The 69752-nt window shown below is 56.7% G+C and overlaps 3 protein-coding genes across 3 annotated transcripts in view; 1 reads left to right on the top strand and 2 right to left on the bottom strand.

Moving 5' to 3' along the window:
- The window catches only part of DOCK3 (dedicator of cytokinesis 3), a gene marked incomplete at both ends in the record, with an annotated part of 359460 nt that extends 358176 nt beyond the window's left edge, over positions 1–1284 (bottom strand). The window contains one exon of the mRNA XM_080695935.1: positions 1248–1284. Within this exon, the coding sequence (XP_080552061.1) occupies positions 1248–1284 (37 nt within the window). The remainder of the gene's footprint in view (positions 1–1247) is intronic.
- Positions 1285–29172: 27888 nt separating this feature from the next.
- MAPKAPK3 (MAPK activated protein kinase 3) lies at positions 29173–56529 on the bottom strand (the record flags this gene model as incomplete). The annotated part of the gene is made up of 10 exons (XM_080695965.1): positions 29173–29322; positions 29922–30002; positions 30310–30395; positions 30816–30940; positions 31241–31316; positions 32855–32978; positions 34897–34976; positions 35210–35274; positions 36781–36920; positions 56302–56529. 10 exons carry the CDS (start codon positions 56527–56529, stop codon positions 29173–29175), a joined length of 1155 nt encoding a protein of 384 aa, XP_080552091.1.
- Positions 56530–63625: 7096 nt separating this feature from the next.
- Positions 63626–68312, top strand: CISH (cytokine inducible SH2 containing protein; the record flags this gene model as incomplete). Its single annotated transcript, XM_080695972.1, has 3 exons — positions 63626–63645; positions 67394–67614; positions 67786–68312. 3 exons carry the CDS (start codon positions 63626–63628, stop codon positions 68310–68312), a joined length of 768 nt encoding a protein of 255 aa, XP_080552098.1.
- Between the last annotated feature and the right edge of the window lie 1440 nt (positions 68313–69752).

The following is a 69752-nucleotide window of genomic DNA, read 5'->3' on the forward strand; positions in this document are numbered from 1 at the left end:
AGTCTCCAGGCGGATAATACCACCCCTGGTGGGTGGGGCATGTGGCTGAAACAAAATATAAAGAGAAGGAGGCAAATGTATCACTGTATCTTTCTGTTAGTTCACTTAAAGAAGTGAATTTGGGGGTGGTGAGTAATGTTTTCTGAAAAGGGGGCGGTAAGCCAAGTAAGTTTGGGAACCTTTCCGAGGCTAAGAAAAAGGGTAAAACGTCCCAGCTTGTTGCATCATTTTCAATTCCTTTTCAGCAGAGAAATGCTAGGATTAGGGCTCCTTCTATCATTCCCACAGCTAATTAAAAACTTTGGGAGGATCCTTAAAAACAAGATTTTCTACCAGCAGTGATGACCTCTCGGCAGGTCCTTAAATTGAAATAAATTCAATCTTTACATGAAAACTTGTCTGATCTCATTCCACACAACTGTTTATTACTGTGGTTTAAAGTTGTTTTATTATTAATTTTAACTAAGCCTTGATTAGACCAGAGTAAAAATAGAAACAAAAGCCTCTGTTTAGACCTATTTCCTAAAACGTTCAATACACGCTTAAAAATAAACAAAACCTGTACACTCAACATTTACACTGTTTCTAACTTCGCATGACGGTGGGTGATCTGCAATAATGACCCGTGACTCTTTCGTCATACACCTGCCAGGAAAACACCAACACTGTAAAAGTTACCACGTAATCACCAATCACTGACTATTCTTCACTGAGCGTTAAGGGAATCATTAAGCATCGGGAGTTTTCCCACTTGACCGATAAAAAGGAGATTCTCACGAACAACGTTCTCATCTTAAACGCATTAAAAAAAAAAAAAAAAGGAAACCGAGCCTCTAACGACGCCTAAACTTAGCACGGTGGCCGGTCCGAGGCGAGGCGCGGGTCCTGGCAGGACGCGGCGGCCCAGCGCTGCAGAGGGCGGGCGGGAGATGCCAGCATCCCGGTCCCAGCATCTTCATCCCAGCATCCCAGCATCCCGTTCCAGCATCCCAGCATCCCAGCATCCCAGCATCCCGTCCCAGCATCCCGGTCCCAGCATCCCCGTCCCAGCATCCCGTTCCAGCATCCCAGCATCCTGTCCCAGCATCCCGTCCCAGCATCCCTATCTCAGCATCCCTATCTCAGCATCCCGTCCCAGCATCCCGGTCCCGTCCTCACCTGAGGCCCGGCCGCCCGCCGCGCCCCGCCGCCCGCCGCGCCCCCAGCGCCCCCTGCCGGCGCCCCCGCGCAGCCGCGGCCTCACCTACCTACGCCGTACTTCTCCTCCTCCGTGGGGGTCCACATGGCCGGGCCGGGCGCGGGCCCGCGGGCGCGGCGGGCGGGCGGCAGCGCGGCGGCCGCGGCCCGGCGGTGGCGCACCGCGCGGCGAGGCGGGGGCGGTCAGCGGGGCCGCGGGCGGCGCATCCCTCGCCCCCGACCCGAGGCCCCCCGCGTCCGATGGGGCCCCGAGGGCCGGCCGAGCTCGCCACTGCCCGCCCGCCGCCGCCGCCGCCGGTCTGCTCAGGCTGGCGCCGCCGCGGCTCGGCCCGGCCCGGCCCGGCTCGGCTCGGCTCGGCTCGGCTCGGCGGGCTCGCGGCCGCCGCGCATGCGCCGCTCCCGCCGCCCGCGCACGCGCCCGGGCACGCGCCGCGCGCCGCCGAGGAGTGCGCGCGGGGGGCGCGGGGCTCACGCCCACCCCCGGCCCGCGGCGCGCGGACCCGCCCCCCCTCCGCCGGCTCGCGGCGGGGCCCGGCCGGCAGCTGGACGGGAGGCCCAAAGAACGTCAGGGCGGCCGGGTGCAGACCCGTGCCCGGCCACCCACAGCGCTGTCACTGCCGCAGCCTCTCCCAGGTCCCCCTCCGCCACGCACGGAAACCCAAGATGGGGTGGCCGAGCCCAGAGGGAACGGGCGGGCGCCATCTAGGCCAAGCCGGGGCTGGTCGAGTTGGCCTGGGTGGGGAATGTCTGGGCGAGAAGGACCAGTCCCTGCTGGCAGGCTTCTTCCCTGGCCGCCTGGCTTCCCCACCCGACCGATCCCTAAGTAAGGATACTTAGGAATCCTTACTCTCGGGGTTCCTAGGGAAGCGCCGCCCCTCCTGTACCTGGGTCTCTGCCTCCCTGTCAGGCTGAGTCCCGGGCGGCTACCTCTCTTCCCCGACAGTGTGTTCACTCTACAAAGCCTACAGAAAAACATCTTGTGAACGCCACCTCCCACCCAGGTCAGCCACTCGTCAGAGACCAGCACCCGCAGGACCTCTTCCTCTACCAGCAAGCGGGCCACCTAGTATTCTCAGCTCCCTCCGCAAAGCAAAGCCCTCACTGTCACTCTCGAACACACCCAGTCCTGACAGCCTCCAGGAAGCCCGCCCTAATCCTGCAGCCAGCACACTGGATCCTTTCCTCCTTTCGTTTGGGATTCCAGCAGCTGGTTTGTGACTTATTTCCCCCCAGAGGACCACCGCTTATTAGTTCGGAGGCAAACTCCAGGCTAAAGTCGTCTTTCTAGCCCCTCCGCGCCCAGCCTCGCACCTGGTACAAAGAAAGCTGTCGAGTGACAAGCAAGACTAGTCCATTTGAGAGTAGCGTGGTGATTGCCAGATCCTACTGATTCCTTGTTCAGAGTGTCCTCTGTGGCCGGTGATTCCTTCCAGCCCTGGGCTGCGGCCACTGCCTCCCTCCTGCCTCCACCAATGACGGCTGCTCACTCCTGTCCAGAAAATGGTCATTCTGTGGATATTGAGATGTTCAGAAGCCAGATACACATTAGGGAAGAGGAAAGCCATGGGCTTAGAAACGTGACAGAAGAGATGTCCTTATTTATGTTATAAGTGTTCCAGTTCGACCCTGCCAATGGCCCCGGTGAAGCGGATAACAGAGAATGAAGCCACATTCCCACCCCTTTTCTCTAGGGAACTCTGTCTAGCAAATGGGGCCGAGCTACATAGGCCTTCCGAACAAGCAGAACGTTCTTATTTTAACCTCTAATTCTACTCTCTTGCTCCACGCGCCCGACAGCCTCCGAGCCCAAGGTCCAGTTTTCCCGATGCTCACTCTCTCGTTCCCAGTCTTAGATGACACTTCCCTGGACAAAGCACGTTCACTCCATGACTGCGCACCTCACCTCCAGGGGGAAGGGCGCTAATGCCCACCGGTGAGAGCAGGAGGAGAAAGGGGCCAAGGTGAGGAGGAGGACATCCGGATGCGTCCTCCGCTCCCACTCTCTTGCTGTTCGCGCTAAATTTAGATCGTCTTCTGGAGGGTAAGCAAAGGGGCATCGTGCACATCATGGCGAAGCAGCCTTCAGGGGGCTACGCACCTGCTTTCCTGTCCCCGCAGCATCTGGTCTGAGCCTTGGCTTCCTCAGGCTCAGCCCGCTCCACAGCCCTGCCCCTCCCCAACCCGGGCCCCTCCCGGCTCGTGTGTGAACTTCCAGCCTGCCCCTGCACCTCAGGCCCTCCGCACACTGACCATCATCACACTGACCTCGCTGCTGGCGCCGCTCAGGAGCCCCCTGCACTATCCTTTCACCCCACCGAGCTCCACGGGTCTGTTCTGCTGCCCTCGGGACGCCCCAACTCTCCCCGTTCCTTCTCTCTCCCTCCTCTCTCCACTTCAGAAGGGAGTCGGCCACTCCAGGGCCTTTAATTTCAGTGCAATGTATTTGACTCTCAGCCCCTGAAGATCTAGTTTCTAAGTTTGTCACCGGCCAGCAACTGCTCTCCAAGAATTCTCCAGGGCCAGCCCAACTCCAGACACAGGCGACTACTACTCCCTGGTCCGTGGGACGTTTGCAAACAGTACCCCTCAGCCCACATCCCCTCCTCTTTGAAAACTCACAGATCGCTGGCACTCCGCAAGGGTGGTCCCGGGGCTGTTTTCCCGGGAGGAGTTCCCAGCTGCCCTAGTTGACGCGAGGCCTTGCCATGAAGACCTTTGCTCAGTACTCACTCCTCCCGCCTTCCAGAGATCTAGTGTGTCCACGCTGCACGTTGCCAAACACTTACTGCCTTTTTCAGTGACAAAGATTATTCTTCTTTTCTCTTTACCCCACACAGAGTCTAACCTGCCACCTACCAGGAGAGAGAGAGAGAGAGAGAGAGAGAGAGAGAGAGAGTGTGTGTGTGTGTGTGTGTGTGTTTCTAGGGATTGAACCAAGGGCCATTCTACCTCCACTCCACCACATCCCGAGCCCTACGTTTGTATTTTGAAAGAGGGTCTCGCTAAATTGCTATGGCTGGCCTTGAACCTGGGATCCTCCTGTCTCAGCCTCCCAAGTACTGGGATTAAAAGCATGCATTACCCTGCTCAGCTCCTAAGAGGAATTTAACTCTTTGGTGAATGAGCTGCCTATGTTTCCTGAGACCATAACGAAATAGGTTGGAAAAGAAAACCGGAATATTTACCTCAGCAAGTCGCAAATCTCCAGATTGAGAAACTTGAGCTGATTAGAGTAAATTTCCTTGCTATAGGTACATTGGTTTAATTAAAAATTCATTAAGATGTCTTATTGAGTACCTGTATAAAAGATAAATATGGTAGAACACTTAAACTAAGAAACAAAGAAGTCTAGAAACAGTTGGACCTATCATGTTACCGTTTCCTTGGGGCTTACCCCATTACCTTAGATGATAAACTGCAACTTGATGAATGAGGAAGAAATCAATTTTTCAGCAGGAAATTCTTTGAGACCAGTGGCTATTAAAAATACATAAGCCGAGCCGGGCGTGGTGGGCACGCTTGTCATCCCAGCATTCGGGAGGCTGAGACAGGAGGATCGCAGGTTCGTGGACAGCCTCAGCTACTTAGTGAGGCCCTCTGCAACTTAGTGAGACCCTGTTTCATAATAAAGAATAAAAATAGGGCAGGGGGTGTAGCTCGGAGGTCAAATGCCCCTGGGTTTCATCCCCAGACCTGCAAAAAGAAAAAAAGACCTAAGCCAGGTGTGGCGGTGCAAAGCTGTAAAATCCCACCTCTTGGGAGGCCGAGGCAGGAGGAGCACAGGTCCAAGATCAGCCTCGGCAACTTAGCAAGACCCTGTGTGATAAGAAGTCAGGGCTGGGGGTATAACTTGAATGGCCTAGAGGAATGCCTCCGTGTTTATCCCCAGTACTACTACTGATAATGATAAGAGTAATTGCCTGACACCAAGCTGGGTGTCCTGGAACATGCCTGTAATCCCAGGGCCAGCCTGGGCAACTTAGTGAGATCCTATTACAAAATAAAAAATAAAATTGGGCTGGGCGACACCAAAAAAAAGAAAATATAACACCAAACAGATTTTTTTAAGTAATATCCAAGAAAGAGAGACAGCACCATCTTTTTCTCTCAAATGAAATTTAAGTTGTTCAATAATTCTTTTGCCATAAGCAAACTCCGTGATGGTAAGGCCCCTGTCCACCTCCCCGATGCGGCTCGTCACCTTGGGCAAGTGAGACTGGCTCTCATGTCTTCTCTCCTTGCTTTCGACTGCCCGGGGATCAGACGGCCGCACTGAAGGAGCCAGCCAGGCTGATGACTCAGCTCATAAGACAATGTGTGGCCACTGAGATGATGTTTATCCAGGAGCATTCTGGAGGCTTTTGCTACCGAATCGGCAAGCCGTGGGTGAGTGCCACACGGTGCTCATTCTCGCAGGAGTTCCTGGCTGCTGCCACCGCAGCGCTCACTCCCCTCTCCCGGCGTTGATCTCATCCGATGCTCTGTCCAAGCAGAACGGGAGGAAGTCTTCAGAGAAATGCAGTTGGAATCAAGGAGAACCGGAGCCAAGTACAGGGGCAATGGCGACAGTCTGCCTTCTCTGCCCAGGAGGGACCAGCAGGCAGAGCTTCTCCCCGTACAGAGCCTGGAGACAGGCAGATGGGATGCTCTTCTCTCCCCTGGTGGGTTCCTCAAGGAGGGGTTCTGCTCCGATTAATAAGGCACCCACAGAGCCAGGGTGCGGTGGTACACACCTATGACCCCAGTACTTGGGAGGCTGACACAGGAGGATCTCAGGTTCAAGGTCAGCCTCAGTAACTTAGCAAGACCCTTAGCAACTTAACAAGACTCTGTTTGAAAATTAAAAATAAAAGGCTGGAGAGTATAGCTTGGAGGTAGAAGGCCTCTGGGTTCAATCTCCAGTACCAACCCCCCCCCCAAAAAAAAAACACCTGCAGAGCTCACTTTCATGATGGCAAAGAGACAGCCAAACTACTCGCACCTCACCACCGCCTCTCGAACTCCCCGGCAACACCTTCCAGGAAGCCTTCCTCGGAGGCAGCGTTAGAGGAAAGGGCTAACGCGACAGCAGAGGAAGCTGATAAATTGGGGTCCTTTCGGGCAAAGAGACATCAAGGGACTGAAATATATTATTAGCGCTTTGCTTTCAATTGTGTTGCATCCGAGTATCTATGTAGTGGGGGTGGGGAAGAGTGTGAAAAAGAGACAGATTAAGCAGTGCAATATTTCATTATTTTTCCTAAAATGACAAACTTTAACCATCTGTTCCTATTTTATCAACCCATTCAAAATATTACTAAAATACAGATTCCTTGCAGTTAACCAGTGTCTTCAGAAGGAGAAACGACCCAGTGCTCCCCTGGTTTCGTCCCCCCGAGGCTGGCGTGGCGCCTCCGGGTGGGCTTTAGCTACCCCACACTCCGTGAGAAGTCCTCCCAGATGTGTCCAGATGTGCCCAAGCATGTCCAGCACGTCTTGCTCACCCCGAGGCCGGGAGCGACCCGTGACGGTGCCGTGCCGTGCTCTGGGCCTCACACACACAGAGGTTCTGACAAACACCAAGTGTTCAGTAAATATTATTTGAGTGAATACGTGAGTGAAGGATTGCTTTCATCCCCTCCACCCAGAAATTTATATCTTTGTTTCGATACAGGCTTTTTTTTTACTTAATCATTTTCTGGCCAGGATAAAAGAAGATAGAATCAAAACTGAGATAGCCCCAGAAGGAAGGACAAATAGAAACTTGGCACTGGTTAGTTCTCCTTTCCCTTTGGGGGAGATAACTATGTCCTTGGATTTGTGCACTAAGTCGCCAAGGAGGAATTGAAATTAAAAACCTTGGAGAGTAATTAGCAACAAAACGTTCTGATGTCAAGAAGTGAATTTTATGGGACCATATTTGTAATATTAATTGGGCCTCTGCGTAGCCAAATGGTGAAATTATTGCTCCAATACAAATAGGCCCAAAAGAGAAAAACAGCCCAAAATAGCACAGATATTGCAAATCAGGACAGAGGTAATTTCTCCACACATATAAAGCAAGCAATTGCAGGGCTTTTGCTGTTTCACTTAAGTGACAACAAAGCTCATTGGCCTGGTGGGCGCCGCCCACCCCAGGTCTAAAGGCTGCAGGCTGGAGCCAGGGGGAGCTGAGACTTGGTTCCCACCAGCTCTTTCTACAATTTAACTTGGAGTGTGAGAAATTTGAATCATTCAGTCATTAAAAAATTATTGAGCACCTATTATGGGCAAGGTCCAGAACAGAAAAGATGTATACTTGTTCCCAACACGGAGTTAACCATCTAGTTGTGCAGAAGAGACGGTGAACCAGTTATCATCACACAAGCGATTCTCTAAGACACGAGGACCGCGTACAAAGGGAGCATCAGCCAGGGGCCTGACCTAGTTTGCAGGTCAGGAAAGACTCCCTGGAGGGATAAGATTAAAACTGGGGCCTGCCACGCTCTGTGACGCACACCTGGAATCCCAGTGCTTGGGAGGAGGCTGAGACTGGAGGATTGCGGGTTCAAGGTCAGCCTCAGCAATTTAGCAAGACCCTGTTTCAAACTAAAAAGGGCTAAGGGGAGAGCTCAGAGGTAGAATGTCCCTAGGTCCAATCCCCGGTATCTTACCACTCCCCCTTAAAACAGAGAAAGTGTTCTAGAAGAGGGAGCCACACCTGGGGAGGCAGACCCAACGGGAATGAGCCTGACGTGTGCAGGGAATGGACAGGAACGACCACCAGTACGCAGCCTCCCGGTAATGTGGACGAGGGGAGGAGTGGGCGGCAGGGCCCGACCGTAGGGCTTGCTGGGTCCCAGGACATCACGAATCAAGCCAGAAGCAGAAATAAGAGCGACGTGAGACCAGGCTTGAGCCCAGACCCCTCAAGGCGCTCCTGGGCTTGTGGGGGGACGGCTCAGAGGCCCCGCTGCACTCTCCCCAATTCTCTGAGAATACCACAGTGCTGTGCAGAAGCATCCAGAACAACTGGGCTCCCCCTTGAGCCAAGGCCTCTTTTATTGCCGGGATGCATGCCTGTGCCCAGGATCCAGCCCTCCTCTCCCAGGCTCAGAGAGGACCGGCTCACCCTCCTCACAGCGCACTCTCCAGGATGGGGGCCCCACCGCTTCAGCTGCCGCTCCATGCCTTGCGGTCGCCTACAACCCTGCGCATGTGAAGAGTCCAGGGGAGAACAATGTGGAGCGTGCCAGGCAGCGACCGCCTTGAAGCCAAGCAAGGGCGTTGATGAGCTCTTCCTTGCAGAGCACTTATTAGAAGATTCAGAAAAGAAACTTTATTCTGAGCCGGGCGTGGTGGCGCACGCTCGTCATCCCAGCATTCAGGAGGCTGAGACAGGAGGATCGCGGTTCATGGACAGCCTCAGCTACTTAGTGAGGCCCTCCGCAACTCAGTGAGACCCTGTTTCAAATAAAGACTAAAAAAATAGGGCTCAGGGTATATCCAGGAGGTAGAATGCCCCTTGGTTCCACCCCCAGTACCGCAAAAAAAAAAAAAAGAAAGAAAAGATATTTTGGAGGCCAAGGAGGTGACTAGGGATTGAACCCAGGGGCATTCTACATGCCCCTTTTTAAAATTTTTTAATTTGGAAACAGGATCTTGCTAAGTTGCTGAGGCTGGCCTCGAACTTGTGATCCTCCTGTTCTGGGATCCTCAAGTACTGGGATTACAGACCTGTGCCATCATGCCCGGCTGGAAAAGATCTTTAAAAACTCTCTCATGAGAGCGCGCTGTGGACATACACTGGGAACACACAGGGTCCCGACCTGGGGGCAGCGGGAACAGTGCTCACCCGGCACCACGGAGGAAGAATGACTCTTGAGAAACGGAGATTGTTCAATTAGCACTGAGGGCGACGGCTCAGAACTGAGCGTGCGCAGTCATGAATTATGGAACAATCAGAAAAGTGATCTTGATCTAGAAGCCCGCCGTGCCAGGAGCTTTGGCGATTTTTTTTTTTTAATAACTCATCTCAGAATGGCCCCTGCCAAAACCACACCTGCACTCAGCCTCCCGCCTGTGACCCCAGTCTGTCGCTCCAGCCTCTGCCAGCCGTGGGCTTTTTCAAGTCTCACGTGACCTAGCAACCAGGGCAAGATCCAGAGGGCTCCGGAGTCAGAACTGAGCTCAGCGCCGGAGCCAGACACTTCCAGGCTGGGCGGCCCCACACAGCTAATTTAATCTCTCCCAACTCAGTTTCCTCCTCTGTCCAGTGAAACACTTAACAGGGCCAAAGCGCTCGTGAGGATGATCCCCGCAGAGCTCTTGACACAGAGCCTAGCCAGGGAATTCATTAAACACTGTGGCCTTGAACCCTGCCAGTCCAGGTTGCTTTCCAGAAATCCTGGTTTCCTTGCACTGGGGGAGCTGCTTCTCCCCCGGTGGCCTGTGAGCGCTGGTTTGGTCCCCTTGCCCGGCTGGGCTGGCCACATCTGCTCTTACCAGCCGGCACTTGCTCAGTACCAGCCTCTCCTCTCTGTTTAACAGCAGAAGCTATTGATTTCCCTGAGCTATTTCCGTGGTGTGACACCCTGGAGAACTACACAGTCCCTCGGCGCTCGCCCATGACCGCCGCGTCCCCCTCTCCTGGAGCCCCGGGGTCCTCAGCTGCTGGAGCCGAGATCTGTTTCATTTTCCACTTGCTTAAAGGTCAAACATGAATTTCTCCCCGTTATTGTACTGTGTCTTGTCACACGGGCTCTGTTTCATGGATTAGTCACAGTCTTGCTATCAAATTAAATATTCCTCGGTGGTTATTTTTAGAGAGATCCTTTTCTAGCTCTACATGGTGCAGTGATGTGTGTGAGCACCCACAGCTCTGGAATCCAGGCATCACCAGGTGGGCTCCGAACCGCGAGAGGGCTCAGATTCCTCTAGAAAGCGGCAGCCGGAGAAGCAGCAGTTTGTAACCAGCTCTACCCACTGACTCCTCTGTCCAGACCAAAGTATTTAACCCCTCTGCCTTGGATAGATGGTCATTCGTCAGACAGTCCATGAAGGCCCAAAGGAGGGGGGGGCAGGGAACTGGGGGTGAAACCCAGGGGCACTCTACGTCCAAGCTACACCCCAGCCCCATTTGAATGAGTTTGTTTTGTATGTGATGGTAGGGATTGCAATCAGGGGCATTCTACCTCCAAGCTACACCCCCAGCCCTATTTTATTTGGAAACAGGGTCTTGCTAAGTTACAGAGGGCCTCACTAAGTTGCAGGGGCCTCACTAAATTGCTGAGGCTGGTTTCCAATCTGTGACCCTCCTGTCTCAGCCTCCCAAAGGCTGGAATTTTGGGTGTACACCACCTTGCCTGGCTTGTTTTATCTTGAAACAGTTTTCCTAAGCTATCATGTGCTGGCCTTGAGATCTGTGATCCTCCTGTCTCGGCCTCCCAAGTGCTGGGATTAGAGGCCCGTGCTCCGCACCCGGCTCCAGAGGAGGCTCTGTGCATGGTTGTGAGTTAAGCAAAGATGCCCAGGCCTTCCCAACCTTTCATGCGGCTTCTCCTCTACCCCAGTCCAGGACAACATGGACATAGGGCCCACATGCCCTGCACCCTCCTGGAAGCCTGCTCTCAGCAAGGCCGCCAAGGGCCTGAGCCAGTACCCATGAGTACACCTCCCTGCTCCCATGGGTTGCGCCTACTGCTAAGGCCCGGCACCGATAAAGAAATGAGGACCGAAGCCGGGCACTCATGGGAAGAAGGGGCTTGCTGAGAACAAGTCTTCTTCACCTACTAGAAGCTGTGAAGATGAGAAGCCGCAAGCCCTTCAGGAGCTGAGCAGAGCTGGAGCCACAAAGCCATAGACTGACCAAGAGGCAATTGGAGACAGGATGGAGCCTTCCTCCACGGTGTGGTCTGGGAGGCAGCAGATGCCTGCCTCCCAACCTCTCCTTCCACGTGTGGCTCTTCATTGGCCGTGACGCGTGGGCCTCCCTCCCCCGGAGCATGTGACCCGGGGAGGGGTAGGAAGGGCACTTCACAGCCCATCGGGCCTTGCTCTAAGCTATTTTCTCTGCTAAGTCGCCATCACCGAAGAAGGTGAAGTTTGGCCGTCGTCTGGGTTTTTCATTCAACTCGTTCAGAAGTTGAATGAGGGAGAGGAACCGTGTATTAGAGGACTGGGGCCCTTTCAGGGAGCCAGTGTAGACTACACACGCTTGATAAGTTCAGAGACAGAGGAAGGTGAGCGGGCTAGAGAAACCCAGGCAGGCTTGGCCAAGAGGCAAGGTCTCAGAGGAGGAGGGGGTTGAACATGGCCCAGAAGTCGAGGGGGCTCTTGGAGGAGGTCTCGCGGCCCAAGACAGAGGCAGGGAGAAGCAGAACTGCATGGAAGCAATGAAAAGGTCTGTGAGGCCAGAGCCCCTGGGGAGGGATGCGGTGAGCGGGTGGAAGCAACTACATTAGTAATTAATAATTAGTAATTAGTGATTGATTGGTTTACTTAGTGGCACTGGGGATCGAACTCAGGAATATTCTATGTTGTTGTTTGTTTGTTTGTTTGTTTGTTTGTTTGTTTTGCATTACCGGGGATGAAACCCAGGAGGATTCTACCTCCAAGCTACACCTCCAGCCCTATGTTATTTTTATTTTGAAATAGGATCTTGCTAGGTTGCTGAGAATCTCACTACTTGCTGAGGCTGCCCTTGAACCCACGATCCTCCTGTCTCAGCCTCCTAAGTGGAGATATTGGCGTGTGCCACCATGCCCGGCAACTACAGAGAATTCTGAGCAGTCAGTCGAGACAGCTAATCAGTTGGTCAAGGTGTTTTTCCCGAAATCTCTTCTAGGTCCAGAGGCAGTGGCCGGGGGCAGGGGAAATGACAGCACAGAGGAGAGTCTGCGGACGCAGCTACGTGGAGACCTTCGAGAGGAGAACACAGCTGTCGAGGGACACGCAAAGGACAGAAGTGGGCCTGACCTTGGGTTATGCCAGCAGGTGGGGACGGCCCTAGCAGGGCCTGGTGAGCCCGCTCATGAAGCTTACTGAAAGACAACGGTGTGAGTCACTCAACAGGAGCTCTTTCTTCCCATAAGAGGAAATAGAATCACTGAGTGAAAAAATGGGAAAACAGCTGGGCGTGGTGGCGCACACTTGTAATCCAGCGCTTAGGAGGCAGAGACAGGAGGATCGCGCAGGTTCGAAGCCAGCCTCAGCTACTTAGTGAGGCTCTCAGCAACTTAGTGAGACCCTGTTTCCAAATAAAGTATGAAATAGGTCTGGGAGTATAGCCCGGAGGTAGAAGGCCACTGGGTTCCACCCCCAGTACCACCAAAAAAAAAAAAAAAAAAAAAGGTGGAAAAATGAGCATCTTACTTAACTGCCAGTGAAAGACAAAGTACAGTGAGACCCCTCTTTGGCTCATCAAATTAAAAAAAAAAATTAGTGACTTCACATAGAGATAGAAATGAGAGTGTTTGGGGGTATACTCCAAGCGGGATGGGTCCAGTTGAGCCTCCCACCAATAATATGGCAAATGTATGAAGAAACCTAAAAACTACCAGACATGATAGCACATGCCTTATACCCAGGCACTTGTGAGGCTGAGGCAGGGAGATCACGAGTTCAAGGCCACCCTCAGCAACTTAGGGAAACCCTGTCTCAAAAATAAAAAGTAGAGGCCAAGCATGGTGGAGCACACATGTGAATCCCAGTACAAAAAGAGCACAGGATTGCAGCCAGCCTCGGCAACTTAGCAAGACCCTGTTTCCAAATAAAACATTGAAAAGTAGGGCTGGGGGTGTACCTCCAAAGTGTAGTTCATGCCAGGCATGGTGGCACACACTTGTAATTCCAGTCCTTGGAAGGCTGAGACAGGAGGATTGCAGTTCATGGACAGCCTCAGCTACTTCCTGAGGCCTTCATCTAGTTAGTGAGACCTTGTTTCAAAATAAAGAATAAAAAAATAGGGCTGAGGTATAGCTTGGAGATAGAATGCCCCTTGGTTTCCATCCTCAGTTCTAAAAAAAAAAAAAAAGTGTAGCTCACTACCCCTGGGTTCCACTACCATACCACAAAATAAATAAATACAGAAATAAGTAGGGCTGGGGGTGTAGCCATGGCAGAGCACACGTGGGTTCAACCCTCAGTACCACACATGAAAGGGAGGGAGGGAAGGGCAAGCTGAAGTTTTATAAGAATGGATCAGAAGTCAGTTTCATTCGCACAAATATTAAATGGGACATTTTCTATAAATACCGGAAATAACCCAACAGGCACCAGTAGGGGCGAGTTGACCATGGGCGTTGCCTGTATCGGGTAATGCATGGGCCTGAACCGACTGAACTTTGAATTGTATGCAACCTGTCATAACCATGAAAGCCATTTATCAACATGGAGAATATCTATTATGTGCATTCAGGGAAAACTAGGCCCCAAACAGCTTAACAGCACGGTTAAGAACAAACACATGTAGCCCTAAACCAGAGCAAAACATACCAAGAAATGGCCCTTGTTGTTTTCTTTTCTGCAGTTTCTTGATATGCACGTGTTGCTTCTGTTTCAAACTGGACTGTGTAAAGCGGCTCTCTCAGAGGGACAACATGCCGGCCTTGGGGCCGGGGAGCCCCGGAAGCCCTTGGTGGAGTCTCCCTCCCGGCATGAGCTCCTCCTGCTCTCAAGCAAGACCAGGACAGCCCTGAGCATGGGTTCCCGTACCTGCCTCCTCCTCCAAGCCTGGCTTGTCTGTCCATCCACCCGGCAGGCCCAGGCCCTGGCTTCCAGGACAGAGCACCAAATTTTGTCTCTCACAGGCCAGGAGGGCTTTGTTCACTCAGAGCAGAAGCCCAGAGCTCCTCGAGGTCCCTCAGGGAGGCGTGGAGAAAGGCTGCCGCTGCCTGTGCCGTGTTCCTGCCTCTACCTCGGCATCGACACTCCCCCCTTGCCGGGTCGGACTCCCAGCCCCCGGCCTCCACAGCATCGCCCGTGCCCAGGCTGCCAGGATGTCTGTGATGGCAAATCTGAGCATCGCTTCTCTGTTCTTGGCCTACTTTTCCTGCTCAGCAATATCCAACACAGTAACCGGCCCTTTCTTGGAGAACTTGCTTTTAGAGGCTTACCGTAAATTACACAGCCAGCCCTCTGTGCCTGAGGGCTCGGCCTCCGTAGATTCAACCAGAGCTCGGCCTCAGTAGATTCAACCATGTTTTGAAACTTTAAAAAAAATTTTCTATACAGAACATACAAAGATATTTTCTTGTCATTATTCCTAAATAATTCACTACAATTATTAGCACAGCAGTTACATTCTATTAGATATTACTAGCGACCTAGAGATGATTTAAAGTATTCGGGAGAATGTACATAGGTTATATGCAAACATTATGCCGTATCAGGAAAGGGGACAGAGCATCCACAGATTGTAACATGCACAGGGGTCCTAGAACCAAACCCCTCTGTGTCCTGGGGGTGGAGCACAGGGAAATCTATCTCTGAGCTGCCCCCTCAGCCCTCTTTACTTTATTTTATTACTTTTTTTGAAACAGGGTCTCACTAAGTTGCTGAAGGTCTCCCTACATTGCTGAGGCTGTCCTCAAACCTGTGATCCTCCTGGCTCAGCCTCCCAAGCACTGGGATTGCAGGCATGTATAACCACGCCCAGCTCAAACCAATTCTTTGTCGATACCAAGGGACTCCTGAGCTCCCTTGGTCTTCCTCCTCTCTGACTTTCTTCCCTCTCAGTTTACTCTCCCGATATCTCCGCGATCTCCGTCCCAGGATGAAGGTCTCCTTGTATATCTGTCTCTCCATTCTCTCCCCTCTTGTTCGGTCTGTGGCTTCAGACACCGTCTAAATCATGTGTCTCCGCCGCTTTGACTCACGCTCCATCGTTCTCCTGACACCTGTGGTGCCTAATAGTATCTTTAAAACAAATGGCGGAGCTGCCCTGCCAGTCTCCTACCTCAAGAAGCAGCCCCTCGTCCCCCCGCGATGCAAGCGGCTCTCCGTGGCTCACACTCCCTCGCCCACATCCCTCCACGGTGGTTCTGTGACTCCCAATCCCTCCGTATCTCCCCCGCTCTCCTGCCAAGCCCTCTCCCTCTCACACACACAGGACCCTACGGCTGCTTTGCTGGTCTGTCTGCTTCCACTTCTGCCCCCCAGCGATCCTCCCCATGAAGACAGAGGGAATTTTTTTAAGTGTCCATCACAAGCCGGGTATGGTGCCACATGCTTGTAATCTCAGTACTTGGGAGGCTGAGCCGGCCTTAGCAACTTAGCAAGGGCCTCTGTGATTTACTAGGACCCTGTTTCAAAATTTAAAAAAATAATAAAATAAGATAAAATAGTACTGGTGCTGTAGCACGGAGGTAGAATGTCCCTGGGTTCAATCACCAGTAAAACAAATGCAAAAAAAAATAAAAATACATCACAGTTTAGCATCACAGAATGGCATCCCTGGAGTAGAAATCCTCTGGTGGCTTCTCAAGAACTCAAGGCCCAAAACCTTGCCCTGCGTGCACTATTGCTATCCTACTCTGCCTTAAGTCCCAGATACTAGAACAAGGCAAGAAAAAGAGAGCTCGAAAACTGAAAAGGAAGAAGCAGCGCTGTTTTTATGAGGCCGTCTTTATTCACAGACAAACTTATTATGCAGAATACCAGACCAAATAAATAAATTTAGCAAATGTCACAGCTACAATATCGATATACAAAAACTATTGCATCTCTGGGCCCAGCGGTGCATGCCTTTACTCCCAGGCACTCAGGAGGACCCCAAGATGTTTGAGGTAGAGCTGGGCAACTTAGCAAGATGCTGTCTCAAAATGAAAAATAAAAGGGTTAGGGATGGAGCTTAGTGGTAAAGTACTTGCCTAACATGTATGTGATCCTGGGCTCAATGCCCAGCACCAAAAAAAAAAAAAAAAAAAAAAAAAATTCCCCCAACTAGTAACAAGCTATTAGGAAATGTAAAGGTAGGGATGTAGTTGAGGGGATTTTACCTAGCGTGGGCAAGGCCCTGGGTTTGCTCTCTAGGACCTCCTCCCCCCAAACACACACACACAAGTTAAATTCTACTTGTAATAGCAATTCTGATGTAATAGCATCTAACAACTAAAAATACCAGTAATAAATGAAGTACAAGATGTGTGAGGGTATAAAGTAAAATATTCCTGAGAAAAAATAAAGAAGCCCTAAGTAAATGGAGAGATGTGCCATGTTCAGGGTCAAAGGTGATTAAGACCTTATGGTATTGGCAAATATATAGATAACTGACTGATCAATGGAAGAGACCAAAGTCCGGAACTAAACACACACAGAGGGTGCCATAATGATTTAAAGAGGAAAGAAAGAAAGACTCACTTTCCTCAAGAATGGTGCTGGAATTGGGCGCGGTGGTGCATGCCTATAATCCGCCTACGTGGGAGACTGAGCTAGGAGGCTCTCAGTTCAACTCCAATATGTGGTAACGTAGAGAAGCCTTATTTCAAAACGAAAACAGAGCTGGGAGTGCAGCTCAGATGTAAGATGCCCCTGGGTTCAGTCCCAAATACTAAAAAAATAAAAGAAAGAAAGAAGGTGACACGACTAGATCTCTACATGGAAAAATATAAATCTCAACTCTGTGATACACAAAAGTCAGACAGATGAATTGAGCTTTCAAATGTAAACGCTAAAGTGGTACTTTAAAAAAAAAAAAGGAGGGAAAACAGAAGGATATCTTTGTGATGTTGAGATTTGAGATAAGTAAAGACTTCTTAGAGAGGAAAAAGAAAACACTAATCATGAAAGAGAAGATAAATTGAGCTACAAAAATACCAAAAACAAACACACTAAAAGCAAAAGCACCATTAAGAAAATGAGGGTTCTTGCCGGGCGTGGTGGCGCACGCTTGTCATCCCCGCGCTTGGGAGGCGGGGACAGGAGGATCGCGCAGGTTCGAAGCCAGCCGCGCGCGCTGGCTTAGGAGACCCTGTTTCTAAATAAAAATGCAAAAATAGGTCTGGGAGTGTAGCCCGGAGGTAGAAGGGTTTCCAGGAACCCCAGGACCACCAAAAAAAAGAACAGAAAAGAAAAGAAGAAAATGAGCATTCTTGGTTCAATCCCCAGTACCACAAAAAAGGAAGGGAGGGAGGAAGGGAGGGAGGGAGGGAGGGAGGGAGGGAGACTGAATAGACAAGCCACAAGTTGGGAGAATCATTATCAGTACATATAGAGGACAGCAGATTTATGTCCAGAATGTAAGCCAACTCCCGTGACTCACTAGTAGGCAAACAACCCAATGTGTGAAAATAGACTGAAAATTTTTTTTTTTTTTTTTTTTTTTTTTTTGCGGGTCTGGGGATGGAACCCAGGGGCATTCAACCTCAGAGCTACACCCCCTGCCCTATTTTTTATTCTTTATTTTGAAACAGGGTCTCACTGAGTTGCGGAGGGCCTCACTAAGTAGCTGAGGCTGTCCGCGAACCTCGATCCTCCGGTCTCAGCCTCCCGAATGCTGGGATTATAAGCGTGCCCACCACGGCCGGCTGAAAACTTATTTATATGAATTGTCAATAACAACATGGAAGAAGCCCCCAACATTAATCATCAAGGAAATACCAACTGAAACTATAGTTAGATACTACGACATAATCATCAGAATAGCTTAGAAAAGGAAGGACAGCATCCAGATGTCGGTGAGGCTGGAGAGCAACTCTGACTCATACGTTGCGGACGGGAGCAGAAAACTGTAACCACGTTTGAAATCTGCCGGTTTCTTTAAAAGTTAAATACGCGCTTAATGTATGTCCAGAAGTTTCACTTCCAGGTACTTACCATCCATTTCAAGCCTAGATATTTACCCAAAGGAAATGAAAGCATATGTCCACACGGAGACTGAAGCATGAATGCTTAAAGTCATGAAAAGAAGCTTGATTCATGATAGCCCTAAACTGGGACACCCAGTAACTTCAAATTGTTGTTTATTCATAAAACAGAACACTATTTGGTGATTTAAAAGTGATTTATTGTTTTGTTTGGTAGTACTAGGGGTGGAACCCAGAGGCTTTCTACCTCTGGGCTATATCCCAGACCTTTTTTATATTTTATTTAGAAACAGGGTCTCGCTAAGTTGCTGAAAGCCTCACTAAGTAGCTGAGGCTGGCTTCGAACCTGTGCGATCCTCCTGTCTCAGCCTCCCAAGCAAGCATGGGGATTACAAGCGTGCACCACCACGCCCAGCTAAAAGTGATTTATAGTATAAAGTATAGTATACATAGTATAAAATTTATAGTATATAAAACTAGTATATTCATAAAACAGAACACTATTCGGCAATTACATTAACTGAAAAGCCAGTATTTGGGAGGCTGAGACAGGAGGATCACAGGTTCAAGGTCAGCCTCAGCAATTTAGTGAGACCCCCCCCACAGGAACTTTTTGAGATCTTGTTTCAAGATAAAATATAAAATAGGGCAGGGACAGAGCTCAGAGGTAAAACAACCCTGTATTCAATTTCTAGAAACACACACACACACACACACACACGCACACGCACACGTGCACAATAATCCAGGCATAGTGGCGTGCGTACCTGGAATCCCAGCTACTCTGGAGGCTGAGACAAGAGAATCGCAAGTTCAGGGCTAGCGTGATCCACTTAGAGGCCCATCATGAAATAATGTTGTAAAGGGCTGGAAATCGCCAGGCACGCTGGCCGACGCCTGTGATTCCAGTCCTTGGAAGGCTAAGACAGGAGGGTCACAGGTTTGAGGCCAGTCTCAGCAACTTAGCAAGACCTTGTTTCAAAATAAAGAAAGGAGCCGGGCATGATGGCACACGTAATCCCAGCATTCGGGAGGCTGAGAAGGGAGGATAGCGGTTCGAGGACAGCCTCAGCTACTACTTAGTGAGGCCCTTTGGAACTCGGTGAGACTCTGTTTCAAAATAAAGAATAAAAAGTAGGGCTGGGGGTGTAGCTTGGAGGTAGAATGCCCCTGGGTTCCACCCCCAGACTAATAATAATAATAATAATAATAATAAGAAGAAGAAGAAGAAGAAGAAGAAGAAGAAGAAAGGGAGCTGAGAGAAAGGTGTAGCAGTGCACACCTATAATCCCAATACTTTAGAGGCTGAGCTAGGAGGATAGCAGGTTCGAAGCCAGCCTCAGCAACTTAGTGAGACTCTGTTTCCACAAATAAAATAGGGCCAAAGGTTTAGCCTGTAGATAGAATGTTACTAGGTTCAACGTCCAGTCTCACAAAAAAGGGTGGCCTGGGGATGTAGACCAGTGGTGGATGTAGAGCACTTGCTTGGTAGGTACCAGGCCTTGGGTTTAATTCCAATTACTGCAAAGAATAAAAATTTCAAGAAGAAAAGAACTTACAACATGGGAGAATATCCCAAAGAAGCCAGCCTCCACAGCTACGTCCTTCACACTCTGAAGTTCCATTTCTATGAATTTCTAGAACAGGTAAGACTTGTCTACGGTGATCGACACCAACTCTGTTATTTGCTGGGGTGCAGAAGAGAGAGTGACTGGGAACAGAGAAGATGGAAATATCCTCTATCCTGATGGGGATCCTGGTGACAGGGCTGTATGCATTAGGTCAAAATTATCTAACTTACGCTTAAGATTTCACTTTATGTAAATTATACCTAAAAAAAAACTAACTTCAGAAACCACTTGCTGGGCATGACGGTGACTGGTGGAAAGACTTAAGGGGTTCTTAGAGCCCTCACAGATCTGAACAGCTGAATTCTGTTCCCTATGGGGATAAGGGCATAGACATTTCTGTAGCTCCCGCTTGGCCGTGGTCTGGGAGCGTTAGGAAAACCCAAGTCCGGCCCTAGGCAGAAGAAGAGGCGGATCTGTGCTCGGTGAGCTGGGCCAGGACCCGCGGGGCGTGAAGGGCCACCGGGACAAGTCTGAAAGCCGTGGAGACACTCTGGGGAGGAGCCCAGCGAGGGCGATCGCTCTTCTCCCTCTGCGCTTGCAGATTACAGCCTATGTTTTTGTGCTGTCGTCTTGATGCCAAGAGAACCCCAAGGGCTTCTTGAAAGGCAGTTCTTGGTGTTGGCAACCACTGACCAGAGAGAGACCACAGGGGTGGCACCTGAGCCCGAGGTCCCTAAACCCATCTGTGGGCAGCAGCGCCCACAGATCCCGTAGTAAGTGCAGGTCCCTGAGGCCAAGGCAGGTCCTCCAGGTAGCAGCCCCAGCCAGGTCCTGAGGGGGCCCCGGGCCAGGGGAACCCTGGAGCCAAGGACCAGCAGGGAGTGTGGAGTCTGAACAGCCTTGGCTCATCAGGGCGTGTTGGGTGTGAAATGGCTGAGAAGGGCAGCTCCTGCCTCACAGGACTGCAGCCCCGGCCCTGGGCTAAGGGTTTCAGCATCCACCTGTCCTCCTCCTTCTTTTTTTTTTTTTTTTGGTGGTACTGGGGTTCCTGGAAGCCCTTCTACCTCCGGGCTACACTCCCAGACCTATTTTTACATTTTTATTTGGAAACAGGGTCTCCTAAGCCAGTGCGCGGGGCTGGCTTCGAACCTGCGCGATCCTCCTGTTTCTGCCTCCCAAGCGCGGGGATTACAAGCGTGCGCCACCACGCCCGGCATCTCCTCCTTCTAATAAATAGGAAGTCCCAGGTCAGGGCCGTCCACAGGTCTGACAGAGTAAGAACAGCTCAGCTTGCCTGGGAAACACACCTAGGGCTTGTTTAAGAGCGCACCAGGCTGGGATCGAAGCCAGCTGAGGGGTTAAGCTGGTGCGGGGGCCAGCGAGACCAGGATTGGGGCCTCCCACGAGGCAAGGCCGGTGCTGGAGCCAGCAAGGTCGGGATCAGAGTCCTCCAGGTGGCCAGGCCTCTACTGGTGATGTCAAGAGTGGGATCAGAACTTGCAATGTGGCATGCACAGAGAAATATCACAGAAAGTAAAAACCAGATGCTTCCCCTAGCTAACAAAATCCAGGAGGAAAGGGGTAACAGGAGGAGGTTGAGTTGCAGAAAGGGCCCTATAGAGAAGCAATTAAGGTGACCAGTCAGAGGGGATGGGATGGGGGAGGATAGAACCTCTTTAAAACTCAGGAGGTACATAAACAAATGTATCAAAGATAATCACCAATCAAACATGGTATCGAGGGAGGGGGAGGGAATGAGATGGGGACTGGATGAGGGCCAATTGGATGCTGTGTGCTTGTATATCTTCTCAAATCTTGTATTCCAATGTCATGTATGATTACAATGCACCAATAAAAAAAATTAATTTTGAAAAAAAAAAAGGGCGCCCCAGGGAGCTGGGCATGGTGGCCCGTGCCTGTAATCTCAGCATCTGGGAGGCTGAGAGAGGAGGATCGCAGGTTCAAGGCTAGCCTCGGCACCTGCAGTGGTTTGATTTAGAATGCCCCCCAGTCTTCAGGGAAACAAGGTAGCAATGTCAGTCTATGAAGGGCCCTGGGCATGGCCTTGCGGACTGCACGGGCTTCTCTCCTCTCTCCACCCGTCACCCCGCAGTCCAAGGGTCTCTGATGGCTCTGTTATTACTAGAGGAAGAGTGTAGCAAGAGTGCTCTCGGAGCCATGCTGTGCCTTCTCGGCTCCGACCTTTCCAAAATCCCCTCTTCTTTCCAAATCCACCTCAAGGAAAATGGCCACTCTCCTCCCAGGACCTCCAACAGCCTGCTTCTGTGAAGACACGGCGCTGTGAAGCGGCCTGTCCTCGGTCTCTACCTAGAACGCCGCCCTTTCAGCTCCCAAGGCCATTTCTGGACCACACTGGGGTCAACCGTCCGCGATTCCTGGGCCCCTTCCTGTCCTTGGAGGCCTGGGTTTGGCCTGTCCGGGCAGCAAACATGGCGGCCCAATATTTCCCTCCAGGAAATGGAACTCTGAGTGACACCGTGAGGCGTTCAGAAGTGGAAACTCACAGGCTCTGCTGACCGAGGCCGTCCTTCCCTCCCAGACCAGGGCTGTCTCGGGGAGCTTCCTTCTGTTGATGGCACCGGCTACTACCAACCTTCTCGGTAACCTTGGGCAAGTCAGCTGACCTCGGGCTACCTTGCTTCCAGAGAGAAAATGGCTGCCTGCTCCTCCCCCGACCTCCTGCTACGGCGGCATCCTTCTGGCCTCCAGGCAGCTTCGGGGGAAGGATTTACTCCATGGAGCTAGCTCTCTGGGAAGCCCACCTGACCTCCAGAGTAACGACCCTCTCTGGGGGAAGAGGGGCTGCTGTCCCGGGGGGCCGTCTCGAGGTCCCCTCCCACCCTGGCAGCCCAGACCTGCATTGGCTCTTGGTCTGGAGGGAGGAAGGCTTGTCTCTTTCTGGCCGAGGCTAGGGTATGTGAGCATTGCTGAGAATCTCTGCTCACCTCCAACCCCAGGGATCTTCCACCCAAAAGCCGTACAACTCTGATGGGATGGAACCCAGTCGCTGGGGCTCACTAGGGGGTCGGCCCTAGAGGGCAGGTCCTGTCTCTATGGGATCTATCTCACCGTGAGTTACGTCTTATCGCACCTCGCTGTGAAAACAGACACGGGCTGTTGGCTCTGTTGATATTAACAGCTCCAGCGAGCTTTGTATCCACGCTTTAGTGGGTTCCATCTATTGCCAACAGGAAGGTGTTAAAGCCATTTCAGGAGCTGGTATTTCCTCCACAGAGTCAAGGGCCAGGTGAGGGCTGGTTCATATCTGACCGAGCTATCAGAGCCCTGGACCAGAGCCTCCCTGGTGAGGGGCAGAGCAAGGAGGAAGGCGCCCCCAGAAGCCCTGGAAGCCGCCCACGTCGTCTCTCCACGGGAGGCTGGTGGAGCCCATCGCTGTCCAGGTGCACCATGCCCAATTTGCTCCTCAGATACACCAGCTGGGAACCGCGGGGCCTTCGCACCTGCTGTTCTCTGCGCTGGGGAGGCCCTTCCGCTTCCTCTGCTCTTAGCAATGCCTTCTTGTCATCTGTCCTCCGCTGAGTGTCCTCTACTTTGAGACATCCCTGGCCTTCTGGCACCCCACTCCTTGGCTGTAGGCTCCATCATCGTCAGAGAAGGAGCCCCATCTGCTTAGTTTGCCCTGGCCAACAGCGCAGGCACTCTACACCCGCCCCGGCTGGTGTTTCCTGCTGCGGGCCCCACAGTCCCCGGCTCCCTGTGTGACTCCGTGATGAGGTGCCCTCTGGACCCGCCCTCTGCCCCACCTGGCTCCCCAGCGGCGCTGGCAGCCCCGCCACTCAGCCCACGGCCCTGGCCTGGCAGGACCTTCACCGAGAGGGCCCAGGGCAGGCGGGCCACTCCGGCACACAGGCAGGTCCAGAAGACCGCCTCCTCCTGGGGGCTTTAACCTGTGTCTGACACTCCTGAACACCGTCATGCCCCACGCGGCCTCTTGTGGACGGCGAGTGTGGGGGCCTGCGACTTTCTGGGTGCCCTGAGCCATGGCGGGCCCTTCAGCTTCAACGTTTCGGGTGGGGTGGGGAGCTTTGCTTCCACATGTTCTAATGAGGAGTGGACACGGTGATTAGGGGTTGTCCAAAGTCACAGACAGGCTGAGGAGGGGACCCGGGGCTGTGGGATTCAGGCCCAACACCTGTCTCGTTGGCAGGAAAGTGCTCCTGACTTAAACCTTCCTGAGAGGTGCAGGGTTGGGCTGGAAGTGGGCTTGGGGAATGGGATGCCAGAGGGCAGAGCCCTGTGGGGTCTAAAGAGAGAAGCTGCCCCCAGTGCTCCCCGTCACTCCGAGCACCCACTCTGACTCCCTACGAGAGGGACAGGGAAGGGGATCCACCTTTGCTGGGGCCAGCAGTGGCGACGCCGTCTCCCTGAGGCTTGCCTATCCACATCTGGCTTGTTTTGACGTCACAGTGCCACCGTGCCTGGGAGTCTTCTGGGACTGCTCCCAGCCAAGGGAAGCACGTCCTTCTGCAGTCCTCCTTCAGCTGGGGGCAGGGGGGGGGGGGCAAAGAGCCTGGGCCCCGTCGCTCTCTGTAAGATGGGGATGACCCGAGTCAAACCCACGCACGGTCCGTGAACAGCAGCTGCTCATTGTAGTGCTGTGGTCTTTCCCCCACCAGATGCTCTCAAGCTGGGGCACATAGTAGGTGACCACTGAATACTTACCCGACTGACCAGCAGATGGCCCCACACCCCAGTTAACCTGTCTTGCTGACTGTCAGGTCCTCTGAGCCCCAGGAAACCAGTGCTCTCCTGCCTTCTCCTGGTCAGGGGAAATCGAGGGTAGAGCTGGCAGCATTTGGCAGCGGGACACGTTTTCTAGCAGATACTGGTGGCCAAGGCACCATCACAGTCATAGCCCATCCTTGTGAGTATTACGCCCATTTAACAGATGAGAAAACTGAGAGCCCTGTGTAGTGCCTCACACTTGTAATCCCAGTACTTGGGAGGCTGAAACAGGAGGATCGTAGGTTCGGGGATGACCTCAGCAACTGAGTAAGACACCCAGTAGCTTACTGAGACCCTGTTTCAAAATAAAAAATTAAAAAAAAAAAGGCTACAGGTGTAGCTCAGAGATAGAAGGCCCCTGAGTTTAATCCCAAGTACCCAAAAAAGAAAATCTGGGTATGGTGCTGCACACCTGTGAACTCAGTACTTGAGAGGCTGAGCTAGGAGGATCGCAGGTTTGAGGACTAGTGAGACTCTCATCAACCTAGCAGGACCCTGTTCAAACAAAAATTAATAAGGCTGGGAGTATAACTCAGAGGTAGAGCACCTCTGAGTTCAATCCTCCAGTGCCACATAGCAAAGAAAGAAAGAAAGAAGAAAGAAAGAAAGAAAGAAAGAAAGAAAGAAAGAAAGAGAAAAGAAAAGAAAACTGAGACCTACTGAAGGGCATGGTCTCCTGAGTCCCTCGAGCATTCTTCACAACTGTCAACTGGTCTACCCGGGTGCCGGGATGACCTGGTACTGCGTAATCAACATCTTATCTTACTGATGGGGACCTCAAAGGTGAGGCCCGCCTCAGCCGAGCCTTAGGTAAGCAGTGCCCAGGCCTCCGGGCTCTAAATGATCCTGCCCCATCTCACACAGGAGGAGAGGGCTTCCTGTCTGATCTTGATCCTGAGGGATAAACCTCCCGGCTGCCCAGTGGGACAAAAGGGAGAATTGTACCCTGTGAGCCCGAGGCAGGCGCGAGGACCCACTCGGGATGTGGAGGCTAGCCTGACGTGCCGGGCGCTGGATGGAGACAGCCACCCAGGACCTAATGCCCCTCGCCCCCACCCCACGCCCACAGGAAAGAGAGTCCTCAGGAGGCCTGGGAACACGGAGACCCCTGCAGAGGCTGCAGAGGCTGCATTTTGAGGCTCAGTTCTGATACTGCAGTGGAGGGGCTGAATCGAGGGCGAGGGCGGAGAGGGGCTGGTAGACGACAGCAGTGAGCAGCAGGTTCTGAGGACAGTCAGGGGCTACGTCGTCTGTCTGTCTCTGTCACGCGCACGCACGCGCACGCGCACGCACACGCACACGCACACGCACACGCACACACCTCCCTCTTGTGAAATTCTTCAGTGAGAGACCCAAGGAAGCCATCACTGAGATGGGACGAGAAGCGCCTGGGCATCTGGCTGGACCATGTGAACACATGGCACATAGCTCCTGGACGCCAGCTGATTGTCAGGGGTCTGCTCCCATTTCACAGAAACCATCCTGAGGCTCGACAAGGAGTGTGACTTGGCCAGACATCCAGCCTCCCGGTCCCGGCACGTGAGAACTCCATCGAATCCCAGAGATCGGGGACCAGGCCCTGGGCTGGGCTGTCACTGGGCCCTGTTCCTCCCGGTCTTTCCTGGGAAGTGGCCAGGAAAACACAGGAGCTGAGGGGCAACTCTCCCACGCTCTACCCTGCCACCCATCTCTGTGGCAGAGGAGGGGGCGCACTGCCTCCCCCACAGCAGCAGCTGGCCAGGTGTAACCAATAAGAATCCTTCCCTGGGACTGCCAGGTGGATACCTGACCAGCCTCCTTCAGACACCTGTGGAGCAGGCGGGCCCTCCCCCAGTCTTTCTGTTCCCGGATGGAAGCTGGAGCTGTTCTGCCCTCAGCCAGCCCTAACCTACCAGCCCGTGTCCTGCCTCGGGCCCCTCAATTCTTTGCTCTGTTCCTCTCCTTAGAGCTGCGTCTTTCCTTCCGTGACCGCATCAGGGCTACGGTGCAACCTGTATTGGTGTAACGCTTTCGCCTTCTCCATCCTGAGTATAACCCCTGGAGGTGAGCGCCGCGACTGAAGCTTTAGCGGCTGCCTTCTCGGCCCGGGCCAGCCTCAGGCCCAGGGGGGCTCGGCAGGCGAGCGAGGGAGCCCATCCGCTCCTCTGGGGACTCTATATAACTCTGCATCTGGCCAGCATTTACCCAGACTTAGAGAGTATGCCAGGATTGTTGGCCTGAACCACAGGCTCCAAGGGGACCCTCAAGTCCCTGTGGCAACACACCTGGTGGCCCAGGCCTGTAATCCCAGGACTTGGGAGGCTGAGACGGGAGGATCGCAGCTTAGCAAGGCCCTCAGCAACTTAGTGAGACTCTGTTTCAAAATAAAAAAAAATAAGGTCGGGCGTGGTGGCGCACGCTTGTAATCCCCGCGCTTGGGAGGCTGAGTCAGGAGGATCGCGCTGGTTCACAGCCAGCCTCAGCTACTTGCAACTTAGTGAGACCCTGTTTCCAAATAAAGTATAAAATAGGTCTGGAAGTATAGCCCGGAGGTAGAAAGCCTCTGGGTTCCACCCCCAGTACCACCAAATAAATAAATAAATAAATAAATAAATAAATAAATAAATAAATAAGGCTGGGGCATAGCTCAGAGGCAGAACAGCTCTGACCTCAATCCCTAATACCCCCCCCCCAAAAAAAAAAGAAACTCAAGGCTGGATTTTCTGGATAGGAAGTCCCAGAAGTAGATTACAGCCCGGACTGTTTTTCTTCCAGACAAATCTAGGGACTTCTTCCTGATGGCTAAGAATGCGGGGGTGGCTCATGAGGGCTGGTGCACCCGGCTGGTGGCTCACATGATGGCCCGGGTCTCCACAGTTGGGGGCCTGGAGGCTGGGGAAGCCGAGGAACTCCTCCAAGGTCACCAGGCTGCAAAGCAGCAGCTCATCTCTAGAGCACTTGCCTGTCCTCTGCCTTCTAGCTCCCCTGCACCTCCTCCGTGCCCTGCCGGAAAGGGGGAGGGCAGGGGAGCGAGCACGCCTGCACCAGTTGAGCTCTTGGAAAATAGGAAGGTCTCAAGATTGAAGCTGGGGGGAACGCCACGGTGAGGGCCCCTTGAGGCCCCCGCAAGGGCTCCCGAGGGGCGAGGGCGCTCTCACTGGAGCAGTGAAAAGACAGTCCTCCAGCGTCCTGTCCCCTCCCCTCCCCGATATTCTTGCTGCCAAATAAAATCTGGCAGCTTCTGAAAATAGCTTAGCGCTGCAGCAGGCACTCTGCCCGCCCTTCCGCAGGTTGGCACGCAGCTGGGGGTGGCCGCTGTGGGCAGGCCCTGGCACACGGGGGCCGGGGTGGCGTCACACACAGCGCACGGGGCGCACAGAGCTGGGGGCAGGCGTCAGGTGCCTCCCTCGGCCCCTTTGACCTTCCCATGCCTCGGCCCCTTTGACCTTCCCATGCCTCGTGAGGCCCCTGATGGCTCTGGAGTCAGCCTGGCATGACATCGGGCCCGAGATACCCTCTCCAGCTGGGGTGAGATCCTAGTGGGGGTGAGTACCCGTCCTGAGGCCACTTGCATCCAACCCTATAGACAAAGAAAAGCCTGGGAACCGGGAGAAAATGTCAAAACAGTGTTTATTAATATCTGGATGGGAACCCAGCAGCACTAGCTCAGGCGGGCTCTGGCTTCCCCAGCCAGAAACAGAGGCTAGTAACCAGGAAGTGGTGTCAGGCACTTGTCCGGCCCGGACGTTAGCACTCAGCACCTCGAGGCTTCCCTGGGCAGAGTGGGGTTGCATATGTCCGGGTCGGCCAGGAAGAGCCCTCTCTGCTCCAGTACAGGCTGAGCCAGGGCCACAGCTTTGAGCACGGCTCAGCAGCCCCCACCACCCCAGCTCTGATCCGGAGTATAGAAAGAGACCCCTGGTTAATGGCAGGCGAGCCAAGCATCCCCTCTCACAAAAGTACCAAAAGCCAGCCCCAGCCATCAACAGAGAGCGGCCTTCCCACCTTGGATCCAGGGAGCAGGTGGGGAGGGGGCTCCTGTCACAGTGACATTTTCCAAAGTGGAAAAGGGCGGAAGATACCCCCTACCTTCGGTTGAGATAAGAAATCATCCTTTGATAGGAGAGGGTACCCGTCTGAGCTGGAGCTACAGCAGGACAGGGCTAGATCTCCCAGGGAGGCAGGGAGGCTAGACCCAGTAGCCTCGGGAAAGGCTGAGAAGGGAGGCCAGCCTCCCCAAGAAGGCAGAGGCAGACCCCCAAGTGCCCCTCCTCCCTTCCTTGCTCACTCACTCAACATTCAGACAGCAACACTGTCCCTGGTCACCATGGCAACCAATGGCCAGATGCCTTTCTCAAGGCCAGGCCCATCTGCCCACCCCACGGGAGGAGGGCGTGTCTCCGAGGAAGAAAACAAGCCAGCCACAACTCCCCTTGGCCCAGAGGGCTAAGGCCACGCCCCTGAGGGGGACACTTTTGGCCAAAGGGGCCCCTAGGCCCGCCCCTCTCTGGGTCCGCAGCCTGGGCTGGGCTCTGAAGGAGGTTCTGGGTCAAGGTCCTCCATCTTGAAGTTCCAAGTGACACATTAAAACCACAAAATAGCCAGGCGTGGTTGCTCACGCCTGTAACCCCCCCCCCCCCGCCCTTGGGAGGCGGAGACAGGAGGACAGCGCAGGTTCGAAGCCAGCCGCGCTGGCTTAATAGACCCTGTTTCCAAAAATAAAAATAGGTCTGGGAGTGTAGCCCGGAGGAAGAAGGGCTTCCAGGAACCCCAGTACCACAAAAAGATAAAAAATAAAACCACAAAATAATCGTTTCGTTAAAAGAAAGACCCGGCCACGACGTAGCCCGTCGCCACCCAGGCTGCCAGGCCTGGCTCCGCCAAGGCCCCGGGAGCTACTGGTTGTTGCAGCCCTGCGAGGCTGAGCTGCCCGCCTGCTTTTTCCTGCGCTTGTTGAGAAGCCGGTTGTTAGAGGTCTTCAGGTCCTTGATCTTCACCTGGTCGTAGTCCACCCGCATGGTGGCCAGGGCGCTGGTCATCTCCTCCTGCAGACAGACAGCATGGCGCACAAAGACGTCACATATACTGACATCAGGAGCCGCCGCCCTCAGCCCCTTATTGGCATCAATGATGGCCATGACGGCTTGCGCTACCCACCACATGCCCAGTGCTGGGCCAAGCCCGTGGTGTCGCACAACCCCCTCCACAGCCCTTCGTGGTAGAACTGAGCTTATCTACTGGGGCATAGAAAAGTAGTGACTTCCTGGGACCACACCAAGGGTAGGTGGGCAGAGAACTAAACCAAGGCCACGTGCGCAGAACCAGCAGCCTGCAGAGGGCGCCATCTTGCTGGGTACCCAGGATGCTGGGGCTTGAAGACTATACCTGGATGTTCCAGGGCGGAGGGATGCTGTCCCATGTGACAAGACCTGGCCTCTGCTAAGTCTAATACAAGATGACCACCCTCCCAAATATTTTTGGTCATAAAGAGGTTCTAACCAATGCTAGGGCCCAAAATCTTTTTCCTGAGTCCCTGGTCCAAAGTCGCCCTTCACAGAGGAAGTGTGCCAGACGCCCCCACTGAATGGGGCCAGGAGGCCCAGCCATCCTGGAAACCGCAGAGAGACCGCAGCAGTCTACCTACCTTGACTTCATCCCAGTGGTCTCTGTCCTCCTGCAGCACACGGGCCGTGTGGAGTGGGGTCTGCGGTACCACCATTGATTGCTGGAAGGAACGCCAAGCCCCGGGATTAGAGCACAGAGGCTTGTAACACAGTACTGGCCGCCTCAACCCCTCTCCTCCCTGTCTCAGAGAGGGAAACCAAGGTCAGAGACTAGCGGAGCCACGGAGCCACGTTGCAGGTATCTGTGTGCGAGGGCCCTTGCAGCCCTGCACCCCGCCTCAGAGCTCACGCCCCGGCCTGGCCGCCTGCTGGGCTCCATGGCCGCCTGCTGGGCTCCATGGCCGCCTGCTGGGCTCCATGGCTGCCTCCGGCTCCACGCCCACCCGCTGCAGGGGAGCCAGCGCTCACGTTGATCCAGGGGTGGCGCATGAACTGCGTGATGGTCAGCCTCTCTGTGGGGTCCGTCTTCAGCAGCAGGCGGATCAGCTGCTTGGCTAGGGGCCCAGGGAGAGAGGGCAGCGGTGAGGGCGCAGCCCCCGCCCCTCCAGGTACCAGCCCTGTGAGGCCAGGCGGCACCCGCTCCCACGGCCCTAACCCGCACATGCAGTGCGCTCACAGCTGCTCCTGGTTGCAGCCCTAGGTGTTCAGAGTAATTCCTTAGGCAGCAACAGGTGACTGCCACGGCACAGACTTGTGTCTGGCCCCCAGAGGGCACTGCAGTGAGGAACAGAAGTCCGAAGGGGTTAAAGGAGGCGGCTTCTGAGACCACGCGGCAGAGAGAGGAACTGAGGCTCTGAGTGGCTGGGGCCACTCAGCTGGGACGAGGGGCAGCCAGGGCCTGGACACGGGCCAGCCTGCCGCCGAGGGACATCTCCAGAGCGAGGGCTGCGGGGCCGGGGGAGAAGTCCACTCACCATCCTCAGAGACCTCTGACCACTCGGGTGTGGGGAAGCCGTACTGGCCCAGGCGGATCCTTCTCTTCATGCCTGGGGAGACGGCCTGGCCCGTGTTGGAGTAGAAGGGCGGGAAGCCGCACAGGCTGGGGAGGAGGAGGCATTGCACAGGTGGCGGGCAGTGCCGGGGCAGTCCTCTCCCTACACGTCTCGCTGGGGAGACAGGCCGCCAGACACCATGGTGACGGCCCTCTGATTCCCAGGGATGTCCCAGGAACACAGGCATAACCCCTGGAGGCCTGAAGGAATGTTGTCCCTTGACAAGAAGGGAAGGACAGCCCGCCCAAGGGTGACAACAAGCCCCTCACTGAGGCCATGGGGGTCAAAAGTCCTCCTGAAGGTAGACAGTAGGGTGGGGACAGGAGGCGGGGTGGGAGGGCACTCACAGGATGTACATGATGACGCCCAGGGACCACATGTCACATGACTTGTCGTACTTCTCTGGGCCCAGGACCTCAGGGGCTGCAGGGCAGAAGGCACAGGAGACTTCTCAGTCCCGAGGACCTTGAGACCCAGGTAGGAGCCTGCAGCCCGGGTGGGGTGAGGAGCAGGTGCCCCAGCTGGGAGGAGGGGCAGAGCAGACTGGCGTCTGGCACCTTCTGGGAAGGCAACCTGTACATGAAGTTGGGGGAGCAGAGCAGCTCCGGGGGGGGCGGGTAAACTGCTCCCAGACAGCCCCCTGCTCCTTCGGGCCCCTCTGCCAGTCTCAACATTGGTGAAGGAGGATGGGGAGAAAGCCAGTCCTGAGCTTGGTGAGGTCCTGCCATAGGCAAGAGGCCTCGGCCCTCCGGCTGCCCTGTGCCCTTGCCTCCAAGGAGGAGCCGCAGGCAGGGCTCCCGCCGTCCACTGCCAGCTCAGCCACCACTCACAGGCACGGCTGCCCCATCTGTGCAACAAGGTCCATGGGCCAGAGCGTGCCAAGTCAAAGTACTACAACAAGGCTGGGCATGGGGTAACCTCAGACGCTCCAGGGGCTGAGGCAGGGAACTGCAAGCCCAAAGCCAGCCTTGGCAACTTAGAGGACCCCTGTCTCAAAATTTAAAAACCAAAATAATGAAAAGGGTTGGGGTATAGCTGGGAGGTAGAATGCCCCAGGGTTCAATCTCCAGAAAAGAAAGGAAGGAGGGAGAAAAAAAAAAAAAAAGGACAAGTCTGGCTGGGTATGGTGGTGTACACCTGTGATTCCAGCTACTTGGAAGACTAAGGCAGGAGGATCACAAGTTCAAGGCCAGCCTAACAACTTAGCAAGACCCTGTCTCAAAATAAAAAAATAAAAAGTAAAAGGGGCTAAGTAAGAGTAGCTCGGAGGTAGAGCATGGGTCCAAGCCCTAGTACTGAAAAAAAAACCTTGCAAGATGGAGCTGGCACACAGGCTGCCATGTCAGCTGTCTTAGGGGGCTCCCTGCCCCTTCAGCAGCCCACCCAGAAGGCCCGTCCTGCGGGAGAAGGGCCCCTGCCAGCCAGTGCTCCACTCTCAGGGAAGAGAAACTTGCACCAGGAGCCTTTCCAAACCCGGGGGCCGCTCAGAGCTTTGTCAGGAAGCATGAGTCTGCGTCCACCCCCAGGCCCCACCCAGGCCCTGGCTCAAGGCTCCCTCCCACAAGGCAGGTGACTGGTACCCTGCGTCTCTCCAGTGAGGAGAAAACGCCTGCCCGCTTTCTGAATATGAATCCCAGGAAGACAAAAACCGGAGAAAAACAAGCACGCCTGGGCTCCGTCCCGGGCTGGTGGCAGCCTTTTATCACGTATATATTTAGAGCAGCTGTGATGTCATTCAGCTCGCAGGCCACAGCCAGAATTTTCCTGGATCTATTTTCACAAGCAGGAGCTGAAGTTGGGGAGAATACTTTTGCAGCCTCCGGGCCCCCCACGTCACCCGCCTCCAGGCAGGCAGACTTCTCCCCTCCCTCCTCGCCAGGCTTTAACCCTGTGGTTTCCAAAGCCACTGCAGGTGTGTATAATGGGCGGCCAGAGGCACGAACCAGGCCCCGGGGACTCACCCACATAATAGGGAGTGTAGCAGGGCGTCTGCAGGGCGTTCTGGGTGGTCTCCTTGGCAAAGCCGAAGTCGGTGAGCTTAAGCACGGCATCTCTCTCCTTGGATGTGTAGAGCAAGTTTTCAGGCTAGGCCAGGAAGAGAAACCGCACGTGGAGGCGGGCAGCAGGCCGGGCCCCTGCCCCAGCCCCGGGCGCGAGGAGCCAGGACCTGCTCCTAAAAGACTGGACCTCGGCCACTGACAAGGGGAAGCAAATACGGAGGTGAGGTGCCTCCTCCCCTCACAGGGAAGGAGAGGAGGTGCCCAGCCACGGCTGCCAATGACCAAGTGAGCCCGGGGGCAGGAAGCTCCGATCCTCGACTGGGGAGACTCGTGCATGTCCCACACCCAGCCCAGAGGAGCCTGTGAGGCCAGCAGGCCAGCCTTCCCCCACCGACCAGACCCAGGACCGCCACGGAGGCCTTCCTCCGGGTTGCGAGACACGGCCTGGCCCGGCAGATGGGGCACGGGGAGGACCACGTGCAGGGGCAGCCCCGAAGCTGGCTTCTAATGAATGGGTAGGGCCCAGGTCTATGCCAAGGAGCAGGAGGGACGCCCAGAAGAGCTTAGGTAGAAGGACAGAATTGGATAAGCTCCGCTTCGGAGCCAGTGGGAGGTTTTCTCAGGTTCCTTTGAGACGATCTGACCTTGGATTGGGATAAAAAGAGAGAAGCAGATTTAGCGTCGACACAGGCATCTGCTGTGCCGAAGGCGTTTCTCTCCTTAGGAGAGAGAAGCCGGAGATAAAGAAAAGCAGGGATTCGGAAGGTGGGTCTGCGGCGGCTCTGCGTGCATTCTGGATCAAAGGCGGGCGGCACGGCTGGCAGCGCTCGGCCAGAAGGACCCGAAGCAGGAGCCGGCCCTCGGCTCTCTCTGCCCAGACAGAGCACAGAAGCAAGGGGCTACTGCTCCAGACCGGGCAGAGAGCCCACGAGGAAGACTCGGTTCTGATGGCTGCTCACACAGGCATGTCTGTGTACGTACACACGGAGGGCTGCCTGGAAGACCCAGCGTTCCCAGGAGAGCACATTTAGAGCACTCAGCTTCCAGAATATCCCTCGAGCCCATCACTGGGAAGGCAAGCAGGCCAGCAACAGGGCACCCATGTCCCTTCCCGCAGTGCCCACCATGGCCTCTCTTTCTGTGGAAATGCTGGCGTTTAGCCTGGCGCGGAGGGCACGCTTGTAATCCCAGCATTCAGGAGGCTGAGACTGGAGGATTGGGGTTTGTGTACAGTCTCAGCTACTTAGTGAGGCCCTTTGCAACTCAGTGAGACTGTTTCCAAATAAAGAATAATAATAAATAGGGCTGGGGGTGTAGCTCAGGCAGAACACCTCTGGGTTCCAGTACCGCCAAAAAAAAAAAAAAAAAAAGTAAACCACAAGGCCGGGCGTGGTGGCGCACGCTTGTAATCCCGCGCTTGGGAGGCAGAGACAGGAGGATCGCGCAGGTTCGAAGCCAGCCGCATGCGCTGGCTTAGGAGACCCTGTTTCCAAATAAAAATGTAAAAATAGGTCTGGGAGTGTAGCCCGGAGGTAGAAGGGCTTCCAGGAACCCCAGTACCACCAAAAAAATTTTAAAAAAAAGTAACCACAGCTGGCTTCACAGAAGACCCAGCAGCCTCAGGGGCCAGTCTGAGGCGTGGCGCTGGCTCCACTGGTGAGCTGAGATATGAATGGAGCCCGGGCAGCGAGGGCACGGCTTTAGGCAAGACACTCCACCTCTCTCTGCACCCCGGTTTGCTCGTGTGTGAAGTGGCAATGGCCCATCTCACGGGGCGGCGAGGGGCTAAGGAGATGCTTGTCGGGGCCTACGGGCTGGGGCAGGCAGTTGTGGATTTTTGTGACCGTTGGGACTGCTCGGTGTCTGAAGAAGACAAGGAGATCCAGCCGGCAGGAGCAGGCTGGCCGCGCGGGAGCCCGCAGGAGAGGCCGGAGGCGCAGCGAGCTGAGGCTCTGAGCAAAGCCCAAGGACCTGGCCTCCTCGGGGCCCTGCCACAGCCTCACCTTGACGTCCCGGTGGGCGATGTTCTGGCCGTGCAGGAACTGGATGGCGGTGCCAATATCCCGCATGATCCCTGCGGCCTCTGTGGACGCAGATGGAGGAGGGGTCAGGTGACCTGAGGACCCCCACCCTACCATCCCTCCTGGGCACAGCATAGAGGGTCAGCACAAGATGGAGACAGCACCCTGTGGCCCAGGGCTCCATCCTAGTTACCCCCACACCCCAGTTTCCCCACGGATGCTCCAGCCCACTCAGGCCTCCTACTCAGGCCTGGCCGCCCCTCCCCAGCACCGCCTCTTCCCAGCGCACACGCACCTCTCTCAGTGAAAGCCTGGTCCCCTCGCTCCTGAATCCTGCTGAACAGCTCGCCGCCTTCCATGCTGTGGAAGGTGCTGGTGAGCAGAGGGGGCCGTGGGCAGCGCCCCGCCCCTGCCCGACTGCTCCTCCCTCCTCCCGCCACGGGAGACCCCGGCACAGCACCGGGGCAGTCAGCCTGGGCAGTTCACCTGAACTCAGAGCTACGGGGAGGTGCTGGGCTCCTGTCCCTGCCAGAGCCGTTTCCGATGACCCTGCTCAGACCTGGCTGAGAAGTGCCTCAGGAAGCCCCAGCCCCGCCCAAGCCTCAGTCTCCCCAGATGCGAAATGACACGTCAGTGGTCATTGGCCCAGACGCGCTGCTCTCTGGGTGCCTACTGCGTGCTGTGCCCTGGCCCTACCCTGCGCATGGGCTGCTGTGGGAACCTGGGCTGGCGCCTTCGCCTCTCTGTGCCTCCGTGAGCGCAATCGCTCACAGGCGTGAAGAGCCGATGTGGACGAACACCCGTGGGCACTCCGCACGAAGCCGAGCGCAGGGTGGATGGCACATCCCATCTTCCTCCTTGCTGCATACATGAGTCACAGAGATCCAGTGACTGGCGGCTGCCCGCAGTCCCGCAGGGAGGGGGTGGCAGAACCAGAATCTGAACCCCAAATCCGAAGCCCTGGATAACCCATAGAGGGAGGAGGACCGTGTGTGTGAGTGTGTGTGTGTAAGAGAGACTGAGACTGAACTGGGTATTGAACTAAGGGTAGCCTGGCCCTTAACTACACCCCAGCCTTTCTTATTTTGAAACAGGATCTCACTAAATTGCTGAGGCTGGCCTCGAGCCTGCAATCCTCCTGTCTCAGCCTCCCAAGTGCTGGGCTTCTGGGTGTGTGCCACAGTGCCTGGCTGGAGGGGGGCTCTTGGAAAGCAGATGGGGAAGGACGGAAGCCCAGATGGGGGTCTAGGATCCGAGGGAGGCCAGGCTCTGGCCCTCATCGCCCAGCACCTGGAGGGGCCCTGGAGCACAAACCCAGGAGGGCGGGGAGAACTGAGGGGACGAGGTGCACCCCCTCCCCGAGTCTTCCTACCCAGCATGCCCAGGGCTCGGCAGTCTTCTCTGTGGCTCTTCCAGCCCGTCTCACAGAGCAGGCTCCGCGCAGGGAGGCCACAGGACCACTGCCACGGTCTCTTTCTCACCCCGACGGAACACCCTAGTGGCCAGCTGCACATCTCCACCCTCGGGGGCTGGAGCGGCGCCCCGAGCTGCTCTCTGCAGCTAGAACAAGGGCAGGGAAGCCCACGCTAGGTGTGTCGTGCACGCCTGCAATCCCAGTGCCTGGGAGGCTGAGATGGGAGGGTCACAGACTCAAGGCCAGTCTGGGCAACTTGGCGAGACCCCTTCTGCTTGTTAGACCCCGAACTAAAAGCAAAAAGGGGCAAAAAGGGGCAAGGAGTATAGCTCAGGGGCAGCGGTACATGGCTCTGGGTTCGGCCCCCAGTACGACAGCGAGAGAGAGAGACGGAGACGGGCAGACAGAGCGCGCCCTAGAAGCCTGCCGGGAGCCTGGGGCGGGGCGCGTACCATTCCATGATGAGGAGGAGGCAGCGCTTGCCGTGATGCATGTTCTCATACACGTCCAGGATGCGCACGATGTGGGGGCCGCCCGAGGCCTGCCAGTGGTGCTCCACCTCCTGCCGGGCCTTGGGGCTGTCGTACAGGAGCTGCGGGGACGGGCACCGGGGGTCAGGCTCACAGCCCACCGCCCTCACTTTGCAGACGGACACGGGCAAGCGCAGCGAGGCCTGAGACCTGCCTGAGGCCACGGGGCCTGTCAGGGGCAGGGTGAAGATTCCAATCCAGGTTTCCCTGCCCCATGGTCCCTCTGGACTTGAAGGTCAGCCGTGGGCGCAAGCAGCCTGGCCGAAGAGGCTGTGGGAAACGCCAGGCTGGAAGGGCTCAGCCACTCAAGAAACCCGTCTAGCTGGGCGTGGTGGCACACGCTTGTAATCCCAGCATTTGGGAGGCCGAGACAGGAGGATCGCGATTCGAGGCCAGCCTCAGCTACTTAGTGAGGTTCGTTGCAACCCAGAGAGACCCTGTTTCAATATAAAGAATAAAAAATAAAGCTAAGGGTGTAGCTCAGAGGTAGAAGGCCCCTGGGTTCCATCCCCGTAACACACACAAAAAGAAACCCCTGTCTCCTTCTCAGGAGCAGCAAATCAAGTGGAAATTGAGTGGGTTTTGTTTTTGTTTTGTGTGTGTGTGTGTGTGTGTGTGTGTGTGTGTGTGTGTGGTAGGGGGGGTGGAACCCAGGGGCTTCCTACCTCCGGGCTATACTCCCAGACCTATTTTATACTTTATTTGGAAACAGGGTCTCACTAAGTTGCTGAGAGCCTCACTAAGCAGCTGAGGCTGGCTTCGAACCTGCGCGATCCTGTCTCAGCCTCCCAAGCGCGGGGATTACAGGCGTGCCCACCACGCCTGGCTTCTGAGCGGTTTTCATAGCAAACTCGCAGCAGCCGGGGCCCCTCACCCCAGGCCAGGGACCACACCTCCCGTGGGCCTCACTTTTGCACGGGACATCATGCTGCCCCATTTCCTAGGCTGGGATCGGGGACTGTCGTGTGCAGGGTGGCACTTGGCACGCAGTAGGCCCGTAGCAATCCCTCCATGTTTCCAGCCCGGCACCTCTGCATGAACGTGGAGGGCGCTGGAGAAAGGCTGGGGCTGGGGCCCAGAGGCCCGATTCAGACCAGGAGGCGCCGGAGCCAGAAGAAGGCTTCGCGTGAGGGGCTGTGGCTGCGCGGGTCAGTCCATCCCTCTGGGATCCAGCCCCCACAGGTGGAGGGAGACAGGGCCACGCCCCTGCAGGGGCGAACATAATTAAGACTTAAAATTCTCCAGGAGTGGGCGCAGGAATAAAACTGTCACTACCAAGAAAAGTGCTTCTAAAATGAGTTGCTTGGTCATGACCTCTCCCAGTCTCTGGGTTCCAAGGGAACGTTGTCGCTTCCTGTGTGGGGCAGGGGACAATGCCAGCTTCACCGCTAGAGACACGGGGCCCAGGTGGCCTGCTGCACAGACTCCCATGCCTACCGAGCCCAGGTGAGGACCCCGCACTACAGACCACAGCCCGGGTCAGCGAGAATCCTAGTGGAGGGAGAGGCAAGGCGGTGGAGCGGGGAGGAGCTTTGAGATCAGATGGCCCCGTGACTTGGTATGACCCTGGGCAAGCGCACCCAGCTCTGAGCCACCCACAGCCCTGTAAGATGGAGTGACAACAGGGCCACGCCCACCAGATGCCTTGGCAAGGTGGTGGGCAGGCAGAAGCCAGGATCCTGGCTCTGGTTAACTCGGCCCTGGGCTGTGGCTCCAGCCAGAAGACTGGAATTGAGCGAAGCCCCTGGGCGGCGTGTTCAGGGAGCTGCCAGAGAGATATGAGCATGCAGGTTAGGGCCCTGGATAGGGAGGCAAGGACAAGCCGTCCCCGGCAGGCTGGCCCAAGGCCCACGGCTCAGCCTGCCCTGCTCGCACCGACACTGGGACGCGAAGGCCTTACTTCCCTCCCGGGTGGGGTAGAGAGCGCAGGCCGCCTCGCACCCGCGTAGGCAACAGGCTCTAGGGCCAAGCTTTCCAGGTGAACGGGGCAAACACAGGGAGGCGGAGCAGCCTCCGGATCTGCTGCCCCTTGGCTATTCCTTCACCTCTGGAACTACTGCGCTCAGCCCGGGCCTGGGAACACAGGCAGCGCAAATATATGGAAGCTGGGTGTGGAGGCACACGCCTATAATCCCAGTACCTGGGAGGCTGAGACAGGAGGGTCACAGGTTCAAGACCAGCCTCAGCTATGTAGTGAGAGCCTTAGCAACCTAGTGAGACCCTGCTTCAAAATAAAAGGTGGGGTGTGGCTTGGAGGCAGAATGCCCCTGGATTCAGTCCTCAGTACCCCCAAAAAATCAGTCTAAATAAGCCCCCCCACCAGCCCTGTGGACCCTGCTCCAATACTCAGGTCAGGATGGGGAGGGTGTGGGGAGGCGATGGGCCGAGGTTCCTGGCCTAGGTACCACAGCCGGTGTCTCCCAGAATACCCTTGAGGCCTCCCCACCTCCAGTGTCCTGAGAGGCTCCAGCCAGGGCTGTCCCAGGCCTCAGCACAGGACCCAAGATGAACCGCCCCCTTCCCAGCCGGTCCCTCCTTTGCCATTTAGCATCCCCTGAGCTCCCCCGTCCCCTGCCCTCCAACCTGGCTTGACCTCCTCCCGTCAGGCCTCCCTCACAGGCTCCTGCCCCTCCTGTTCTGTCCCCTTCTAGACTGTCCCTACCCCAGGCTCCCCTCTCTCTTCTGTCATGAACCCACGGCCACAGCTGGACCGCTCAGCCTTGCCTCTCCCGCCCATCTGCGTACTAACCAGGCCAACCCTGCTCGGCTTCAGATCAGCTGAGATGGACGCGCTCAGGGTGGCATGGCCAAAGATGGTGTCTCTCCCCCGAGCTCATCTCCACCTGTGGGCCCGACCCCTTCCCCGTGGCCTCCAGACAAATGGCCCTCCTCCCCCGGCATCCAAACTCGCCTTCTCCTACCTCAATTCCTGCCCCCCGGCCCCGAAACACCCTTTTGTTCTGGCCAGAATGATGCGATGCTGGTCCCGGACAGGCCTCTCTCAAGTCTCCACGTCGATGCTGCCCCTGTCTCCACCACGTGAGGTCTTGCCCCATCTCCTTCTCCAATGTGTCGACTCCCTCTTTTGAAGGAATCTTCTGGGCTCTGTCCAAATGCTTTTTGTTTTGTTTCGTAGCACTAGGAATGGAACTGGGGGCATTCTACCTCTGACCTATACCCCAACCCTATTTAATTTAATTCATTTATTTATTTTTGTGGTACTGGGGACGGAACCCAGGGGCATTCTACCTCTGAGCTATACCCTCAGCCCTATTTTTTATTATTTATTTTGAGACAGGGTCTCACTGAGTTGCAGAGGGCCTCACTAAGTAGCTGAGGCTGTCTGCGAACCGTGATCCTCCCGTCTCAGCCTCCCGAATGCTGGGATGACAAGCGTGCGCCACCACACCCAGCTCCTATTTTATTTTGAAATAAGGTCATGCTGGGTTTCTGAGAGCCTCACTACTTGCTGAGACTGTCATGAACCTGCAATCCTCCTGTCTCAGCTTCTCAGGTATTGGAATTACACCCCAGCTCAAAGGCTTTTGCCTCTGGAAAAGTCTCCCAGATCTTCTAATGTGTCTGCCTCAGCTCCTCTGGCCAAGCTGAGGGCAGAGGCGGGCCAGGTGAACCTGGGGGTCTCTGGCTGGGACCTAGCAAGAACCCTGGGATGGGAGGGTGGGCGGGTGCTGGCAGGAGTCAGGAGGCGTGGGAGGGAGGAGGAGGCAGGAGGATGGCCGTGGAGGGCCAGGAAGCCTGAGCTGAGCCTCTCTGTGCCCCAGGAGCCAGAACCGCGGACCTGTGCCCATGCAGGCCCAGCTGCTAAGAAATCCCCTGGGCCAGGCGTGGTGGTCCACGCTCGTAATCCCAGCATTTAGGAGGCTGGGACAGGAGGATCGTGGTGCCCAGACAGCCTCAGCTACCTAGTAGGTCCTCTGAAACTCAGTGAGGCCCTACTTCAAAATAAAGAATAAAAAATAAGGCTGGGAGTGTTGCTCAGAGGTAGAATGCCCGAGTCCCATTCCCAGTACTGAAAAGAGAAAAAAAAAAAAAAGAACCCCTCTGGGCTGCCGCTCAGCCCCCCGCTGACCCCGAACACAGCCCCGCTCTCTTGGGGCCTGCTTCCTTCTCTTCCTTCCCACAGCAGAGCCTCCTCTTCCTCCAGAACCCCTCAGCTCACCTCCTGCCAGGAGCCTGATCTAAAAAGAACTTCCAGGGCCTCTCACATCCCGTTTATCTTCACCCCCTCTTCTTCTGCCTTCTGTGTGTTTACTGAGGTGTCATTTACACACAGTAAAATGTACAGCTCTCCCTAGGCCGGTTTGCTGACCTTGACAACCGCGCACACCCAGGGATCCACGCCCCCCTCAAGACAGAAAGCACCCCAGCTCCCCAGAGAGCTCCCGCCATCGCCCTTTTACCTGCCGTACGGTGTTCACTCGCAACCTGCAATTAGCTTGTTCTCTTGATAACTAAACAAACACACGCAGACGGATATTGTACCTTTGATGGGCCGCGCTCCGTTCAGAGCATGTTATAAATTAGGGGAAGGGACTTCAGGATTGCTGTTTTTTAGATGAGAAATTGAGGGGCGGAGGGGAGATGTAGCTGGTCCTTGGCTACACGGCTGAGTCCCGGCCAGGCTGGCACCCCACTGTCTGCCTCAGCAGACTGGGCCCGGCCATCTGCCTGGTCACCTCTGGGTCCCAGCCCTTGGGCTCAGAGCCAGGCACCGAGCATTGGCTCAGACAGTATTTGTAGACTGAGTGACTAAATCCATAAAGCAGGGACAGGGGAAGAAACTCTCACCATGCCTGAGAACGAGATAAGATTAAATTGAGGAAGCCCCAGGCAGGCTCACACAGCGGTGACGTGACATCCTGGCCAAACTTGTTTCAGCCTGCCCGAGGACCTCATTCTCCCTCCCTCCCTCCCTTCCTCCTCCTCCTCCTCCTCCTCCTCCTTCTTCTTCTTCCTCTCTCTCTCTCCTCTCTCTCTCTCTCTCTCTCTCTCTCTCTCTCTCTCTCTCTCTTACTCTCTCACTCTCTGTCTCTCTCTCCCTCTCTCTCCTGAACCAGGCCTCACCTCCTCTTCCAGGGACACCATCAGGACTGCTCCAGCTCACAAGGCAGGGGCCTCACGCATACTTTTACTCGCTTCCTAAAAGGAATTCCCAAGCAAGAGCCCGTTCCCAGGCACGGCAGTGAGACGGGTCCAGGGGCAGGAGACCCTGGTTCTGCCTTTATTTTCAGCAGGACCTGGAGCCAGCCCCTTTTCCTCTCTGAGCCTCTGTTGCTCCAGTGTGAAGCTGCAGGGTTTGGGCTAGATTGAGGAGTTAGGAACAGAGTAACCAAGGGGACCTTTGGACAGGGGCTCCTTGCAAAATACCACTGTAATCCAAGCGTGGTGGCAGACGCTTTGAATCTCAGTCCTTAGGAGGCTGAGACAGGTCCAAACTCTGCCTTGGCAACTTAATTAAGGCTCTCAGCAACCTAGTGAGACCCTGTTTCCAAATGAGAAATAAAATTGGACTGGGGGTGTAGCTGAGAGGTAGGAAAAATAGATTTTTAAAAAGCCTACTGCCATACGCCCTGTGGACAGCCCCCGCAACCCCAAAGACTCTATAGCCACAGATCTGAACCCACTGGGGGCTACTTGAATGGGCAATAGTAGCCCCCAGGCACAGCTAGGAAGACCAGCTAATAGCCCCGTGCCTCACTGCCATCTGTCTCCTGAGCTCCCAACGGCCCAGTTTCGGGCAGTACTCTCACTCACTGCTGCGGCCCAAACACCTGACGACCGCAGCTAAGAGGAAGCGAGACTTATTTGCTTACAGGTCTGGAGATTTCAGCCCACATATAGAGTCCCTTTACACGGACTGCCCACCTGGAGCCTGTGCTCCCTACGACATGGTGGCAGGGAGGAGGAGAGAGCTTGTTATCAGCTCATGGTGGCCAGGAGAAGAGTCGGCCTACCGGAAGCTGCCACATGGCGGCATGCCTACCACGTGAGGTCTGGGGTCCTTCTAAGTCCAAAGCCTAACACCCACCAACGCTGGAGGATCTGCGAGGGCACCCGGGCAGCTCCACAGCTCCAGCTAGTGCCAACGGGCACACCTGCTGCCTCGGCGGCCGGCCCTGCCGCCTCGGCGGCCGGCCCTGCCGCATCCTCCCGGCAAGGCGGCTCCTGGCTGCAGTTGCGGAGTGGGCCCCACCAAGACTAGACAAGCATCGCGTTTAGATGACATTCCGTGGACAAATGTCACCCCCTGGGCTCGGGGTTTGGCGTGCTGGTTTCCACGGTCCCTACCCCTTCAGCCTTCTTTGCGGATTCTCTCACCGGCCCCAGAGCCGGTAGCCAGATGACGGGCCCAGAGAAGGCTGAGCGCACACCGCGTGTCCCCCCCAAACACACACACACACACACACACACACACACACACACACACACACACACACACACACACGGCTCAGCTCCGCCAGGCCCCGCACCTCCTCCTGGCCCAAGGACAGGCCTGGGGAAGGGTGGAGGAATTCCAGAGTCCCAGGATGAGGAAAGTGGCAGCGTCTGCCTCTCTGGAAAACAATGTTTAGTTTACAAACACTCAGCTGTCCTTTATCTCTTGGGAATGCTCATGCCACCCAGTGAGGCAAGCAGGGCGGGACTATTAGCCCAATTTGCAGATTGAGGAAACAGAGGCTGGGAGGATGAAGTCATCGCCCTGGGGCCTACTGCAGGAGCAGGGGAGGAGAACAGGACTTCTGAGGTCGCAGAGGCCCTGGCCAAAGCCACGGCTTGCACAAGACTCGGAAAACTTGTTCTAAAATAAATGTGTGGATAGGTATGTAAATACAGAGGGGTGGGGGGTGCACAGAACACAGGTGTGTTTGGGCATTGCCTGTATGCATGTGTAGGGGTGGGGAGGGGGCAGGACGAGGTGGGGGCCCCGGGGTGTGTGTGGGTCTTGAGCCTCTGCAGTGTTGACTTTGAGCTTCGGAATAAATCCCCTGTTGATTTATTCTAGTGTTTTCTGCTTCCAAAGTACCTAGCAGGAAACTGGCCACAAGGGGGTGCTCAAGAAAGACCGGGGGTTTTGCTGCCGGAACGGCTCGTGCCAGCCTTGCCCAGCACAGTGCCCAAGCTTGGCCAGCTCTGTTCAGACCTTCTCTCCCACGGAGGGTCTCCACCACGGGACCGAACACCTGCTACTGCCCAGAGCTGGGAAAGCAGGCTGTCTCGCTACAGAGCTGGGAAAGCAGCCGCCGGGGCGGGAATGTCTGCCTGCATCCACTCTCAAGCTCAGCCCTTCTCCAGCAGCCCCCCGGCCCAGGGAGGGCCACCTACCCGGGGCCGCACGCCTGAGCACACGGCCCGGCACGGCAGTGCCATCCAGCTCACGCCAGGGCCCGCCTTTCTCAAGTAAAAGCGTCACAGTATCTCCAGCCATCTCTCACACGCAGGAGGTGTTGACATCACCAGCCTAGACAAGCAGCCACCCCCAACAACCCCGCCACCAAAACGCCGGCCTCCACGCCCTCCACCAATTAACCTGCGCCCCGGCCCTGCTGCTCGGGGGCTCCGCCGATGTAATACGTCAGAAACCTATGTGAGGTTTTTGTCTGTTTGTTTAGCGGTACTGGGGATGAAACCCAGGGGCATTCTACCTCCAAGCTATACCCCAACCCTAATTTTTAGTCTTTTATTTTTGAAATAGGTCTCACTGAGTTGCAAAGATCCTCGCTAAGTAGCTGAGGCTGTCTGCGAACTGCGATCCTCCTGCCTCAGCCTCTCAAATGCTGGGATTACAAGAGTGTGCCACACGCCTGGCCCTGTTTATTTTTTGTGTGCAGAACTAGGGATTGAACCTCTGAGCTATACCCCCAGCCCTATTTTATTCTTTATTTTGAAAACGGTCTCACTAAGTTGCGGAGGGCCTCACAAAGTTGCTGAGGCTGGCTATGAACCTCCGATCCTCCTGTCTCAGCCTCCCAAATACTGGGATTACAGGCACAGGCCACCACACCCAGCTCCCATATGAGTTTTTAACTATAAGCAAAGACAACTTTTAATTCTGAGCTTCCCAGAAGTCTTGGCAAAGGAGAAAGCCAGGCAGGCTCTGCACTTTTTATCAGAGATTCATATTCATTGACCCTTTTCCAAGACCAAATTCTAAAAGGGAATTAGCATCGAACCTTATATGAAAGGGGAAAGCCTAACATACTAGCGACATCTTCAGCCGTCATTGTGCAAATATCTGGGGAAATTTAAACGAGCAGGGGTCCCCATGAAGACAGGCTGCGCACGGCACCGCCCAGACTACGGAGATGGCACCACCAGCTTTTTTACTTCCCTGGAGTTCCAGCTTAGTTCTGTACTAGGAGGGAAAGGAAGAAAGCGGCAGGGACTGGTACGTCCCTCTAGCACCTCCTCTCCAACCCAGCGTCTGGCCTGGGGCAGGTGCGGAAGCTGAAGAGCTGCCTTCCCCACTGCCGGTTACACACGGTGCCCACCCGCGACCCCACACCCTAGAACTGAACAGAGTATCATGGGAAAATACAGAGCTTGACTCAGACTGCATCGTAAGGAGCCTGGTTCTCTGTAGAGGGAGGCCATGGATAAGAAACAACCTTACAGAAGCCAGGCGCTGGGGCACACACCTGTACTCCCAGTACTTGGGAGGCCGAGACAGGAGGATCGCAGTAACTCAACCAGGCTTTCAGCAACTTAAGGAGAGCCTGTTTCCAAATAAAAAATGAAATACAGTCGGGAGTGTAGCTTGGAGGTAGAATGCCTCAGTATCAAAAAAAAAAATTAAAAATAAAAAAGAAGAAAAGAAAGAATGAAGGAAGGAGAAATAAAGTGAAAGGAAAGAAAAATACTCTCTCCGCCAGGCATGGTGGCGCACGCTTGTAATCCCAGCATTTGAGAGGCTGACACCGGAGGATCGCGGTTCGCGGACAGCCTCAGCTACTTAGCGAGGCCCCCGGCAACTCAGTGAGATCCTGTTTAAAATAAATAAATAAAAAGACTAAAAAATAGAGCTGGGGGTATAGCTCGGAGGTAGAATGCTCCTGGGTTCCATCCCTAGTACCAAGAAAGAAAGAAAGAAGAAAGAAAGAAAGAAAGAAAGAAAGAAAGAAAGAAGGAAAGAGAGAAAGAAGCTCTCTCCTCGAGAAACATTTTGAACTCGGCCATTCCTAAGATCTCCGTGGCTCCTAGGTCTATGGTTATTGCAATTGCCCCCCACGGGGCACATCTCCATTTTTGAGACACTGGAATAGTGGGATTCCTTTTTCATCCAGTTGTTGCAAGCACCCTGCCTTGTGCTGCCAGCACCTGGAGGGCTTGGAACACGCGACCTTGGCACCCGGCCGGCCAGTGTGACCCTCCATTGGCCGCTTTTGCCCCCTGACAGCGTGAACCACAGTCTTACTTCTGCTCTGGGGCCAAGGTAAGGGACGGCACTGACCCGGAGCGGGGTTCCGGGTGCTGAGGCGGGTGCTCCCTGCTGAAGGCCTCGGCGCCGACCTAGTAAAGCCAGAGCCCGCGCGGCACGTCCCAAGGGCCCCGTGCTATTTGGAGAGCAGGCGGTAGTGTCATCTAACTTTCTAGCCACAGTTTCAAATTAGAGCCCCAGACGTGTGCATTATTCTCTCTGCACTCGCCTCCCGGCTTCTGCAGCTCATTAAGGGAGCTAATGGAACCAATTTTGCAGCTATGGATTAGCTGGCCTCGCGCCAGATCAGACTACGCTTTGCTACGTTCTGACCACGGCCTGTCCTTCGCCTCACCCTGTCCACTTAGCTCTCCTTCTCGAATGAGAGGCTCCGGGATGGTCAGCTCGCGTACTATCAGGGACCCCAAGCGCCCAGGCCCCGCCGGATGCTCAAGGCTGGCAGTCAGGGCGGCGCTGGCACCCCGTCCCTCCCTGGTGCCCGGCCTCGGCGGTGCCAGCGCCTCCCCATACAGTGCTCACCACATCCAGCCCAGGAAGCTGGGCCTGGCTCATTCTCTTCCCTTGCCCATTCCTTCCAGAGCCAGAGCCTGGCAGGGCGGGCAGATGAAGAAGGCTGGCACTCACAGAGGAAACCCTGGAGCACCGAGTGCCCCCAAACAACCCCGACCTTCTAGGTCGAGGCCGGGGGTACCCGGCCGGCACCTCCCCAACTGCTCCCTACTAGAGCCCTGGGAGGGGAGGTGCAGGGGGTCCGAGCCTCCGCTGAGGAGGAGCCGGCATGCACTTCAAAGGCAAAGGCAGGCGGAGTCTCAGAACACAGGGGCTCCCCCTAGGTGATCAATTGTGCCAGCCCCAGCACCCTGGACGCGAAAGCTAAAGGGCCAGGTCTGGCAGGCGGGGCAGGGCGGGGAGAAGCGCTTCCAGAAAGGAGGAGCTGGGTTTGCCTCCCAGTCTGGGAGGAGGAAGGAGAGGAGGCGCATGGCCGGGCAGGCCAGGGAGCCCCAGGACCCCAGCCAGGGACCACGCTCTGCAGGTCCTCGGGATCTGCTGGAGAGTCCCGGTCAGGCTGACCTGGAGGCAGGGGCCAGCCCACCCCTCCCCACCCCCGCCCACCGGTGCCTCGGGCAGGCCAGTCCATCTCTGGGTCTCACTGGCTCGGTCTGGAAAGAAGAGACGGTGACGGTGTTCCTGTTCCCAGGTGGCCACAAGAATAGAATGGGAACACACGAGCTCGAGTAGCAGCGACAGGTGCACTGCCGCGCCGGGGGCCACAGCGGGGCTCAAGTCCGCTCTCCCCACGCAGGGGTGACCAGGACGAGTGAGGCCACACGGGGGTGACCCCTGCTGAGGCCCCCAGCCCCCAGCCAGCTCTGGAGAGAGGGACCCAGCTCCCTCTAGCTCTGAGAAGAATGAGAGCGGTGTTGCTCCCCCCGGAGAAGTCACAAGAGACGACAGAGGAGACGAAGTGGGGTGGGGACGATGGGCTGGATCCCACGAGGAGCTTGGCAGAGAGACCCTCGTGAGCCTTCTGGCCGCACCCACTGCCCTTCCCCTTCCGGAAGCCCACGTCATCTCGCGGAGCCTCTCTCCCTAGTCCCTTGGCTCAATCCACATTCCTGCAGCTCCCCACGCAGGCCCGAGGGCACCCAGGCGGCCATCGCCCTACTGGGGATCCTCCAGCAGCACCCACTGTCCATGGTCCAGCCCTGAGTCCAGAGCGCTCCACACCTGGCCAGCTCCGGGAGGGATTTCCTCGTCCCTGAGCATCCTGCCATGAAGCCATAACCAGGAGGAAGAGGGGAAAGGCCGTGTCCTCCGGGGGACCAGGTGGTGACCCAGCAATGCTGAGGGATGGCCCCGCCACAGGAATGGCCGCAGTGGCTCATCCTGCCCTCTCGGGTCTTCCCGAGGGAGAGTGCCCCCCCACCCGGTTCCAGCTCGGCCTGATTCAAGCCTCTAATTAAGCCATGGAGTGCAGTGGACGGGTCCCCAGACCTGAGCGATGACCCCAGGCTTCTGTCCCCAGCATGCTCAGACCCTGCTTGCTGCTTCACACACGGCTGTCTCCTTGGCAACACCACCCACTGAGTGGCCTAGGAGAGGCCTCCTGGGCACCTCTGGCCAGTCTCCATGCAGCCACAGCCAGAGGCAAGGTGCCCCCACACCCGCCTGCCTGGCACTGCCCCTGGCCACTGGCCACCAAAAGTGTCTTCCCAGCAACAGAGCCCCAAGCCCCTCGCTCTCCCTCCACTGGCCCTGAGGGCAAAGCGCACTCCAGTTCCTCCCCGCCTGGGCCGGGTGACCTTAGGAGTCCAATGAGCCCTCTCCTGTATGGGCACTCCCAGGATTAGCCTCCAGCCATTGGACCATAAAAGGAGGCCCCACAGCAGAGCCTGCAGCTCAGGCTGACTCCCCACACTGCCAGGGGATGCCTCAGGTACAGCTCAGCCCAGGGCCTTCCGACTGCAAGGGCTGCCGGCACCTGGTCAAGGGTGCCAGCAGGGGGGTACACTGGGAGTGGCCCAGGTACAGACAGGGGGGTACACTGGGAGTGGCTCTGGGTCCTGTCCCATCCCCACTCCCCTGGGACAGGGGGAGCTGACCTGAAGGAATCTCTACACCGGCCCTGCCCCGTCCTTCTCCTTCCCTCGGCCTGCGGGCTGTAGGAAGGGGCGGCCCAGCCTGAAACACTGGGGACAGGCAGAGTGGCAAGGCCAGGGGGAGGAGGGGCCACGCGACCATGGGAGAAACAGACGGGAAAAGAGACAGGAAGGTGGGTCACCCAGAGGAAGCGGGGATGGCAAAGAAAATCCCAAACCTGCGTGAAAACAAAATCAGTATTCACTCGTCTCTGGCCAGCCCCTGCTGCAAGGCCTCCTGGGGCTTCCGTCCCCTGAACAAGCCCCCGATTTCCTGCTCAAGGCAGAGCCTCTGGTTCCCACACAGCAGGATTTCCCACACACGCCACCTAATCCACTTAGCTCCAAAAGGCAGGAGCATGGGGAGGTGCCCGGCCTCGGCCTTCCCTTCACACCAGCCTCCCCGGCTCCCTCGGGCAGAGGGAATCCACGAGAGTCCTTACGAAGGCCCTGATTAGCCACTGGAAAAAATGTATGCGGGCCACCCAAAGGACAGCCCCACCCACGGAGCGTCTGCAGGCCCAGAGCACGAAGGCAGGGGCCTCGCCGCACCACCAACACAGCAGCGTCACAAAACATTCCCAAGATGCCTCCTGTCCACGGCGCCTGGGGAGAAAGTGGCAGGAAGGATCTTAAGTGGGGGCCCTGCCCCTCTCTAGCCACACGAGACCTCAGGTAGGTGGAGCGAGGGCAGCTGAACCAACATTCTGGGAAAACACGGTCTCCCGCCCGGAGACCCAGGCTGCCCTCCTAGAAGGCTGTGCGCTGTTGTGGCACAGGTGTGCTTGGTGGCCAGCTCCGCTGGACACCTGTAGGCAGCCACAGGCTAGGACCCAGGGAGGCTGGGAAGGACCTGCAAAGCCAGATGCGCCAACTGCTGGCCCCTCCCGAGGTCTAGGATGCGTAAGTGTAAGGCTTAGATGAGATAAGAGACCTCCGTCGTCATGGAGACCAGGCCCTGAATGCCAGCCCAGGCGACCCAGAACCTCTGACGCACCCCTGGCAGTGGCGCCCTACCCTGCCAGCGGCCTCCCCAGAGCCCTCCAGTCCCTTTACAGCTTGGGACAGCCGCCGGCCCACAGGTGCGAAGCCAGGCTGTCATCCCAAGCGGGCCCCGCCCTGCCACCCCACCCTCAGATCGGAGGTCTGGGCTAAAGGCAGAACCCCTTCCAGGGCACCCCCTCGGCCTGGCCTGGCCCACTCGCCCGCCGGACTTCCTGTCTGTGGCGCTGAGGGCTTTGCTGAGACTGGCAAGTCTGGGATGGCCACGCGGCCTTGCTGAGGTGGCCTGCCCGCAGCCGTCCGGTCCTCCGTGCTGACCTCGGGACCACCGCCTGCCCTTCAGCAGGCTCGGAGTTCCGCACAGGAGGACCGGGCAGACGTAGGCAGACACCAGCCGCGTCAGCCAGGACTCCCAGGGGAGCCGTCCAGTCAGGTCCCGGCGTCCCTCCCCGGCCCCAAAGACGTGCATGAGTGGGGGTGACTTAGCCGCTAAGGCCTTGCCACCCACCAGCTGTGCACCTTGGGCAAGCCTCTGGCCTCTCTGAACCTTGGTTTTCTCATACATAAAATGGGAAGGATAGGAGTTACATAAAACAACACGGGCTGCACACTGGGGCAGGGCCTGCCATATAGAATGTTCTGGAAAGCTTCCTGCTGTTTATGGGGGTATGGGAACCCACAGCCCCAAGGCCGGGGCTGACATCAGCTCCTGCAGAGGATGGGAAAAAAAAAATCCTGGAAACGCGGACAGCAGGGATCCTGAAGAGAGGCTGGGCGCGCAGCACAGCGCTCAACCCAGCCATGGCATAAAGTGTCTAACACAATCGCCCTGCTAACGTTCCACTTCTGTACTGCGCAGGCCTTGACGCCTTGCTAAATCCCACCTCTGCACTCTTAGAAAACACACTGGCCAGGTGTGGTGGCACACTCATAATCCCAGTACTTGGATGGGTGGTAGGCTCAAGGCCAGCCTCGGCAACTCAGCAAGACCCTGTTTCAAAATAAAAAGTTAAACAAGGCAGCCAGGTGTGGTGGTACACGCTTGTAATCCCAGCATTTGGGATGCTGAGACAGGAGGATCGCAGCCAGCCTCAGCTACTTAGTGAGGCCCTCTGCAACTTAGTGCGATAAATAATAGGGCAGGGGGTATAGCTCAGTGGTCGAATGCCCCTGGGTTCCATCCCCAGACCTTCAATAAATAAATAAATAAATAAATAAATAAATGAATAAATAAATAGGGCTAAGCGTGTAGCTATTAGGCAGCCTGCCCCTGGGTTCCATCCCTAGTAATGTAAAAACAAGGCGGGGCTGGGAGTATAGCTGAGAGGTAGAAGGCCGGTGTTCAATCCCTAGTATCACAAATAAACAAATCAGTAAATGAATAAATAAAAAGCAAACTGCCCACCCCCAGGTCCCCAGGGGCAGCTCTGAGAGCCTCCGATTCCTCGTCCAGGCAAGGGGCAGCCGGGGAAGACCTCGGGGCGACTCTGGCACGGGGCCACCGGCCTCCGCGTGTCCCGGGTATGTTGGCTCAGTACACAGCGGCCCCGCAGAGGCTGACCCAACCAGTCTGGAGATGGCAGGTGAGGAGGTGGCGGCTGCCAGATGAGAAAGGGCCTGGCCTGCCCGGCAGCCCCACCTAGCTTCAAATCCAGCTCCACAGCACCAGCCCCAACAGGCCGGCCCTGCCCAGCGAGCAAAGGGCGCATCCTCTCCCAGGCGGGGCAACAGTGCTGGGCTCTGGGTCCACCGTGTCCCGGTCCCTGCATCCTCCCTCCTGGCTAGGGGAGCTCCTCTGCTCTAGGTGTGCCTAGATGGCAGGCAGGGCAGAAACAGCCTCGCAGCTTGCCGCAGCTCCGCCGGGCGCTGGAGCTACTGGATTCCTGCATCCAGGCTTAGCACAGGGTAACAGCGCAGCCTGTGACTTGTCTCTGGGATGCAGAAAGGGAAGCCCTCTGCTATGGAGCAGGAGAAAGTGGAGAAGTCCAGCCCCTGGTGCTCCTTCCAGGGTTGGGGGGGGGGGTCAGAGCACGGTTGTTTTATTTAATTTATTTACTTATTTATTTTTGGTGGTACTGGGGATGGAACCCTTCTACCTCTGGGCTACATTCCCAGATCTATTTTTTTACATTTTATTTGGAAACAGGGTCTCTTAAGCCAGCGTGGCTGGCTTCGAACCTGCGCGATCCTCCTGTCTCCAACTCCCAAGCGCGGGGATTACAAGCGTGCGCCACCACGCCCGGCAAGCACGGTTATTTTAATCGGCATTTATGAGCTGCTGCTGTACGCCAGGCCCTGGTCCTACAAGAGACTTGAGTCAATGTATGGCTTTAGGGGACAAAGAAGGATCCATTGCCCCAAGCCAGGGACTCTGGACAGCTTCCTGGAAGAGGTGGCAACGGGGCTTAATCATGACAGATGGGGAAGAGGCAAATCAGGCAGGCTGGCTGCAGAGCCTCCAACGCCGCTTAGAGATCAAGGAGTATACAGTCAAGTGCTCAAGCCCTACGTGACCTCAGGCACCACCGCTTGGGTTTCGTGTCCCACCCGTCAGGGAAAATACGTCCTCCTCTGCACTGTGCTTTGGGGTGTCCCTGTGACACCCACCCACACACACACTCAACACACAGAACAGCCTGGCTCACCACATCCATCCATGGCCGCTGCGAAGGGCGGGGCAGCAGCCACGCTTGTAATCCCAGTACTTGGGAGGCTGAGACTGGAGGATCGCAGGTTCACGGTCAGCCTCAGCGACTTGTAGGCCCTCCGCAACTTAGTGAGACCCTCTTTCAAAATAAAAAATAGCCCAGGCGTGGTGGCACACCTTTATAATCTCAGTACGTGGGAGGCTGAGACAGGAGGATCACAGCCTCAACTACTTAGTGAGGCCTCCACAACTCAATGAGACCCTGTTTCAAAATAAAGAATAAAGGCCGGGCGTGGTGGCGCACGCTTGTAATCCCTGCTCTTGGGAGGCAGAGACAGGAGGATCGCACAGGTTCGAAGCCAGCCGCGCGCGCTGGCTTAGGAGACCCTGCTTCCAAATAAAAAAGTATAAAAAATAGGTGTGGGAGTGTAGCCCGGAGGTAGAAGGGCTTCCAGGAACCCCAGTACCACACACACACACACAAAAAAAAAAAAAAAGAATAAAAATAAGGCTGGGAGTTTAGCTCAGAGGTAGAATGCCCCAGGTTCAATTCCCAGTACTGAAAAATAAAAAATAAAAATAAAGAATAAAATAGGTCTGGGGCTATAGCTTGGAAGTAGAATGCCCCTGGGTTCCATCCCAGTACTGCAATAAATAAATAAATAAATAAATAAATAAATAAACAAACAAACAAACAGGCTGGGGTTGTAGCACAGAGGTAGAATGCCCCTGGGTTCCATCCCCAGTACCATTAAAAAAACCAAACCACATGGAAGGGAACCAGCCCGGGCAAGGGAGTGCCAGGAGGAAGATGCTGCTGCAGGGGTCCCCTTCAGTGATGAGGGAGCCCCCAACCCGCAACCCTCCCCCACCCCCGTGCGCAGATCCCACATCTCTCAGCCCTTCCTAGAGCTTTTTAGGGTTTCTAAGTGCCACGGCTGCTTCTGCCTGCCGGGAAGCTGGTGGCCACAGCAAGCGGAGCGGGAAGTCGAGGGAAGGGAGTCAATCCTCTCTGCCCAATCTAGTCGTGCTACTCATTTGGGTCCCAACTTATCTTCTGTGTGGCAAGAGAGGGAGAGAGGACCAGGGACTGAAGCCAGGGCACTCTGCCTCTGGGCGACACCTCCAGTCCTATTCCACGTTCAACTTTGAAATAGGTTCTCAGTGCGTTGCAGAGGGTCTCCTTAGATCGCCCAAGCTGGCCTCAGACCTGTGACCTTCCTGCCTCTGCCTCCCTCCCGGGTGCTGGGACCACAGGTGTGAGCCGCCAGCGCCGGCTCCAATTTCCCATCTGTAGTAGAGTCTGAGGGGCCCTGGTGGGTCCTTCCCATCTGTTCTGAGGATCCCCACTGCAGGAGGGTGACTGATGGGTGACAAGTCTGTTCCAGGTGAAGTGAAGGGGTGCAGAACATCCAGAGAAGCCTGGGAGGGCACAAGCAACAGGTGGAGTGGGGCGGGAGGCGGGGCGGGGCCAGACCTCCAGTGCCTGTAAGAGTCACAGCGCCAGCCCCGGGGGTGGAGGGCAGAGGGCTGCACTAGGGCTGGAGGCTGGCGAGACAGAGCGAGCGGGTGCTCAGGGCCCGAGGGAAAGAGGAAGAGGCCCAGCTCCCGGGAGGGCCGACCTTCTCTAGAGCCCCCGCCAGACAGCCATGGCTGCAAGGGCATAGCGGCGCATCCCAGGCTTCCTGCTCAGCCCTGTCTGCCATGGCTTGAACCAGTTCAGCCTATAAGGACTGGGGGGGGGGGGGGCTGGTAAATCTGAAGTACAGCCCTGCGGAGGCAGAAAGGGTGCAGAGCCGCGGCCTTCACCTAGGCAGAGCTATGGCAGCAGGCTGGGCGTGTCCCTGGGCTGGCTGAGCTCTCCCGCCAGGCCTGCCCTGCACCAAGGTCCTCAAATGCTGGGGCAGAAACTACAGCCAGCACCGCAGTAGCCACAGCACGCACACAAAAGAGGGTGGGGCAGGCCCGGCTGGGTGGGGAATCTAGGCGAGGAAGGGCAGGTGGGTGGGGGAGGACAGGAAGTAGCTGGGAGGGGGCCACGTCTAATTCCTGTCCCCTTTCAGGCCCATTTAGGGCCAGGTCCTAAAGGTCCAGTAACCCCTGCATGCTCACCCCTCATCTAGAGGGGTAGAGGGGAGCCCAGCCTAGGCCTGCCCGAGTTCCGGGCCCAGGCAGGGAGATCATGCTGCAGAAGTGGATGCGGTCAGGAGTCCAAGGCCCCCAAGCAGAAGGGCGAGGCTTAGCCCTCCTTGAAGCTGGCACTGCCTGGGTCCACAGGCCTCCCACACCTGCCACCTCGCTGATGGCATCTGGACCCTGCAGGGGCTGGGCAGAGTCAGTCCTGGCTGACAGGACCAAAGCCTTGGGGTCCAGAAAAGGTCTTCTGGTCTCAGCCGGGCCCCTTAGCCACTCAGACTGCCTCCTGCCCTAACACAGGAGGAAGGGCCAGAGAGCGGGGGTGGGGGTGGGGGGCGAAGGCGCAGGGCCCGTTCCTTGGCAAATATCTACTTCAGAAGAGCAATCTTTTCTCCAAAGGACTCAAAATCCTAGGCTGGGGCTCCAAAGGCCACTCCCACCCCCTTCTACTGTGGGCAAAGAATGCCAGCCCAGCCCAGCCTCCTCCCAGGGTCCCCTCCAGGGCCACCCCAGGGAGGACCTCCTCTACTGGCCCCCATGCTCCTGGGAAAGGCAGAGCACTGGGCCCAGGCTCCCGCTCTTACTTGCCCTAAAGAAGTCCCCTGGCAGCTCCAGGCCTGGCCCAGGGCCGCACACACGCCCCTCCACTCCCAGCTCACAGCCCCTGCTCTTCCCCGCGGAGCTACGGCTTCCAGAGTGCAAGATCTCCCCCAAGGTCACGGAGCTGGCAAAGGCAGGGCAGAGATCGGAGCCCCTCCGAGGACTCTGCACACGGACTCCTAGCTGCAACTCAGGAAGTGGGGACACACTTTTGCCACCCCTCTAACTGCCAGGCGCCGTCTCCACGCCCCTTCTACCCATCCAGGCACCAGTAGCAGGCGCCACCCATGAGAGAAGTCCCTAGCGGCCGCAGGTTCGAGTGGCTGTGGGTCCCGGGCCCCAGCTAAGAACCTTAAGGCAGAATCACACAGCCACTCCAAGACACCACCTCCCTTCCAACTAGATCAGTGTGCCAGGCCTCCAGGGAGCCCAGAGAATGTGGAGGCTAAGGGGCCGGCCCACCCTCTACCCAGGAACCAGGCTGGGAGCGGGGCCTGTCCCTGTCGGCGGGGGCCAGTGACCCTCGGGAGTGCCAGGCATCAGCCTTGCTCACTGACCAGCCCCGGGAGGCTGCAGCCCAGGCCGGCAGGGATGACAGGGATTGAGTAGCCCCACGCCAAGCAAAGTGGGGGCTCAGAGAAACTCAAGCCACCCCGGGCACAGGGACTGCTCTTGCCAGGCAGCCGCGCTGGGGGAGCACCCTTGGGCCTGAACACACTGGCCCGGCCAGAAACACAGCAGGAGCCACACCTTCCTCCTTCCGGGTAGACAGCTCTACCCACACTGCCTGCGCCTCTGGCTCCCGGGACGCCCGGAGCGGCCCGGGCTGCGCCTGTGCTTCCCTGGCGTGAAGCCGGGAGGACCAGGGAAGAGGATGAGGCCAGCTGAGCAGAGGGGCTTAGCGGGGGCCCTGGACGCCGGGCACCTCCAGGGCACCTGCGCGCCGGGGAGGGACCACTGACCTTCAGAGCACACTTCTGCCCCGTGCGCCGGTGGAAACACTCCAGCACCTTGCCGTTCACGCCCAGGCCCAGCACCTGCTTGGACAACTGGTAGTCGTCGGTCACCGCGTACTTCTTGGGCTCCCGACGCCCCCCGACGGCCGGAGCGCCGCCCAAGCCCGGGGGTCCCCCGAGCGCACCCGGCGGCGGCGCGGAGGCCCCCTGCTCCTCTGCCATCTCGCCATCCATGGCCCCCGCGGGGCGCTCGGGGCGCGCCCCAGCCCGGCGCGTCCAGGGCACCTGGGGAGAGGGAGGCGAAGATAAGCCCCGGCGCCCCGGAGCTGGGGGCGGCGGCTCGCGCCCGCACGTGCCCGCGCGGGAAGGCGCACCTGGCGGGCAAGGGCAGGGCGGGCGGTGCGGGAGCCGCGGCGGGGCGCCTGGCCGGGAGTCGGGCCGCCCGCGACCCACGTGACCCCCGGCGCGTCACCCGGACTCGGGGCCCCACGAGGTCAGCCTTAAAGGGCCAGGCGGGCCGGCTGGGCCCGAGCGGGAAGGAGCCCTGCGGGCCCCGCCCCGAAGCCCGAAGAGCCAGGGGGCGTGGCCGCGGGGCGTGGCTTTCGGTGGGCGTGGCTTCCGGGCGGGCACCTTCCCCGGCCCGGGACGCCGGCGGAGAGCCCTGCAGGCCTAGTTTGAGCCCCTGCTTTCGCCCGCGACCTAGAAAGTGGCCGCGCGGGACGTGTGGTCGCCCTCGAAGGCTCCGCCGGGCCGGCGTTCTCCCCGGCGCGGCCCGCGAGGCCTCGGGCTCCCGCGGCGGCGGCTCACCACCCCGGGAGCCGGCCGCGTCGTTTTTCCAGCCCGCGAGGGAAGTGGCGTCCCGCGACGCCGGCCCCCGGTGGCTCGGGGCCTCTGCCCGGCGCTGGCGGCTCGCCCCTGCTGGCCACCCCCTGCCCATACGCTCGCCTCCGCCTCCGGACCGCGCTCTGGGTTTCCCATTTCGTCACACCCATCGACTTTTGCCTAATGGCTGGGGCTTTGGGTGTCTTGTTTTAAAAGTCCCGCCTCCCACCCCGGTGACAGTCTACCAGCTTTGCAGTTCTCCTTTCCACGTTTAGGCTGAGCCCGGCTGGGCCTTCCTTGCATATTTTGAGTCGGTTTTCCCAACACAAACCCTTATTTTGCGATGGAAACTGAGGCCCCCAGAGAAGAAACAACTTGTCCCGAGCCACCGACCCTCGCTTTATTTTAGACTTGGGAAAGTCAGGCTCAGGGCAAAGTCTCTGCACGAGGCTCTGCTGCCATCGACAGGCCATCTTGAGGACTGCAGGCACCGCCACCTCCGTCCCACCCGGCGTCTCCAAGTCATTCTGTGGCCGGCCTTGAACCCCCGGTGAACCGCGAGGCTTCCCCGCAGCCCACCACCAACGCACAACACACACGGAGTGCGGGCTCCTCGGAGTAGCAGCAGAACGTGCTGCCCTCCTGTCTGTGCACCTGCATCCCGGTCTCCAACGAGCATTGTGAGGAGCCGACTATAGGGCCACTACAGCTATGTGCCGGGTGGAGTGGGGGCAAGAATCTGGGGGCCCCTCCCCTCGCTCCTGCGGGCCACCTGCAAGTTCACTGAGGCAGGGGTCTCTAGACAGTAACCTCAGCTGACCCTGGCTGAACACTCTGGATACCCATGACCTCACTGAGATGGAGGAGGGGGAGCCGACTCACCCCTCTGGGCCCTGAGTATAGACACACAAGAGTCCAGCCTAGAAAACTGGAGCGACTAGCCCAAAGTTAGCAGCTAGCAGGCCATGGTGGCACACAATTGTAATCCCAGTACTTGGGAGGCTGAGACAGGAGGATCTCTGGTTCCAGGACAGCCTCAGCAACTTAGTGAGATCCTGTTTCCAAAAATATTGTTTTAACTGGGTGTGGTAGTGCATGTTTGTAATCCCAATACTTGGGAGGCTGAGACAGGAGGATTGGGGTTCTCATACAGACTCATCTACTCCTGAGGCCCTCCTGCAACTTAGTGAGACCTTGTTTCAAAATAAAGAATAAAAAAATAGAACTGGGGGTATAGCTCAGAGGTGGAGCTGGGTTCCAACCCCAGTACCAAAAAAATTTTTTTGTGTGGTACTGGGGTTCCTGGAAGCCCTTCTACCTCTGGGCTACACTCCCAGACCTATTTTATATTTTTTATTTGGAAGCAGGGTCTCCTAAGCCAGCGCGCGCAGCTGGCTCGGAACCTGCGTGATCCTCCAGTCTCTGCCTCCCAAGGGCGGGGATTACAAGCGTGCCCCACCACGCCCGGCCCCCCCAAAAAATTTTTAAGACTAAAATAGGGCCGGTCGTGGTGGCGCACGCTTGTAATCCCCTTGCTTGGGAGGCGGAGACAGGAGGATCGCGCTGGTTCCGAGCCAGCCTCGCTGGCTTAAGAGACCCTGTTTCCAAATAAAAATATAAAAGGGGTTTCTGGGAGTGTATCCCGGAGATAGAAGGGCTTCCAGGAACCCCAGTACCACAAATAAATAAATAAATAAATAAATAAATAAATAAATAAATAAATAAATTAGGGCTGAGTGTGTAGCTCAGAAGTAGACTGCCACTGGGTTCCATCCCTAGGACCTAGGACCAGCAAAAAAAAAAAAAAGTGAACCACCAGCACCACAGTAGAGCCCTCATTCCAACCCCAAAGCACAACCCGTAAGCTGTGGCCTCCTCCTGTCTCCCCACATGTGTCTTCACGTGCAAACATACTCTTACACATGCAGTCATGCACACACATATGCATAAAGAAACACACACAAAAGACACATACACCCACATCCGTTTATGCCCGGCTGGCCCCAGGATCAATATCCCTTTGATGTACCTAAGAATCCATCCAAGTTCTCAGAGCGTTGGAGGAGGCCCCGTGATCTGGAAGCTTCCACGGCTGGCTGGGGAAGGCCCTGCCTGCTGGAGACAACCAGATTAGGCCTGCTGATTCTAAGCCAAGGATGTCTCTAGGATGGGCAGGGTCCCACAAGAGAGCAGAGCGCTGGGCAGCTGACGGTGGAAGCTGGCTCCGCGTCCCAGCCAAAGACAACTCAAGGGAATGGCCTTTGTGGGGAGGGGGTACCAGGGACTAAACTCGGGGACAGTCCACCTCTGAGCTTTACCCTCACCCCTTTTTATTTTCAAACAGGATCTCATTAGGTTACTACACACTGGCCTTGAACCTGTGATCTTCCTGTCTCGGCCTCCTAAGTACTGGAAGAAGTCTTCTTAAAATAGAGTCAGAATCCAGATGCGGTGAAGCTGTCCTATAATCCCAGCATTCGGAAGGTTGAGACAGGAGGCCAGACTTTAAGGCCAGCCTGGGCAAATTATCAGGGTCCCTTCTCAAAATAAAAAATGAAAAGAGCTGGGGATATAGATCAGTGGTGGAGTACTCCTAGGCTCAATCCCCAGTTCTGAAAAAAAATGGAGTTAAGTCACAAATGCACTAAAAATTTTTATGATTGTGTTTTTTGTTGGTACTGGAGACTGAACCCAGGAGCATTTACCTCTGAGCTACACCACCAGCCCTATTTTGTTATTTATTTATTTATTTTTGGTGGTGTTACTTTTTGTGGTACTAGAAATTGAACTCAGGGACACTCCACCTCTGAGCTACACCCCCAGCCCTATTTTATTTTTATTTTGAAACAGAAGCTCGCTAGGTCGATGAGAGTCTCACTACTTGCTGGGGCTGTCCTTGAACCTTCAATCCTCCTGTCTCAGCCTCCCAATTACTGGGATTACGAGTGTGCGCCACCATGCCCAGCTTATTTTTTATTTTGAAACAGGGTCTCACTAAATTGCTGAGGGTCACTAAGTTGCTGAGGCTGTCCTTGAACCTGCGATCCTCCTATCTCGGCCTCCCAAATACTGGGATTATAGGAGTGTACCACCATGCCCAGCTATAGTTGTTTTTCACCTTGTCCCCCCACCCCCCGGTACTGAGGATTGAACCTAAGGACATTTGATCTCTGAGCTATACCCCAGCACTATTTTATTTTATTTTTTATTTGGAAATAGGGTTTTACTAAATTGATGATCGCCTCACTGAGTTGCTGAGGTTTTGGTTTCAGACCTGCAACCCTTCCGCCTTGGCCTCTCAGATACTGGGATTATAGGTGTGATCCAGTACACCTAGCTCTTTTTTTTTTATGGTAATGGAGATTGAACCCAAGGGCTTCCTACTTCCAAGCTACATTCCAGCCCTTTTTATTTGTTATTGTAAAGCAGGTTATCTTACTAAATTGCTGAGACTATCCTCGAACCTGTGATCCTCCTGTCTCAACCTCACATGTACTGGGGTTACAGGTGTGTGCCACCACGACCAGCTTTGTCTATTTTTATCTTTGTTTTTTTCTTTTTGAGTCTCTGTTGCCCAGACTGGCCTTTAACTTGTGATCCTCCTGCCTCAGCCTCCCAAGGAGCAGGGATTACTGTTGTGTGCCACGTTGCCCAGCTCTTTATTAAAATTTCAATTGCGGCCGGGCGTGGTGGGGCACACTTGTAATCCCCGCACTTGGGAGGCGGAGACAGGAAGATCGCAGTTCACAGAGGACAGCATCAGCTACTTAGTGAGGCCCTTTGCAACTCAGTGAGACCCTGTTTCAATTATTTTGAAATAAAATAATAATAAAAAATAATAGGGGTGTAGCTCAGAGGTAGAATGCCCCTGGGTTCCATCCCCAGTACTGCAAAATTTAATTGCATAAGTAAAACTTGTAACTAATTCTTATACAGAAGTATAAGAGGTAGACAGTGGCGATCCCTCTCACAGTCCCATGAGGTCCGTGCCGACACGGCAAGCACACACATCCTCCACACTCGCCACCCCCTGACATCCTCCGAGGAGAAGGGAGGCTGCACACGGTGAGGGAAGAGAGACCAAGCCAGCCAACGTCCAGGCCGGTGCTGCGGTATGATTTTGGAGCCGCCTGCGACTGCTCTGGTGCCGAGGGCCCAGGGGGCCTGCAGCCCGGGAAGTGCCCTGGGCTCAGGGAAGGAACAGCCTAGAGGTTCAGGCCTGAGAGAGCGCCGCTGGGTGGCAGTGTGGGCCCAGCCGCCGGGAGTGATGAATGGGGAACCAGAGGTCTGAAGCTGGCAGGCACCTGGGTCAGAACTGGAAAGCCCCACTACTCCAGGGTGGAGCTGAGGTACATTACTGCTGTCTGATTCACTCAAGATGGCCAAAGGGCCCAACCCCGGGGACTGTGTTTTACACACGCAGCACGACCTCATCACTGCCCTCTGGGAGGGAAGGTGTGAGGGGACACCCGATTGGCTGGCCTAGGCACAGGGAGTGTGGCTGTGGACCTAAGGCTGCATCCTGAAAGATGCCCGGGAGCTCGTGGGCCACCAGCACTCAGAGAAGAAGTGGGGTGAGAGGGGTGGGGCTTTGGCGCTGCTTGCCCTGAGGTCTGGGGTCGCTGCCATCTCTCTGTGCCTCGGGTCCCTCCCTGTAAGACCTGTGGCTGTCGTAACCGAAGAGACAAAAGCTGAGGGTCTGGCACAGAGGAAGTGTCCAGCAGAGCAGGCAGAGACCTAAGATTTGGCCCCCAAAAGATCCAGGTTCAAATCTTAGCTCTGGGGGTGGGGACATCGGTCTGTGATATGGGCGCTTTGCCTAGCATGTGTGAAGTCCGGGGTTAAGGGGGGGGTAGTTTTGGTGCCTGGAAGCTGCAAAGACCCTTTGTCTCCACAGTAATGGGGGAGTAGACAGTTCCTAGGAGGCGGAGAGCGCCCTACACAGGTTGCCATGCTAGGCCCTCCAGGAACCTCTGCTCTCAACATAGGAGATCTCTATCCCACCCCAACGCCATTCCAAGAAACTGGCTTCTGGCCCATTTGGATGGAGCTAGCTGGGCTACACTGAAGCCTAGAGTTATAGAGATAATTACCCTGGAATTATTCCTCGTTTGACCAATGCCACCACGCCCGGCTTGATTTGACCAATGCTCTTTTGCTGTTTCAACGGGTTTGGCTTTCAGATCTCTTCCTCCGCTCCACCTGGTCAGGCGCACGGAGCCTTGTCTGTCCTGGGGAAAGTTCCAGCCCCTAAGCCAGGGCTCTGCTACCCCTGCCCTGGATCTCGCAGCTCAGGAGTCAGGAGACACACTGGGCACTGCGTGTGTGTGTGTGTGTGTGTGTGTGTGTGTGTGTGTGCGCGCGCGCGCGCGCGCACCCTGCTGATTCTCCAAACCTCATCTCCCAGCTCTTCCGGCCCAAGAGCTTGGAAGAGGTCCTCACAGACCCTATAGTTCTTCCAGATGCGGCCTGGCCAGTCTAATGACCCCGCGTGTGCTGGGGGAGGGGTCTGGGTAGTGGCCTGGGCTTCTGATTCAGAGATCTGGCTTCTCCTCTGCAGAAAGAGGACAACACTACTTGTTGACGCACACGTGTAGAGAAGACTCCGGGCTGTTGTCTGTGGCTCCGCACCTACATCACCCTACCCCCGATTATCTCCCGGTGTTTGGAGCTCCAGGTCTCTCTAGCATTGTGGAGGGCTCGCCGGCCAGCCTGGACAGTCGTGGGGAGGGAGGCTGGCTGCCCTGCCATCTCCTGCAGTCGACGGTCGTCGCGGACTGGAGGCCCCGCTAGAGACCGACCGGGGGCCCGCCTGATGCCTTCCCCGCAAGCCTTTCCAGGAACACGTTCGTGCGTGGATCCTGCTGGCGTGGCGGCCGCTGGCCTAGGACCCGGCCGGTTTCCCGCGCCGCTCTCCACCGCTCCCCTCCCGCCTACCTCCCCGAGCCCCCTCGGCAGCCCCCCGAGGGGCGGCTCCGGGCCCGCCCGCTCGGCTAGCGGCCGGCGCCCGCTCGGGACGCCAGGGGGCGCCGCGACCCGGCGAGAGCCGCGGCCCGAGCTCCCCGAGCCGGCTCCCCGCCCCGCGCGCCGGGCCCACGCGCTGCGATTGGCCCTCCCGGCCGCCCGGCTCCGCCCTGCGCCGCGATTGGTCGGTTCGCGGAGCCCCGCCCCGTTTTCCTGGAAAGTTCTTGGAAATCTGTCAAAGGTGTTTCTCCTCGGGGCCGCGGTCCCGTCGCCCGCGCCGGCGCCCCCGCGCCCTCCGCCGCCGCCCGCCGCGGTTCCGGGAAGGAGCCGCTTCCGGGAAGGGCCGGGGCGCGCCGGACAAAGGACCGGGAGGCGGCGCGCCGCCCCGCCCGCCGGCCCGCCCCCTGCCCTCCCCGCGGTCCGCGGGCACCTCTGGCCAGTGCCGCCGCCGGCGCGCCCGGAGCCTGCCCTGCGCCGCCCGCGCCCACGGCCTCCCCTGCCGCGGCCCCCGAGCCCGCGCCGCCGCCGCCGCCGCCGCCGGGACATGGTCCTCTGCGTGCCCGGGTAAGCGCGCTCGCGGCGGGCGGGGCGGGCGGGGGTGGCCAGTGCGGAAGGGTCTCGAGGAGGTGGCCCTGCTCGGGGCTGCGACCCTCCACCCCACACTCACCGAGGGCACAGGCAAGCCAGGGGCCGGCCGCCACGGACGCGGGGTGAGCGCCCCCGGTTCTCCTGGAGCAGATGGACGCCCTGAGACGTGGCTCCCCAGCGCAGACCTGCACCCAGAGCCCTCGGAACCCCTAGCCTGCCGGCCACCCTGCCTACCACCTGGTGACCTTGGCCAGCCCCTGCCCGGCCGATCCAGATGGCCGTTCCCCTGCCCCAGGCCAGCAATTAAGCTCTACTTGGGAAGCCACCGGGAGACTCTGGCCTCTCCCTAGCCTGGCACCTGATAGCCAGCAGCCCTTGGGTGCACCCCCAATAAGCCTCCCCCCTTTTCCTAGCCCAGCAGGGACTGCAATGTGATGAGGACCTGGGCTCCCGCCTGCCTCCTCCAAATTTCCCAGATATCGCCAGAGGGTGTGGGGGGCGTGGGGGGCTGATAAGACCAGTCACCACCTTAGCTGGGCATTCTTGGCACACCTGGTCAGCTTGGGCCTTGGCAACCCCTTCAGCCAGGTCTGATGTGCTCCGCGGGTCTGACAGAAGCTGAGGAAGCCCCAAGGAGAAGGGAAGAGGTCTACGTGGGAGGGGGAGCTGGGTAGCCTCACGGGCACGGTGCCCAGTGAGGGAGAGTGGAAGGTGGGGCCAGGCTGAGGTACCCTTGCTCTGAGCAGTCCTCTATTCCAGGAAGAGGGCCTGGGCGTGCTGGGAAGGCTACTCCCCCTGTTACCCTGAATTTTGAGACTCTGGTTCCTACCGCCCAACTCACTCACACACTCACTCTCTCTCTCTCTCTCTCTCTCACACACACACACACACACACACACACACACACACACACACGCGCGCGCTGCCCTCCCAGCTGAGGGCCCCTTGTCCCTTGTAACCTCGGGGCTAGAGTGGGGTGTAGGGAAGCAAGGTCATTACCCAACACCCCACCCCCACCCCACAACAGACCGGCCTCAGAACAGCTGTGCTCTTCTAGGGGAGAGGGCAAGGATCTGGAGCTAGAGCTCGGCCGAGGGTCCTCCCCAGGCTGAGTTCACCCCGCTGGCGTGTGTCCCCACGCAGGAGCCCCCGGCCCTGCCCCCACCACGATGACATGTCCACCCCTGCCAGATACACAGCCCTCTCGGGACCCTGTGTGAGCAGCCCAGCCACTCCACGCCGCGCCCACTCGTGGGACCCCTGCAGAGACCCTGAGCTGCCCAGTCATGGCGTTCCCAGAAGGTGCCCAGCCAAGCTTTAGGCTCCAGCAGGCACATTACCTCGAAGTCCTGCCGCCAGCTCCCCCGGCGGGATTCCAGAGCCACCACATCAGAACCAGGGTGGGTGTGGAAAAGTACTCCACGGGGAGTGTGCGCCATGCAGCCCTTCTCCCCCCGAGTGGTCACAGGGCCACAACCTCCCGGGGTCCTCTGTGCCCCTGGGTCTGGCTTTACTGCCCGCCTCCCGCCACGGGCCCCTGCCCACCTCGTCCTCTTTCACAAACAGTACCTGGCACTGTGTGCCCGGGCTGTCACCTCTGTCTGCAGCGCGTTCTTCTGACTCCTGCCTGGGGCTTGGAGACTAAGCTTGGGAACAAGCGGACCCTGACTGACTCCCCCGTGACCCCCACGCCATGGCTCTGGGCTGTCATCACTCTGAGCGCGGCCTTCCCCCACCAGAGTGGGCAGGGCCTATGGTTTCATAACCAAGGGGTCCTTTGACCGAGCAGGGGACAGGACAGGCACTGGAGCCTGGGTGTATTTTGTTAGGAATGAGGAAAGACCAGTGGTCCCTTCTTCAGGAAGCAAGGCCAGTCCTGCCCCGCTCCCCGGGAAGAAGCCCAGGACCACCATGCTGGGTGGGCTCCCCTGGAAGAAGCCAGAGCTCAGGCCGGGCCAGCTCAGTCCCCACCCGCAGCTACCGAAGGCTGTGATGCTGCCAGCACCTTCGTGTCTGGGCTGGTGGGGAGCGTGTTGTGCACCAGACCTGAGAGCCCAGGGGCTGGCTGGCTGGCTTGCCAGGTGGGATCTGGAATGTGGTCTGAGCACCCTGCCCTTTGACGGAGCTCGCATTTGTGGAGGTGAGGCTTGCCAGCGCCTTTAGAGGCCCCTGCAGTCTGCCTTACCCTGTGAGGAAAAGAGACCAGGGCGGGGGAGTCTGGCCTGTCAGGGTGGCTTGCATCAGCCTGAGTCCTAGCCAGTGGGGACCTGGCCCTGCTGACAGACGCTCCTGTCGGTGGGCAAGGAGCTTGCTGTTACAGTCTTGGGCACTCCCTGGAGGGCCCCAGGCAGGTCCATCCCACAGCTCTGCCAGGACCAGTGCCATTGAATCAGCCAACCCCCTCCACCAGGAGGGCACAAACAGGCTCCTGTGCACTGGCTCCTGTCACTGTGGTGGGGTCTCTGAAAATGCTTATAGGGAATTATCTGTATTTGAGACTGATACAAAACAGATTAATTAGTATTTAGTAAGTTCAGGGGAATGGAAAAGAATCTTTCAAAAAAGGGTCTGCAAAGCCGGACATGGTGGCACAGGTTTGTCATCCCAGCATTCGGGAGGCTGAGACAGGAGGATCGCGGTTTGCAGCCAGCCTCAGCTACTTGGTGAGGCCCTTTGCAACTCAGTGAGACCCTGTTTCAAAATTAAAGAATAGAGCTGGGCATGGTGGCACGCGCTTGTAATCCCGTGCTTGGGAGGCAGAGACAGGAGGATCGCGCTGGTTTGAAGCCAGCCTCGCTGGCTTAAGAGACCGTGTTTCCAAATAAAGATATAAACTAGGTCTGGGAGTATAGCCCGGAGGTAGAAGGGTTTCCAGGAGCCCCAGTACCACCAAAAAAATTTTTTTAATTAAAAAAAAATAAAAAATAGAGCCGGGCATGGCATGGTGGCGCACGCTTGTAATCCAGGTACTTGGGAGCCTGAGACAGGAGGATTGAAAGTCCATGGCCAGCCTTAGCAACTTAGAGAGGCATTTGCAACTAACTCGGTGAGACTGTTTCAAAATAAAGATAAGGCTGGGCACGGTGGTACATACTTGTAATCCAGCATTTGGGAGGCTGAGACAGGAGGATCGCACAGGTTCGAAGCCGGCCTCAGCTACTTAGTGAGGCTCTCAGCAACTTAGTGAGACCCTGTTTCCAAATAAAGTATAAAAAAAAGGTCTGGGAATATAGCCTTGAGGTAGAAAAGTCCCTGGGTTCCACCACCAGTACCATAAAAATAAAGAAAGAATAAAAGATAGGGCTGGGGGTATAGTTCGGAGGTAGAATGCCCCTGGGTTTCATCCCCAGTACCACAAAAAAAAAAAAAGAATAAAAGCAGGGTGTGGTGGCACACGCTTGTAATCCCAGCATTTGGGAGGCTGAGACGGGAGGATCACGGTTTGTGGACAGCCTCGGCTACTTAGGCCCTTTGCAACTCAGTAAGACCTTGTTTTAAAATAAGACTAAAAAATAGGGCTGAGGGTATAGCTCTGAGGTAGAATGCCCCTGCATTCAATCCCCACTGCCAGGGGGGAAAAAAAAAAAAAGGTCTGAAGGGCTGGAGGTATAGCTTGGCAGAGCGCTGGCTTATCATGCCCGAGGCTCTGGGTTCAACCCCCAGAAGGCAGCTCTGGAGATGGGGGAGTGTGAGGCCTCTGCTCACCGTCCACCCCCTCTTCTAGATCTTGTCCTTTGCTGACTGTGGAGCAGATTGGGCAGCGGCCCATGTGGGCCCAGTCCCTGGAGCCTCCCGAGCCGGCCATGCAGCCCCTGCCTGCGGGAGCCTTCCCTGAAGAGGGGGCGGAAGAGACCCCAGTCCAGCCAGAGAGGGAGCCAAAGGTGCTGGACCCTGAGGAGGATCTGCTGTGCATAGCCAAGACTTTCTCTTACCTGCGGGAATCTGGTGAGTCCGCAAAGCCCTGTGAGCAGAGCTAGCCCTCTCCTAAGGTTGGGCCTGTCGGGGAGGCTCGGCCCTGCCCTGAGCGCCTGAGAGGAGAGGCAGAGCCCTCTCCAGGGGATGCGCAGGCCTGACCGGTCCTGGGTTGTCACCCTCGGCCCCTCTCCACTCGTCCAGGCTGGTACTGGGGCTCCATCACGGCCAGCGAGGCCCGGCAACACCTGCAGAAGATGCCGGAGGGCACGTTCCTGGTGCGAGACAGCACCCACCCCAGCTACCTGTTCACCCTGTCGGTCAAAACCACGCGCGGCCCCACCAACGTGCGCATCGAGTACGCCGACTCCAGCTTCCGCCTGGACTCCAACTGCCTGTCCCGGCCTCGCATCCTGGCCTTCCCGGACGTGGTCAGCCTCGTGCAGCACTACGTGGCCTCCTGTGCTGCCGACGCCCGGAGCGACAGCCCCGACCCTGCCCCTGCCCTGCCCGTGCCCAAGGAAGAGGCCCCCGGCGCCCCGGCGCGGCCTGTGCCCCTGGCCACCGCTGTGCACCTGAAGCTGGTGCAGCCCTTTGTGCGCAGGAGCAGCACCCGCAGCCTGCAGCACCTGTGCCGCCTGGTCATCAACCGCCTGGTGGCCGACGTGGACTGCCTGCCACTGCCGCGGCGCATGGCGGACTACCTCCGACAGTACCCCTTCCGGCTCTGACGGGCGGCCGCCCTGCTCAGCCGCATGCACCGCACCCTGGAAGGGACACGGGCCCAGCAGGACTTGGGCTCCCGCCGTCCCCCTGCCAGCCATCCTGGGCCCTGCGCGCATCTGGCAACGGGACCAGGAGGAACGAGCAGGGGGCCGGCACGCAGCGCAGACGTAGGCCGCCCCCAGGTCCCAGTTCTACTGTGGGTGGCCGGGAGACGGGCAGGACCTCGTCTCGCCCCGCGGGCTGGGCCCAGGCCTCCGCACACGTGCCCGCCCCAGCCACCAGAACCGCGCAGACATTCGCAGCCCCGGCTCTCAGTCCGAGGGCAGTCTGAGGGGCGGGGCCGGGCCCTGCCTCCAGTCCACTTCAGTTTCCCCCTCATGGGGGAGCGGGCCAGGCTGGGGAGCTGCGCAGTATACAGTATTTATTTATTTATTCTCCTTGCGGTTGGTCTTGGGTGGCCCACCCCACCTCTCTGCCCCGAGGCCCGGGTGATACAGAGATGCCCAGCTCTGCCTCAACTTCTCTGGTTCTCTCCTGTGGAGAGCCCCATCCTGAGACACGTTGCTGGACCCAAGGCCGCCCTCCTGTGAACATTTGTCCCCAGCCCTGTTTTGGAGAGTGAAAGGACCAGAAAATGGAGCCAGAAGAACCCGCAGCCAGCCCTCGCAGGCAGCCAGGAAGGGCTCGCCGGCTCAGGGGCGGCTTCCTGCCCGGAGGCCGAGGCCAGGGCTACGCGCACAGCACGGATCAGATCAGACTTTATAAAATAGTTATTGTAACACACAAACTAGTGCGATAGTCTTTTTTTTTCCACTGATTTTTTTATGATGACAATAAAATGAGACCTTTCATACTCGAAGCCCTCAGCAGGGAGGGCCTCTCTTGATTTCTGTTCACAGTCCACGTCGATTCTGTTCTCGTGATGGACCCCTGTGCCAAGCCCAGAGACTTCAGATGGCTGTGCAGTTCCTCCCAGGGTCCCACTGAGGGCTGGGGAGACGAGAGGCGGCCTTTTTCTCATTCCCTTTCATTCCCTTTGGGAAATGGAGAAAGGAGGAGGTGGACGGGCTCACAGGGCCACGGGTCAGGCCCTGCCGTGGGGGGTGGGGTGCAGAGGAGTTCCAGGCCTGAGGGAGGTGTGCGAACAAGAAGTGCCCATTCAAAATAAAAGTAGAGCCGGGCGTGGAGGCGCACGCTTCTAATCCCAGCATTCAGGAGGCAGAGACCAGAGGATCGTGGTTCTCGGACAGCCTCAGCTACTTAGTGAGGCCCTCTGCAATTTAGTGAGACCCTGTTTCAAAAATAATAAAAAATAGGGCAGGGAGTGTAGCTCAGAGGTCAAATGCCCCTGGATTTCATCCCCAAACCTGCAAAAAGAAAAAAACAAAGTAGAGCCGGGCGTGGTAGTGCACGCTTGTAATCCCAGTACTTGGGAGGCTGAGACA

The sequence above is a fragment of the Muscardinus avellanarius genome, assembly GCF_963383645.1.
Source record: "Muscardinus avellanarius genome assembly, chromosome: 5".
In the NCBI taxonomy this organism is placed as follows: Eukaryota; Metazoa; Chordata; class Mammalia; order Rodentia; family Gliridae; genus Muscardinus; species Muscardinus avellanarius.